The following is a 71525-nucleotide window of genomic DNA, read 5'->3' on the forward strand; positions in this document are numbered from 1 at the left end:
GACGAGGAGTAGAGCAAAGAAAACGAGAGAGAGGAGAGAGAGAGGGCAGGGAGGGAGCGTCAAGTATATCGGTTCATAATGTAGCGTGTTCTTAGCGACCCAGCGAGCCATTGCTACGACGACCCGCCAGCTGCTGCCCGGGGCGTGGAGGGCACAGGGGGGCGTGTCTGTGTGCGAGGGAAGGGAGAGGGACCGTGCTTGGGTGCGTGAGAGAGAGAGAGAGAGAGAGAGAGAGAGAGAGAGAGAGAGAGAGAGAGAGAGAGAGAGAGAGAGAGAGAGAGAGAGAGAGAGAGAGAGAGAGAGAAGAGAAGAGAAGAGAAGAGAAGAGAAGAGAAGAGAAAGAAAAAGCAAAGAAAAAATAGATGAAAAACGAAAAGAAAAGAAAGAAAGAAAGAAAGAAAGATGGATAAAGAGGCAGAAACAAAGAAAAAGAAAGAAAAAAGAAAAAGAAAAAAAAAAGTGAAAAAGAGATGAAGCGAAGAGAAACGAAAAGAAGAGAGGAGAGGAGAGGAGAGAGAACGAGAACGAGAACGAGAGCTAAGGAAAGAGTGCAAGCATGTGAGAGGGAGAACATGTGTGCGAATATAAGAGGGAAGGAAGGAGGGAAGGAGAGCGGTGAGAGAGAGAGAGGGAGAGGGAGAGGGAGAGCTGGATAACATAGTACAAGAAAAAACGAATCTTGAGTATGAGAACGCTGCAACTGACTAACTGGAGGGCGGTCGTAGTGTCATAAGAGCCCAATCCACTCACCCACCCAGTCAGTCAGCCAGTCACTCATTCACTCGGGTCTTCAATGAGATTAGAATCCTTTTGAGTACGTGGAATCGAGGCGAGTGGAGAGTCGAGGCGTGTGAGAGCTTGGACACATGCGATGCTGCTGGGAGTGGACAAGTGTCATGTATACCCGCCCGTTCTTGAGATAGACGGCTGGTGGTTGTGGGGTTCGATGTAGTGCAGTAATGGAGATGACATGAGGTGGGGATGGAGGGCTGTGAAGGAGGAGGAGAAGGAGGAGGAGGAGGAGGAGAAAGAGGAGGAGGAGGAGAAGGAGGAGGAGGAGGAGGAGGAGGAGGAATGGTTTGGTGAAGAAGTAGAACGCAAGAAGGAACCGGCTTGTCTATGTCACATGATTGAATAGTGTGTGTGTGCGGATAGGAGGGGGAAGGGGTGCTGTGTGTGTGTGTGTGTGTGTGTGTGTGTGTGTGTGTGTGTGTGTGTGTGTGTGTGTGTATAAATGATAAACGACATTGGACCTAACATACTGAACCTTGTGGAACTTTACCATAACATAACTATTTTTTATTGATTCTGATTGTTATTCTTCCTTGTTACTCTTAATTGTTACTCTTGATGGTTTCGTATTCTTATTTCTATCATTGTTTCTTATATTAATCTTCGCCCTAATTAAATTCAACACTTACCTATTTACATCCTTATTTTTATTCTGTTTTTTTTTTTGCATTAACTCACGTCTTTATCCATTTCAACACTTCCTAATCCACACCATCATCTCTTACCTTCCTCTTCATCATTCAATCCAACTCAGTTCATGCCCATTTTCATCATTATCTTTTACCCTCTACTTCAGCAGTCATTAAACTCAATACTTGCCCCTCTACGCCATCATCTTTTACCTTGCCATCTACACTATCGTCTTTTGCCCTCCTCTTCACCAGTTCACGGTCATTCACTTCGCCGAACGCCAATCATGACATAATATTGTGTAATAACTTGTCATCTTGTCCACCGCCGTGGCCACTCACCTGTAGGGAGATAAAGGGAGGAGGAGGAGGAGGAGGAGGAGGAGGAGGAGAAGGAGGCGGCAGAGTTAGTGTTGCGAGGCAGGCGACGTTCACACACACACACACACACACACACACACACACACACACACAGGGGCCCTTATCAAGACTTTAAAGATAGTGTTCGTCGGTGGCTTATCTCGCGGTATTTTTATAGACTGGCTCCAGCTGGGGCTTAGTAAACAACGCTACTCTAAGGGACGGCACAGCGTTTTCTTTTCCTTCATTTATAAGGTGTTAGATCATTCCGACGTCATTTCCTAATCCCAGTTATTCGTTGTAGTTAAGGTCATGTGTGTGTGTGTGTGTGTGTGTGTGTGTGTGTGTGTGTGTGTGTGTGTGTGTGTGTGTGTGTGTGTGTGTGTGTGTGTGTGTGTGTGTGTGTGTGTGTGTGTGTGTTTCGCCGCTGTTTCTAATCTTCGTTGTATTAAAGTTTTCGTTGTAGGTACAGTCATTTTTGTGTGTGCGTTTGTGTGTGTGTTTCCGCTAGTGTTTTTTTTATTTATTTTTGCTCTACCCTGACTATTCCATGTCGTTGTGTGTGTGCGTTTGTGTGTGTTTCCGCTGGTGTTTTAAATGTCACTGCACTCTAAGTCATTCGTTGTAGTTTAAAGTCGTGTGTGTGTTTGTGTGTTTGTGCCGCTGTTCATAATCTTAAACTCATGCTACACTACTATACTATACAATACTTGTACCATACTAGTTAATAATCTTATACTATTCTACACTAAGTTATCCGTTGTAGCTAAGTTCATCTGTGTTTGTATTTCCTCCTCTGTTCTCACTCCTCGCAAGACTATGTTATTCGCTGTATCTAAAGTCAAGTGTTTGTGTCCCACCTTCATCCTGTCTATTTGCGAAAGTTCATTTGTTTGTGCTCCACCTTAATCCCCACAGAGAGCTTTTTTCTTCGTCTTAATTGCACGTATATATCTAAGACTTTATTGACCGAGGTGGGCTGAAATGATGTTCAAATGATGCCTCGTGTCGGTAATGGTTTCATCCACTTAACTGGGTGGAGGGACGGGAGATAGAAGGATGCTGGAGGAGGAAGAGAGATAAGGGGAATGAATAGTTGAAGGATGCTGCGTGGTAGGAAAGAAGAGGAAGAGGTAGAGAAAGGACGAGAGTGATAGAAGGATGCTATTGGAAAGGACAAGAGAAGAAAGGAAGGAGGGAAATGAGGAAAGGAAAGGAGAGGTGAAGAATGAAAAAGTGGGACGAGGAAGGGGAGGAAAACGGGGAAATGAAAGGAGAGGTGGAGACTGAGAAGGGAAGAAGGAAGGGGAAAGAGAAAGAAAGGGAAGGGGACGTGATGAAAGGAGGGAAAGAAGGGGAAAAGAAGGAAGGGGAAGGAAAGAGAGAAAGGGAAGGGTACGTGATGAAAGGAGGGAAAGAAGGGGAAAAGAAGGAAGGCGAAAGAAAGAGAGAAAGGGAAGGGTACGTGATGAAAGGAGGGAAAGAAGGGGAAAAGAAGGAAGGGGAAGGAAAGAGAAAGAAAGGGAAGCGGACGTGATAGAAGAAGGGAAATAAGAAGTGGACAAAAGAGAGTGAGTGGTGGAAGAGATGGAGACAGAAGATAGAGACAGAAACGGAAAGAGGATTGCAGGATGAAAGGATAACGCGGCGTAGAAATGGAGATCACAGAAACAAGGATTAAGATATAGGAAGAGAAAGAGGATGGAAGAGAGAGGGAAAGAGAGCATGATGGATGGAATAAGAGTGAGGGAAGGGCAGAAGGGGAGGAGAGGAGGACAGGGCAGGAGGGTGAGGAGAGGGAGTGAGGAGAGGGAGAGTACTACAATCTTCATTAGCGAGTCTGGTTTTCTCGGCTGTGTGTTAGTCGTGATAGCGCTGAGTGAAGGGACGCTCAGATGCATTGGACTCATATATCAGAGGCTGTATACCTTCGCCTCTCTGTATCTCGCCTCTCTATCTGTGACTCTTATCCTCTAACCTACTTATTATTCTTATTTCTCATTATTATTATTCATATTTCCTTTCTTATTTCTTATTTTCATTTTCTTATTATTTCTTATTCTTTCTTATTTCTTGTTATTATTATTATTTCCTCTCTCTCCTGTTTATTATTTCTGCTCTCTCTTCCCTGTCTGTACCTTTCCTCTGTGCTCATGCCTCTAATCTCTAACTCACCTTATCATCCTTATTTCTTCTGTTTATCAAGGTTATTTATTCTTATCATCCATACTTATTCTTGTTTATTCGTTTTGTTTGTTTATTTTTTTGTTGTTGACGTTTTGCTTTGGTTAACTTCCCTTCTAAGGCGTTTATAGCAGTTTTTTATGATCTGATATTGGAACTTATAGATTTGTATTACTCTCTCTCTCTCTCTCTCTCTCTCTCTCTCTCTCTCTCTCTCTCTCTCTCTCTCTCTCTCTCTCTCTCTCTCTCTCTCTCTCTCTCTCTCTCTCTCTCTCTCTCTCTCTCTCTCTCTCTCTCTCTCTCTCCTCCGTACCCAAATATCTCAAGACGTGTTGTAAACCTAGATATCCCTCAGTAGCCGCCCCCTTCTCCTCCTCCTCCTTCTCCTCCTCTTCTTCTGTGACATCACCTCGCCAATCCTCGTCCACGTCTTCCCTCCCTTCTGACGTCCCTTCGCCAAATCCATTTATCAAGACGGACGGTTACTATGTCGCCCCAACCAAGAGGCGCCAGGCTGAGCGGCGCCCCACCGGAAGACATTTTATCTTTTATCTCTCACTATCTCTCTCTCCAGCTCGGTATGAAAGGCGGTAGGGGACGGGAAGGGGCGGGGAGAGACGGGGAGAGACGGCGGTGGTACAGAAAGACTAGGGAAGGAGGAGGACGAGATGAAGGAGAGGCACAGAATAGAAGTTAAAGTTTGATAAGGATTACCGTGTCAGAAAGTATCGGGTTATGGAGAGGGCGAAGGGAAAAAGGTTAAGCACAGGAAGGGGAGGGAACGTGGCTGGCTGCAGAGAGAGGAAGAGGAGGAGGAGGAGGAAAGGATGGGGTTTATACGTTAAGAAGTGTATTGAGGTCTTGTTGAGGGGTCCATCTTGAGAGCCAGCGACCGGTGAGGGAAGGCTTGGGAGAATGGAGGATGGATCGAGAGAGGAAGCGTAGCAGCGGATATGAAGTGGTCAGACGAGGAAGCAGTGACGGTGCAGCACGGACGAGGGACGAGGGGGCGCCGTGCATGATCCACGCACCGGCCCGGGACAGGAAGCACACCGCAGAACACACTCGGCCCTCCGGCGCTCGTCCCTTCCTGCTGGCGTTCCTTGCATGGTGTCCTGGGAGAGATAAGACTGCAGGAACGACTTGGAGATCAATAGCAACCTAACCCCCTTTTCTGAAGACTAAGAAAAAAGATACGACAACAGGAATGACAGAGATGAAAACACTGTAACCCCTTTCTTGAAGCCTAAAAAAAAAAGATTGCAGGATCAACATGAAGACGAATAGTGCAATCTAATTCCTTTTTCGAAACACTTAAATAATAAGATGATTGCAGAAACGACACGAAGATTAAAAAAAAACATTAACCCCTTTTTCTGAAGACTCAAAAAAGGGTACCTGACCACATTTTTACCTCGACAAAACAGAAGCAGTTGAATACCCACACACAGCAACCACAGGAAGTCACAAAGCCACTGGGAACAAGTTACGTGTTGGAAAGTTTTGCCAGATAAGCTGAGGAGAGACAGCATATTGGAGGCGAAGATTAAGAAAAGAATACTTGAACTCATTTTACCTGGACGAGACAGAGACAGCCACAAGGAAGTCACAAACCCACTGGAAACAATCTACGTATTGGAAAGTTTTGCCAGATAAGCTGTAGGGAGATAGTACAGGAGGAGGAGGAGGAGAGTAGGAGGAGGAGAGAGGAGGTGCAGGAGAAGGAGGGTGACAGAGGCGTTATCAGGGCGATTACTCTGGAGGAAGGCCATTCACACCCTCCAGAGCCAAGGTTGTCCACACACGCCTTCATCCCACGACAGTTTATGGGGCTGCTTGTGACCGCCAACCACCCCAGCCTCGCCTCAGCCTCTACAGCTTTCTCCTGCTCCTCGTCCTCCCTGTCCCTCTGTCCCTTGTCCTCCCTCTCCCCTAATTCACGTTACATGCCTCTGTCCGTGTGCGTGCGTGTGTGTGTGCTTGTTTGTGACCTAGTTTTGCTTTGACCCTCTCTTCCTCCTTCACTTCCTCACTCCTTTCCTTTTTTTCCTTCCTTCTTCTTTCTTCCCTTCTTTTCTTCTTTTCCTCTCTTCGTCCCTAACTGTTTTACTCACACTCACTCACTCATTCAATTCCTCTCTCTTTTTCCTTCCTTCCGTCCTTCTTTCCCTGTTCTTTACCACCTTTCTCTCTCTCTCTCTCTCTCTCTCTCTCTCTCTCTCTCTCTCTCTCTCTCTCTCTCTCTCTCTCTCTCTCTCTCTCTCTCTCTCTCTCTCTCTCTCTCTCTCTCTCTCTCTCTCTCTCTCTCTCTCTCTCTCTCTCTCTCTCTCTCTCTCTCTCTCTCTCTCTCTCTCTCCTCTCTCTGGTCATTCCGTCAGTTTGTTGGTCAGTGTCTTATCCAGTCAGTCAGTCAGTTAATCAGTCATAATATCAGTCAGTCAGTCAGTCAGTCAGCCACTCAGTAAGTCAGTCCGTCAATCAGTTAGTCAGTCAACCCCTTCCTACTTCTTTTTGTATAGATTTAAACCCCCTTTTCAAAACTCATTTCTTCCCCATCATCTTGCGGATTAACGTTTACTACATGGAAGGGTCTTGTCTGGCTCTCGTACTCTCACTCTCCCCTTCTTTCTTCAACCCGTATCTCTTCTTTGTACGTTTATCCTCGCCATCTCGACCAATTTCCCGATAAACGACACATTGATGGGGCAAAAAGGTAGCCAAAACCGGAGCTGCGAGGCGCGAGTGAATGGCCCTAAGATTTTTTTCTACGGCAAGCTCCCCCGTTAAGTGGAGTAACCACCTTCTCTTCGGCCTGCCTAATCCCCCATTGCATCACTCCTTCGTTTCTCTCTTCCTCTCTCTTTCTCCTTCTCTCTCCTTGATGCTGTACCGTCCCTCCCTCCTTTCCCCTCTCCTCGCCTTCTTATACTCTCTCCTCCTCCTCCTCCCCCTCCTTCTTTTCCTTCTCCTCCTCCTCCTCTTCGTTTTTTCTTCTTATCTTCATTTTCCATCTCTTCATTCATTCGTTGCAGCGTAGAAAGTGTTGCACTGATGCTAAGTAGGAGAGAGAGAGAGAGAGAGAGAGAGAGAGAGAGAGAGAGAGAGAGAGAGAGAGAGAGAGAGAGAGAGAGAGAGAGAGAGAGAGAGAGAGAGAGAGAGAGAGAGAGAGAGAGAGAGAGAGAGAGAGAGAGAGAGAGAGAGAGAGAGAGAGAGAGAGAGAGAGATCCACATAGATCAATCAATCATCCATCTCTCCATCCATCTATCCATCTGCTCTCTCCCCTCCTAAAACAGCTTAATATAATATAATCTAAATAGGTGTCATCCTTCCCATCAATACACTCGCTGATTGGTCTATGAATGTCCACGTAACTGCCGCTCATTTATACAGCATTCAGATACATGGCGACGACCGTTTCAGTTTTACGCCTTTCCTCTCTCTCTCTCTCTCATCATTTTTTTTTATGTAAACTAAGCCTTGAACTTTTTCCGAGGTTATTTCCCGGTTAAAAGGAGCACGGTGAGTACTTCCAAACTTAAATCCGACCCTCCGCTCAGCTACACTATTACTTATTAAACGGTTAACACGATATAAACTCACTACATTTGCTCCTATTTTTTCCTTTTACTCGTTTGGTCGCATTGGGAGCTCGCAAGAGGATGCAAGACTGGAAGGGAGAGGGTGAGGAGGAGATTGAAAAGTCGAGGTGTGTCTCATTTTTCCGTATTGAGGTTTACTGGTCCTTGAAGTAGCTGAAGAACCCCAAAGGAAGAACCCCGAAGGAAGAACCCAGTTGACGGAGGAGGTTTAAAAGTCGAGGTGTTTCTCATTTTTCCGCACTGAGGTTTATTGGTCCTTGTAGTAGTTGAAGGACCCCGAAGAAAAGACCCTGAAGTGAAGGACCCTGTTGACGCCTCCCTTCCGCCCGAACACCCGAACTCCGGCCGCGTGGCATTACCGGCGCTTTACTGCCAATAAATGTTATCTCGCCCGCCTTCCTCGTCCGCGCCAGACTTCAACAACATCCGGTCATGTCCTCGGTCCACTTACCTGGTGCCCTACCTCTGCCCCGTCTCGCCCGTCCCGTCCCACTTTTTTTCTGCATTCTACCTTGGACTTTTTTCGTCCTTCTCACCGTCTTCTGCAGCTGTCTCAACTGTTCCAGCTTCTCAGTCCCCCTATTTTTAGCTTTTTTTTGTCTTTTTTTCAGCTACTACTGCATCTTACCTTAGCCTTCTTGCGTCTGTCTCACCGTCTTCTGCAGCCGTCTCAACTGTTCCAGCGTCTCACTCCCTTATTTTAGCTTTTTTTTTTTGTCTGTTTCAGCTCCTTCTGCATCTACTTTGGCCCTTCTTTCCCTTGTCATATCATCTTCTGCATCTTGTTTTTGCTCTCGTATTCGTGTCATTCTCTTCTGCACCCTTTATCAGCTTTTTCTGATCTATTCCAAGTTATTTTGCATCCTACCTCAGCCCTATCATTTGTCCCAGCATCTCAATAACCCTACCTCTGCCCTCTCTCATCTGTCCCTCCGTCTTCTGCATCCTATCTCATCCCCAACGTCTCAATCACCCTACTTCGCCCTGTCATTTTTCCCACCGTCTTCTTCATTTCACTTCAACTCAGGATGTTCTCTGCCATGTTTTGAGTTACGCCTCCTGTATTATTTTCCCAGCAGGGGTGATTGAAGCCCTTTAGTGTGTTTGCATTGTTGGTAGTTTGAATGCGTTCGTGGCCTGGATGCTTTAGTTCAGAGTATTGTTAAGATTACAAGGGTGAAGTAGAAGTTTTTTTTTTAGCTTGCGGGGTGATTGGATCCTTTTATTGTCTGTATTTGCATTCTTGGTTGATAGAACATTTTGGCTACCCGGATGCTTTGGTTTAGGGTATTGATAAGACTACATTGGCATTGTGAAGGTCTTTTAATATATCTTGTGGTCTCTATCCTGCGGTCGGCGCGTGTCTGCAACGTGCTTTTTCCTGCCACTCAAGGATAAGAGATGAAGGCTGTCCCACTATAGTGGCCTTCTCTCGCCTCAACACCAGATCCTACACTGCCCATGCCCTGCCCCACCTGCCCGGGTCACACACCAAAGACTCGTGTTGATGAACATTCCCATGAGCATCAGTATATATCGACCCCACACGCACTGACAACCATAGACGAGGATCTGTGTGTGTGTGTAGGGCTTCAAGTGTTCGGCTATGGATGCTTCGTAATGTGTACACGGTAACTGTGCACGTATGACACAGCACGTCGCTCTCGCCCCGACTCACACCTGTCCGTGACGTCGGGTATTCTCAGCCACTCACCGCCGCGCCGCACAGGCTCCTTGGGGTGACGTCACGGCGTTCTTGGCCACTCACGGCGCCGCGTCTCGCCAGCTGGGGAAGTGATGTAATTAGAATCTTTAATCTCCACTATCGGCCCCATAAGGTTTGTATTCCCCGGGAACAAAGGCAGCTGCTGAGGAGGGCATCGTGCTGGCCGACGTCTTCAAGGCTTTTCAGCATCTGTTGGTGGGACGGAGAGGAGGGGGGTGACAAGGGTGACTGACCTAGACGCAATTAAACCTCCTTACGTATACAGCATCTTGATAATATTTGATTAGGCTTTCTCTTTTAGGTGTACCGACACCGTGTTGTCTTAGTACATTACCTTTTTACCGTACTCTTACCTCCAATGCGTGATGCGTGTTCTCTATATAGATAATCCAATATTCATGAGATTTAGGTTGATTGCAATAGTCACCGTTGTGGTCTGTGTTTCTTGAGCGCACCAACAATACAAAGGGCAGATGATACGATAACAGCTGGCTTTGAATGCACCGGGCAGCCAGAAATCAACACATGGTCAGCGGGGCAATGGAGCGTAAACAACGATACCTGACTGCGCCGCTAATTACCTTAATGAACAGCCTGTATCACCTATGTAGTGCCTGTTGGTCTACTCCGTGTACCTGTAGTTCACATGTTAACTGGAAGAACATGAGTATCTATTGACAGGGAGATGGTGACAAGAAGTGATGAGAAAATTAATTTGCGTGTGTCTTTGTGAAGGTCTATAAGGGAAGTGTGGTGTTAGCAAGGCAAGTGTATCTGCTAGGGTTGGATAGCGCGGGGTTGTGTTTGTAAAGGGACTAGACGATCGCGCAGACTGAGGAACATGACTACCCACTGACAGAAGGATGATGACAAGAAGGGATTAGAAAGTGAGTCCGCGTGTGTCTTTGTTGAGGTGTATAAGGGAATTGTGTGACAGCGAGGCGTGTGTGTCGCTGCCAAGGCTGAATGGTGAGGCGTAGTCGTTGTAAAGTTACTCGACGCACGTACAGACTGAAGAAAGGATGATGACAAAAAAGTGATTAGAAAGTAAGTCCGCGTGTGTCTTTCCTGAGGTTTAGAAGGGAATGGTTTGACACCGAGGCGTGTGTGTTGCTACCAAGGCTGAGTGGTGAGGCGTAGTGGTTGTAAAGGGACTCTACCCACGTGTTCTTAGAGTTTATTAGTGAATCGTTTGTGGTGATGAGGCGCTTCTCTCATGGTTAAGACTTCTGCTTGCCGTGCCCGGTGGAAACAAGGCTTGGTATATCCACGCTGCCCCAGAGCTGAACCTAGTCACGTTGTAAGCTTTCTGTTGCTCGGTATTCATTTGTTTTACTGTTTCTTCTTGTATATTGAAGATTGTCTGTTTATTGTCACTTATTTATGTTATGGTGGCAAGTTCAGGTAGTTGTTCATATAGGGATCTTGTGGTAATTTGTGTGTTAAGTGATTTGAATGAGAAAAAATAGAAAAGTCTGTCTACCTATGAATCTCCCTGTTTATCCATCATTATCTGTCTGTCTGTCTGTTTTTTCTCTCTCCCTGATTTATGTATGCATGTATGAAGTCATGTATCTCCGGCGTGGTTTGTTTCTCTCATAAATCACTCGTTGTGTCTTACAGCAGCAGATGTTGGACGGCATTGTTATGTGTCGGCAATATATTACTCCGGCAACAAGACAAACATTTATAGTATAACCCACGGATAACGATGCGTCTAAGTGGGCTAAGCTTGGTACTGAAACCTTTTTATTGTTGGTATTGGTATATTAGGTGATCGTTATATTTGGCACTATACTTATCATTGCGTATGACGTGCAATATCGAGGTTTTAATCACGAATATTTTTTGCTGTTGCTTTTTATCGACGGTCTGGGGGCTGTGTCCGCTGTTTCTTGGTAGTAAAATGATCGTTAACTTTCCTCGCGGTCTCAGCTGTCAGTGAATTCAAGAAACCCGAATGTTTTTTTTCTGGTGCATGTTTTTTTCGTTGCAGTTTTTGAGTGGTGTGTGAGCTGCAAGGTGGTCATTTTTCCCCTTTCCTCACGGTGTTAGTTGTCGGTGAGTTTTGGAAAGCCGGATTTGTTTGTGGAGTTTTCTTTCTTTGGAGTTTTTTTTGAGTGGTGTGTCAGCTGCAAGGTGGTCATTTTTTTTTTCCTTTTCCTCGCGGTGTTAGTTGTCGGTGAATTTTAAAAAACCGGATTTGTTTGTGGAGTTTTCTTTCTTTGGAGTTTTTTTTTGAGTGGTGTGTCAGCTGCAAGGTGGTCATTTTTTTCCTTTTCCTCGCGGTGTCTGTTGTCAGTGGCCGATACGCTTGTTGGTCTTGGGTGGCGGCCGGCCTTTACTTCCTGGGTGGTAACGACCTGTCGCCTTGGGCCGCACCTGTATCGGCCGACGACAGGTTCCCGAGGCTGCACTTCACGGTAATCTCCATCTGTGTTCACCTGCCCTTCGTGAAATCGTCTCGGCTTACCTGAAGAATTTGAGAGAGCAGCGCTTCACCACATCCTGTCGGCGGGGCAGCCCGGGGCGTGGTCGTGGGGCCTCCCAGGACGAGGAAACAAAAACTGAAGACCTATTCTCCTCAACATCATCATCGTGCTCTTCACTTTCTCTTCACACAGACGTTCGATGCATCTTCATTCACGATCAAGATGAAGTTAGTGGCGACATCCATTGAGTCTTTCATAACACTTGGGCGAGTTGTTAATATTATCGCGCATAATTTACCGTGTTTTGCATCATCCTTCCCACCATTAGTTTTCTGCCCGAGAGCACCACCGCCGCACCGCCCTGGCCCTTATCACCCTCATCAGCGTTATCATCACCATCACTATCAGCGGCAATAACCACTTTCTCACACCGAACACTTTCCCCAGGTTACCTTATCTCAGATTCCACCTGATAATGGTTATTCCCAAAAATGAAGGTTGGTACTGTGGCTGAAATTTCATCCTACTCGATTTCCACTCCACCGAGCCCGAGTCGCCCTGAATTTCCGTCCCGCGGTTGGTACTCTGTCCACCTGAGTTATCGTCACCTTGGTAGTACTGTCCCTGCGACGCTGCCTTCCCACGCTCCCCCGCCGCACGTCTTTCCTTTCAGCTTCGTGCTTGCGTTGCCTCATCACTGCTTGCAGATTGTATGTTATCTGCCTATCGGTATCTGCTAGTGATGCTTCGCTCTTGCTCGTTGATTGAAGGTTGTCTGTGGCATTTATTTCTTTTGTCTCAGCGTTGGATATTGTGTTGTTCATTTATTGGTATTTGTTATGGTGGCAAGTTTATGAGTGGTTTATCTTTGAATTCAGATCTTGTTATTTTTTTGTGCGTTGTGATTTGAATGAAAAATAGTAGGTCATGACAATTCATAATCCTGTTAGTTTGTGTTCATGTCGTTCCCTTTGTTTTCATATTAAATGGATCTTCAGACTCACCAGATCTGTTAAAGGCTTTTGGTCATTGATTCCTTAATTATGTATCCATTTTTTTCCGGGTTCACATTTTTCTTATACTTGGCCCATTCCTGTATTTCATCATTCATCAGAAGTTTTGTTTGTTGTGTAGTTTATTATCTTTAACTTTTTACAAAACCAAACAAAAAAAAGTTATTTTCATCTTATTTCCTTTTTATTCCGTGGTTGTTGTCAGTTACCAGTGTGTTGTGTTGCCTCGAAGACAGGGACGCATGCAAGGGGGGAGTTAGTTAAATACATGGGTTACCTTCTCTCTTTATTGATCAGAACACAGCTTAGACTATAAATAATTACATCCCAAAATACGAAGTAAATTTTTTCACGAAACACAAACATTAATCGAGTACAAATATCTTTTTTTCAATCACTTATCTCATAGCTTCGTCTACCAACCTTACGCGGTGAAGCAGCCTCCTGAGCCGCGACTAACAGAGCTGCTCCAGTGGTTGTACTAGTGGCACTGGACGCGCGGTGCCAGTGAGGTGCATTACTTTGTACAGTGTCTGAACCACTGAGCTTAGTATAGGAGAGGCGCCCTCATGCGGCGCGGCAGTGTATCCGTGTGCGTCAGGAACACTCACTGACCTTCCCCACGGTTGTACCTTAGCAGCCAATGGCGGCCCCGTGGCTGGGAGGCACGTCATGGCCTAAACATTGTCAACTTGCTGGAGAAAGACTACCTATGACGGCAATGAAAAGTACAAGGAATTATCAAAGTTTTACATAACCAAAACAAGGATCCTTACTATAAGGAACCCTTTATATAAAATTTGTGATAACATTTTAGTATAAAACTTTTACTCCTTTTTTCGACGTGAGTACAAAGTGAACCCGAGCCATCAAGACGATATCATTCGGCAACAAGAGAACGCGACTAGAGAACACCTGAGACACCAGGCTCAACACTACGCTAGAGCTACGGCCGCCAGCAGGCTCACGGGCCGGCCCACACATCCTGACACTCAACATAAATAGCATCAAAGACCTATTTTTGTCATGAAACCATTTTTACATCATAGAAACCATGTCTGCTTCGAGAACAGTTCATGAGTCAGAGTATCAAATATAATCCTCTTAACAAGTTACAGACGGAACATGTCTTAAGTACAAACGAACAAATAATATTTGTCACGAAACAATTTAAGGCACAATTTACCGTACAGAATACAGAAGGCAAGCTATAAGCCAGAAGGGTTCACATACTCAACAATTAAAGGCACTAATCTTCCCACAAGGCACTTCTTCAGGTAACTTCGAGTCGACGGGACTCGTCTGGAGACCAATGCGGTTTGAAGACACTCAATCTCAAGTCATGAAAGGCTACTCAAAGACTCCCTGTTCGAAGAGCAAAGATTCCTCTTCCTTCGAAGTGACTGCAACGCTTTAAAATATATTATAAAATAGCCTATGGTAGGAATATTAACAAATTAATTACACTATATACACGATACAGTTTATACAAGAGTACAAAATTTGTGCATTATTTCTTCACACAACCGACGAGATCATAAGAAATTTGTTCCTGCATTACCCTCGCCCGACGCACGGCCGCGGCGAGAGTACCTGGCGGAAGTAATGCCCGCACCGTGTTCTGGGACAGGTGAACTGGAGGCGTGAACAAACACTGAGAATCGAAATTTACAGCACCTTAGTTTTGACGTCTCATTAACATAGATTTGATTATTACTTAATAATACTGACACGTTTAATCCAACGCACTTTGGGGTCCCACGCAGGAACTGTTCTGAGCGGGTGTAGCGCCACAGGAAGCCAAGGTCAGAATGGGGCGGCTTCGGCCCCGACTTCATCACAGTATTTTGATTGACGTTGGAATCGCTGCTGCACTACACCGCCGTTCGCCTGGAGCGGGACGGAGGGTTGCTGTGCGTCACTGTAGCAACTCAAGTCATCCGAAATTTACAAGAATATATATATTTTTTTTTAATCATAAGCATATTGATGTTTTTTATCCGCTGAATCGACTTGAGTTGCCACTCAGCTGAGGGCGAATCACCGCCCCCACGCGTCCCCGCCCGTGACTTTGACTGGATACAAATATGACTGAGATCTACACCATTTGGTATGAGCCAGATCGCCCTGCCGGAGGACGCGTGCCGGCTCTCAGGCTTGCAGGAGACGACGCTGAACGTTCCCCGAGATTTTGGTGAAGTCTGGCAGTGAAAACCCAACCCCAAGCAGCCCTGAAGAACCACCACCAGCCCACCTTCATCATGTCTTTGGTTTGGCTTCAAGTCCATTCATTAAAATATGTGTGAATCCTTAGCAGGACTCTAGTTGTTTAGGTAGGACGTTCGGATCCTGAGAAACGTGTGTTTAACTTGTATGGACTTGCACTGAGGCCTCATCGACCCTCTTTGTACCTGAGCTGAAGGGGGAGGTAGCAAGGCCCGCGTCCCGGCAACACGTCTGTTACAGGTTTAAGTTTCAAGTAATCAAGGCGGTCTCGACGACTCACTTAGGCAGCAGCGTCATCCCGCTACTGTCGTCTGTCTCGACATCAGAAGTGTATGTCCGTCACCTCCGTGGGCGTTTTGTTCCCGTCAAAAAACTCCATGGGCTCCGGCGCCTGCTGCTTGTTGGTGGGGGTGAGAGGCTGCTGGGCCTGCTGGCTGGACACGGTGGTCTGCACAGACATGGCTTCTCTCTCCACCACCAGGTCTATTTGGTCGACCAAGGCGTGGAGAGCGTGGGCGTCGAGGTTAACAGCCGTTGCGAAGGTGGAGAGGGCGGCGGTCCACTCCGGTAAGGGAATGAGGCCACGCACGGCAGAGGTGATGGAAGCCACAGCGAGTGCAGAGGGTTCAACTTGCACAAAGTCAGGTTCTGTAAAGAAAGAGAGGAACATGGTCAGAAACAAGGCACATCAAACGTAATGAATATATATACGATTGTGGTATTAAGAGTAAAAGATTTATAATAACTAAGAGTCACTCAAGTGCACAAGTAAATATATTACGCAAAGCGACGTGAGAATAAGTTTGGTGTTATCTCAGGTGTATCTCAGCCTCCGCAGCAAAAGCCTTTGTTGTTAAGCTTAGCCACCCAAATTAACATGGAAAATCTGTACGAAGTGAGTAGTAATCCTGGAAGATACTCAGATAGCGAAGGCGTGCCGGCGGACGTACGGTCCCTTGGAATAAGGGACAAAATCGATCGCTCGTAGTAATCAGCCTACATCTTTGCCCTTGGGAGGTGAACTTTGCCGAGGGTTACGGGGGTCAAATCTGGTAAACATGAATGCTGACAGACAAAACTTGCCCTGCCCCTTAATACAGCACCGCAGGGGACGGAACCCAGAGATACCGACGAGGCCGCAGGGAAAGTGGGGCAAAAGCTGTGGAGGAACATGGACGTTGTAAATTCTCAGCGTGCCGACTAACAGGCCTGCCCCTGCCGCGTCGTCGGCCGGTGACATGCTGGGACATCACCTTTACAACGTTACTCACCGAGTCCACCCTTTCACACCCCGCCATTGGCTTCCCCTTGGATGAAACATCTCTTTCAAAGCGAGGCTCCCCAGCAAGCCACAGTTATCCCCTCAGGACTATAATAATTACCTCCAACGATATCCAAACTAACAGCTTCCCAGGACACCCACTGCCACGGATTGATGACTCAGAGCCACGGCTTATTCACGTCCTCGGCTCCCAGGCACCACCCTCAATATGTCCGGCCTCCTGGGCTTAACAACAGGCTCCGACAGACTACCCGCCTTGATGACAATCACACCAAACCTCAGAACAAGTTGCAACAATAATCCCTCCTCCGTTCGTAGCCCGAACCCCAGAAACTATTCTTGTTGTGCCCAGCGGGCGAACTCTAAGGCCCTCAGGAGTCTTCAGTAGCTCTTCGTCACCCCCGCTGCCCCGTGGCCCCGAAATCCCCGCGAGGGTGAGCCCCTCTCCAGGGCGACCTGCAAGGCCTATTGTGCCCCTCCGGCTGGCCAGCATTGTCCTCGCCCGCCCCATTGTTTTGCATTGTTGTTGTGTCGAACAGGGAGCTGAGGGGGATTTGGAGACACCAGACGAGGGGCCCGCTGGAGGCTGCCGCTGAACGCGCACGGCCGAAAGTCCCGCCTCAGCTGCTTCATTTACATCCAAATGGTCTCGGGAGCAGCCGTCCAAGGCGAAGCGATGTGAACTTTCAGAATACATTCTAGAACATTCTAGATTACTAATCATTCCGTTGAGTCACGTTGTATTAACAAACTCATGAAACATATTACTTGTTTGGTTATTTATCAGTAAAATGAGACGCTCTATTTATAGCACTCGTAATAATTTGCTGAAAAATTTGCCGGTGGTGGAAATACTATTTTTTTCTTATGTCAGAACTTTCAAAGTAAGAGTGCGTGAATGTGGCAGCAGCGCGCTTCAGGCGGGGACACTCCCCGGGGGCCCTCAATGCGTAGGGGACCTATTTTCCTCGCCCCGGCAGCTGCAGCACGCAGCCGCCCTTTAAAACAACGCCTTCACAGCGTGCCGCGCGTTGCCACTCAGGTTGAGTAGTGTTCAGCTTTCGAAATATAAATTTGCCGGTTAGTGTTGTATAACGTGCGTCAGTTCGCCAGCAGCCTCATTTGTATTACTTAAATAACAGCGACCGGAAGCTACAAAAAAAGTGAATAGAATAAAGGGCCACGTGAGGAAGAGGAAAAGGAAGAGGAAGTGCGAGAGGACGGAGGAGAAGGGTGCGGAGGAGGGGAAGGGAGTCGGAGGAAGATACAGCCTCAGCGGCTTGTTACGAAAATATCTTGGCTCGCTAACGCTACATTGAAAAGAGACAGATGTAGAAAAAGCGGCAGAAAAAGAATATTTGTGTCAATCCAGCAGAATGTCATAGAACACCACAGAGAAAGCCACCGCCAGCAGCATCCCCAGCATCCCTGACGCCAGACACGCTCGCTGATCACTACGAGCGTCGCGTTGAAATTCCCGAAAATTACATTCATCCCGGACACAGCCACTCCGAGCTTCCGGCGCGTGGCCACTCTTGCATTGGGCTTTAAAGGGTTGAACGTCCGGCCCGAGCATCACTGGCTCTAATTATCCCGGCGTGCCCATTGGCGCTCTCTCCTACTACCGCTGCTGCTTCCGGACCGTGCCTACCCGACCGTATTGTTTAAAGGGCTGCGTTGCCTCAGCTTCCTTACGCCCGGAGCGATACGCAAGATAAAACAGCTCCTGGTTTGTAGATGTGTGATGTACGCTCGACTAGAAGGGCGTTTTGTGAGGCTACTTTCACTCTTCACACTACAGTAAGCGAGGCTGAAGGGAAAACTCTTTATGCCTCCGCCTTGTGACGAGAAGCAGGAAGGGTGGAAAGGCCGGTGTAGGGTGGGAGATGCACCATGTGGCAGGCATCTTTGGTGTTTCTGGGCACAGGTAAGAGTCTCTGCCTGGTGGAGGAGGGAGCGGCCGTGCCAGGTGGTTGTGTGGCAGCGGGAGGGGAAGGCTCCCTCCTCAGCTGCCAGACGGTATTGTGGGCCCCGAGGCGAGACGGACCTCTTTTGTCCAGCGTCTACACCGCACCTCGTGGAGCTTTAAACGCCCTACTTACAGGCCGGCAGTTATTTTTTAGGTGATTTTTTTTAGGGAATTTCTTTTTATAGTTTTCCGTTAAGTGCTTAATTCAGCTGAACGATCCCGTCTGGCCTTCACACGCAGCGAGGGAACCGTCCTGAAGGAGCTGCGAGGAACGCCAAGCTCCCCCCCCCATCTTCTACAACCACGCGGTCTCCTCCCAACACCTGGACATTTAAAAATGGCGGACGTTAGACGCCAACTAGTGTTTTTTTATATATTTTTTATCGCAGCATCCTGCTTTACCGCAGAGCGTCGTTCTCTTCTACAAACACACACACACACACACACACACACACACACACACACACACACACACACACACACACACACACGCACACACACACAAAACGCTATCTATCTACCAATATTTATCTTTAAAGCTTTGCGGTTATGTCAAGTACAATGTTTATAACTTGTTTGTCTCTATATAAAACCACGTATCTCTGAGGCTGCCTGACCGCATTCAATCCCATTTCTACCTCTGTCCCGCCGCGCAGTTCATCAACCCCCACCCCCTCCCGGGCCCCGCCCCGCCCCGCCACACACTGCCTTTCTCCACGCCGTCTCAGGGCTTGGGTCTCGTCGCCGCCCACGTGGTCCCCCTCTCCTGGGCTCGTCCTGTTGCTACCATGCGGCCTGAGCCTCGCGGGGCAGTAACAGCACGTCGCGTTACGTCACCTCCACAGGAAGCCTGCCCCGAAAGCTACATCTATTAAGTCGTTAGTAATATTTTATAGAGAAACATTATATGAACGTTTGACATCATACCAGAAAACCTGAGCAGAACTGGTTTTGGCTTAGTGCCCCTCATCGCCGGTGATAAGCCATCAGAGGTTTTTCACCCTCGAGTGTCGCCCCTTGCCCTGCGCATTTTTTCATCCTGCCTTTGGAACTGCATTTGGTGGACGAATGCTGTAATCGGCTTAGAGGAACCCACAGAAGTACTCCTGCATTCACCCTTAGAATTTCCTAGGCCTACCTCTTAACATACCAATCATATGCAAATAAGGGCGAGCTGGCCAGGCCTTCCCCAGCACACCGGGCGCCGCACACACACACCATTACCATGCCTAGGCCCTGATGGAAGCCTATTACTTGTTCACCTTTCATGATCGGCTGTCATCAAAGATTCTGCTTCGCCCAGGAATAAAAAACGATCCTATTTCACTCGCCAATTATTCTGCAGCGACACCATGGGGCTCACCTGCAGGCTTGACCCTTTCAAGTGGCCGCTCCGCCCCTCCCGCCCCGGCCTCTCGACCCCCTGTCACCCCGTCAAGCAGAGGCAGGCTAATCGGAGGCGCCGTCCCCAGGTGGAGTAATAAGAATGCATCAGATTAGATCGTCTCTTCTGAAGGGTCGAGGGCACCAACCGTTCTTCTTAATTCATTGCGTGCCTACTTGCCTCTGCCTCTCATAACGTAAGTCCCAAATAAAGCCCTCAGGAGTAGAAAGCAAATTGTCTGCCATAAGGCTTACGATAAGATTATTTTTTTTCTTATCATCCTAACGGTCGTTCTTTTAGCCGTTATGTTCGTATGAAGTCAGGTGTTTTAAAATGTTTGGCTTAACGAAGAGTGAGCCGTTGGATTTAAAGTGTCGCGTGAATGTATTGCGAGCCTCGGCCGCCCTGAGAACAGGTCGCTTCCCCCTGCGAGAGGAGTCAGATCAGGTAACCAACGCCCAGACCAAGAGGCCTCAGGTGGGGCGGTGCACGTCTGCCAGATGGCGCCTCTCCTCTCCTCTCTCCCAGGCCGGAGGGGAAGACCAGTTCATTAGCCAGAGAAAATTTGTGACGTGAAACTCGATACAGGTCAGGCCCACGAATGAACGGATACACGATCACGAAACAGTCCAAGGGGTGAGTAAGGTGTCCTTGTATGGTAAAAGGAAGTTGAGTATTTGCGTCAAACCATGACACCGTTCTCTCCTTTCCCACTGATCCAAGGCCGTCATACCTTTTCTGGCGGCTGTTAATATGCAAAAGCGTTCGCAAAATACATAAGTTATTTGATTTGTCATTAATGTTACAAGTCCAAAACACGTGGCGTGAAAGTTAATCTGTTGGGAGAAATTTCACTCGTTATGGAGGCCACACATGCTGCCCAGACACCCAGAGACACAGCTGTGCCGGTGACGTTGCACAACACCGCCACGCGTGCTGCGCCGCTCCTGCTGTGGCCGCCTTGGCACACTTACTAATGAGTGGCGGCCAGCACGTGATGGCCTCTCCGAAACCAACAGTCTTAGTTAATATAATCAGTCGCATCCGTAATGATGGTGAGGCTGAACATTCACACCGATACAAGCAATCGCATCCGGAGCGTGTAATCGGCGCCGAGCTCCCACGCCGCTGTCGTAATTGTCTCGTCGGCTGCAAGTGTTCAGGGCGGCGCCGTTGGGGTTCTCACGGAGGGGTCGTCCAGGATCGAAAACTACTTTACCACAAACATATCAAATAAATATTTACATTACATACAGAGACTGTCGTGATGGTAATGATGGCCAGGGGTGAGTAATAGCGGCGAAGGGGAGGGAGAATTACTCACTAGTTCATTAATTTATATGAATTTACTGCCTGATATTAGAGTCCCCGGTTCACACACGCACCAGCCGTTGGGAGCACAGCGCTTCACTCGGCGCCGAGGGACCCGCCATGATTGTGGTCATGAGTGTTTGTGATGACAGACACCTAAGAAAAATTACGTCCCGAGTTTTCTATGAAGACGAGTTTTCGGGTTCTATTGCTCGCGACGCTGCAGCCCAGAATTAGCCATGGTTTGGGGCAGGGCGCAGGACGGGACAAACGGGACAAGACGTTCCCACAGCCTTCGTCAGCGTTAAATCTCACTCTTCCAGACGCCTGCCATGTAGTGCAGAGCTGAGCCAATCCACACCAAATCCAAGGACAAACTGCCTGTACTACGAGAGGCGTCTAAGACATCCTCCTCCATTGAATCTTCGCACGATTCTGAGCTGCACAAGTCGGGGACTAAATGTATACGAGGAAGACATTCAGCGGCAGTAATGAAGGCTAAGGTTCTCAGCTGTACGGGAGGGATGGCGCGGCACGGTCTTGCCCCCGGTCATTGGGGCGTCTCTCTGAATGCCTGCCAGGGAGCCGCTTGAAAGCGCTTGGATGGGAGGAGGAAGAGTCGCGTGAGGCCTCCTCAGCTGCACTGTGCTGTGTTTGCTTCTCTTATCAGCTCCCTAACTACCGCATGACAGTGTTTTATTCATTCCTTAACACCATAAGCAACCTGTTACCACGGTGGATGATCCTCGAGGCGAGTGAAAGGGCCGCGGCCGGTGAAAAATTCGGTCCATAAGTCAACACCGGGAACCCCGCGAGGATCAACTGCAGCTCAAATTGCATTCATTTGCAAACCCACCAGCAGGCGCCGGTGCCAAAGGCTGCAATCAGGGGCTCCTATTGCAAGTCAGATAAAAACTTGCGTCGACGGGGGTTGAAACCAGGGGGCGGAGAATGGGCGAGGGGCATGAACTCCTGTTGGAATGGACACCGTCCCACGCTGTCTATCCTACGGTGTGGGGGATCCTGAATGTTAGGAAAATAATTCTCCCTTCAAGTTACAGCCATTACGTTTGTCTCAGAAACCAAACTGCCCATATACTTAACCTTTTAAATGCCATAAATTTTGTGTTAAGTAGCGCATCCTGACTACCATGTAATAGAAAAAGTGTCTAGAACTTTAACACTAGAGTGACTCATAAAGGCACGGCAGTAAAGCAGAATTTATAGCTGAGCTTGACCATAATGAAGGATATAAACTGGACTCGCAGTACCCCGAGCAGCGCGTCTCCTTTGTGCCGTCACTGTCCTGCTTGAATGGCCGTGAAAACCGTCCGCAAGCAAGGGAAGGGATGACCACACTGATGCGAGAGGCCCCAAACCTCGCCCCAGGAGTGTCAACAAATCGTGAAAGCCTTGAGCATCGCTGCTATAAAGGCAACTTCACACCCTTCGTCGGAACTGAAAGCCGCAAAGGAAGGAGTGTGTCTCTTTGCTACAGAAAGCTATGTTATTCATGTCCATCGCCACGCAGATAACACTAAAGAAGAGTCGTTTTTGCGCGTCTTCTCCCTTCAAAGATTTCGGCGAGAACTGTAACTCGAGTGGCCATAGAGTTCATGTTTGCTATCCCAACACGATCGTTATGCCACCTGTAGAAATGAAAACAAATAAACGAGAAATTTAATAAGAAACTTGGCAGACATATTAGTGCGACCTTCCTTTCCTCGTTTGAACCTGACGGCGAATAACCTGCCAACCTACAGCCCATCAACGCCTAAGGAGGACGCGCGCCCCCTAAGGTGCCCCTACGCAGTTCTTCACCGATGTCAAGGTGGCCCGTGGTAGTCATCTGGCCGTCTGTTTCCCGTTGTGCAGGGCCGTACTCTCCTTCCCCCACCTCTCCCTTCCTTTGTTCAATGGCCACCTCGCACAACGACGCACTCCGAACACCGACCGGGCCGCGTCAGTGTTCACCTTCCTTCCCTTCCTCTGCTATCCTTCTATCCCCCACCCCCGAGTGGTACAGAGACAGAACTGAAATTACATCCCTCACTGAGTCTGGTTAGAGAGGGTCGCGGCTGAGGCCCAGTTGTTTGAGAGGGGGAGCTGGGCCTCGCCGCGTCTTCGCCCGCAGCACCGCCAGAAACATGACCCGGGCACGATTCTAGTCACTATATTTCGAGGAGAACCGCTCGCGGAGCCTCCCACTCCTACCACGGCAACACATTCTTGCCACAAAAGTCTCTACGAACGCGTTATCCCTGACGAGTCTCGGGCTGATCACCTTCCATAAGCCCCCGCTGGGCAAGGAGATGCTCAGCCTTGAAGAAAAGTGCAGAAGGATGTATGAGAACTGGTTTGAGGGGCAGTAGACGGCGCCTCAGACGACGCTATGAAGGGGACTGGAAGGTGCGGCGATGGGGATATAGAAAACGAAACCAGTCTAAAAGAAAACCAGGTCTGGGGGGTGGAGGGGAGTTAAAAGGCATGGGGTGAATAAAAGCAAGAGATAAGCGGGTTCGGGAGCAAGGGACGGGGAAAAGGAGCAGAGCGGAGAAGATGGACGTGGAGGGAAGGAAGACGGAGGGGGAGGGCACGTGTCCGTACCATTGCACCTGGAAGAGACTGGTTACACGTAACGGTCAAGCACACCAGAGAGTTTCGTTCGCCTCCCCGTGACTGAGGATACAAAGACGCGCGTTACTTTATGGCATTGAAAGCGAAATCTGAAAAAAAAGCTTCCTTATGAGAACGCTTGGATCGAGGAATGAAAAATCACACTTTTGGCAGCGGGAAAAAGGAGCGGAACTCAGAATGTAAGGAATGTTGGACCTCGAATGGAAGCAAACAGAAAAAGTAAAGAAATGGGCTCAGTGTTGAAGTCAATCGCGTCTGGGGCTCATTCACGACCTTCTTACTCCGTTACATCATTCACTTCCTCCCGTCTGCGTCAGAGACTCGTTACACAGTGAACGTATCCTTTATCACGGTGTCTGCTGACCATTTGCTGTGGTGGTGCGTCATGTTGCTACGCTGGGTGGCTGCATTTCAAAACGCAGGTATTTCAGTGAGGCACAAAAGTTTTTGGTGCAAGCCTGGCGTATCTTTTCATCGGTGGAGTTTATGGGAGGCGATGCGTCTCTGCGGGGAGGGTGGCATCGGGGCGTGAGGAGCGACGGGAGGACGCCGAGGAGCAGATGTCTCCGCGCGCCGCTGGCCCGAACACCTTGTGAGGGGAACGCCGATCGATCGAGGCTCACCCAGGGGCATCGAAGGGCAGCGTTGAGAAAGCACTCCGCAGATGGTCAGTTACTTCGTTACACATAATGGCAACCTCTATGCCCCAAGCAAAACTTATATGCCGCAAGTTCTCCAGCAAAGAAGTTTACGAGGTTAAGTGAATTCCAAACCGGGCAATGTAAGGTAAAAAGACATACTCCTGTCAGAATCCATTTGAGCCCCCGCTCCAGGGGCCAGCGAGGTGCTTCTTAGGCCTGCGCCCCGCCACCGGGCCTCCAGGTGCTGCTCCCTGCCAGCGGGGCATGACAGCGTCCTTACGAATCAATTACCGACTCCTTGATCCCCTCGGAGGCACCAGATGCTCCCTCACTCAAGGGCAGCCACCCATTAAAAAAGTTAGACAACATTTAATTACCCTTGAGAAGCCTCGTGGACAAAGGGCTCGGCGAGGCATTGCTGATGATGACCCGCGCGCACGCACGCCCATGACTCACCCGTAACTAGTGGAAGGAACTCCCCTCCCAAGCTCGTCACTAATAATAATATAATTGCTTGTGTGGTTGGGGCACTCAGCCTAACTAGAAGTAGTTTATATTCTGTCTGGAGTCCTATTGAGGGCAAGGACGTTCCTGCCTCCTCATAGCATGCGGCTAAAGTGGGCTACAACCAGGCCAGATTCCTCCAGATAAGCCACGCCGGGCGACAGAGGACCCTATGAGCCTATAATTTCGATTGCTATCTACACTGGCATTGAAATCCCTCGGGGGCCCAAGCGATGCTACGGCAGGATAGAAACCCAACTCCCTGACCCTCGAGACGCTGCGGCCGCATTCTTGGCTCGGTCCCGGCCCTCCCCCACCCATTAGGACTATTATATCAGCTTTCTTTAGGCGTACAATTCTTCCTTTTCAACCATTCACCCATAGATGAGGCCTTAATCACAGGCTGGAGTGTTTTTCAACCAGTGTGCAGTTCGCCCACGTGTTCACCGATGAATGGCCCCCGACCCCGCCCCTCCGGTGTGAGGCACAGACCGGGGCTCGTGCCACAGCAACGCGTCCTGCCTACTTCCTGACACACTGACATCCCAACACAAACACGTCCGCGACAACAACACGCCATTGTACACACGCACCGCGCCCCACAACACCGGAACTCTTATATCGTTCACTCTTCAGGTTTTCAAATACTTAAAGAAAATCATAATCAGGCTCAAGCAAGCAGTTATTGAGATTAACATACCAACATCAATATAGGAACGTGAGAGCCGCTGAAGCCCCTACCAAGCGTACCTCTTCTCCTTTCATCTCTCACACTGCCACTTCATCCCCCTCCCTTTTCTTCTCCTCCTTCTCCTCCGCCTCCTTCTGCCCCAAAATGCCTCCTTAACACGGTGTTTACAAAATTCTTGGCGGCATTACCAGAAGCACCGGCTGACCACGCGGGCACACACCTCGATACAAAATAAGGATCAGAGACAATGGCGTTGAGGGTCGAGGAGGGGATTAGGTCGAAGGTTCCCCGAGGCATCTACTCCTGGACACCAAATTCTCAGCCTTCCACTGCGCCCTTACCGAGTCCTTATAGTGGCTGATGCTGGAAGGATACCCGCGTGGTAGACCTCCTGAAGAAGTGACTAGTTATTGAATGATTAACCCTCGTGACGGCGGCGTGAGGCATCATATTCTAGCAGCAGCAAAGCATGAAAGAGTGGAACAATAGGCGGCAGCAGGAGGCAGACACCCACGCGGCGTCAATATAATTTGATATAATTACGAGAGGCGTTGGCTGGCTAACTTTTAAAGGGACTCCACCCACGGCACATGCTCCAGCTTCCTGCTCCCTCCCACACCCCTTCCTTCACTGCCTTCCTACGCCTGTCACTCCGCTGGACTTACGGCTTAAGGCTCATATGTAATTGTCGGTTTTATGGATTAATATTTATTGTCTAAATGTGTGCGTGTGCATGTGTGTGTGTGTGTGTGTGTGTGTGTGTGTGTGTGTGTGTGTGTGTGTGTGTGTGTGTGTGTGTGTGTGTGTGTGTGTGTGTGTGTGTGTGTGTGTGTAGCCATATCACCCATATATCAATCCCAGGTTACCTCGCCCTCCCAGCCTCCCGTTCTCACTCTCTCTCTCCCTCCCCGGCGTGCAAGGGTGGGGCTCTATTCCTGTAGACTCGTGGCTCTCGTAATAACATGACGTCACGTCCGGTCAAACGCACGCGCCTTCCTGATTGGTCGAAGCGTCCCGCACACCTTACACGTGTCCCCACTCACCCTCCCACACCCACACACCCACACACACAGCCACAATGTTTCACGCTACACTCACGACACCCGCCCCAACCCGCTTCACGCAACACCTGCCGAGCTAATAGTGGCCAGACACCCTCTCTGCGCCTCCCCTCCCGTCCTAGCGGCGCCGCCCTCTACAACCTCTGTCACTCACTTCTCCTGGGCTGAAGGGGCTATTTGAATATTTGTTTCCCTTTTTTTCATATTTCTTTCATGTCAGCTTGTATTTAGATGGCGTGGAGTCTGTCAGATGAATATTAATATGTGTCGGGGAATTCATAAGGTACTTGCTCCCCTCGACGGCCGGATGCCATATATCAGTGTTTCCCCTCAACGCCGCGACAAGTAACCGGGGCAAATAGATAGACGGGGGTGAAGGAGAAATACAGGGAGACTACAGCATTTTCTTTCCTTTTATACTGATTTACAGGAGTAATTTCCTCCTCGTTTTAACTTTTGCAATATTCAAGACATTTAAGCTCGGTTAAGTGAAGTAGTTTTTTCACAGGTAATAATCCGTTCAGGTGCCTTAACTAACCCCATTCTGAGAGACCGGAAAAAGGGCTTAACTTGGCGTGCCTGCGTCGGCCCCGTCACACGCACCGGAACCCAGTGTGGTCAGCCTCTGGGCGGCCTCGGACAGGGCTGTTTGGTGTTGGTGTGGGCGGTGGTCAGCATGTTTGGTCTTGTCAAGGGAGGAAGGGAGAGGTGGGTGGGTCGGTGTGCGGCTGCGACAGGAAACAACGTGACTGACCACACGAGGACGACCGGTTCGAGATTTTCCCTAAATGGTCAAGCAGGACCTAATTCTGCGCATATTTTCTTTGACTACTAACATAAATGCGTACTTTCTTTCATTATGCTTCATACAGTATTGCTGGAGGTTATAAGGAGAAACTTTGTGAGATCAACTGGTGGGTCGGGACGCAACAATAGGCGAGTCAGCCCTGAAATAAGGGCGGCGACGACAATGAAGAAGGTGACAATGGACGAATGGCGAGGGGCGAGGGAGGCGAAGGGACTCGAGGGAGGAACACAGCCGACACAGCCTGCGACGAGGGGCAAGGCGAGTCAAGAGGAAGAGGAAGAAGAGGAGGAGAATGAGAAGGAAGAGGCAGTGTGCGGTTTGGTCCATGATGGCGGTTGGGCGATGCGGTCTGCGTGGCACGGCCGTCCACCCCACGCCCACGACCCCTGCGGAATAAGTCCTCCTCCCTAACCGCTAGCTAACGACGAATCCCTTGTAGACCTAACACCTCTCTGCCCTCCTCCAACCGCCCCTCGCCCGAGCCCCGTAGAACAATAGCTAGCTCTCGGATGCCAATATGCCGTATCATATTCACCGTCGTGGCGGCTCTTCAAGTGTTTAATCGGGTTGGGTGAAAGGTAGACGATGAGCTTATCTCCATGTTGATCACGTAATCGTATGCGCTCGAATAACCCTGTCTTTGAATATGAGTGAAGACGAACCAAGCATCCGGCAGACAGGCAGCGTGTGAAGGAAGACCTCCGCCAGGGGAAGGCCTCACACCTGACGGCTCCTCACCCAGGCCATCCCAGACGTGGCCGCCGGAACCCTCAAACCGCACCCCGACGCCCTGTGCACCTCAAATGTGTGGCCGACGGGCTTATGCGACCTGTAGACCCGTATGACTGGTCTCAGGCGGGAGGCAGGTGATGGGCTGTTGGCACAATAACCGCTTAGGCTCGGCACACCACAATAAGAGTGACGAGTGTTGCAGGTGAAGACTGAGCAACGAAACTAAGGAAAGCAGTGAGGTTTTATTTGTGAGGGAATGGCTCAGGGAATGTATTGGCTTCCCATGACGCCCATGATTAGGTCGAGAAGCAGCATCTCTCCGCCTCGCCCCTCGAAGCAGGGGTACGGGTGGCGCTGTCCCTTGCGCCCACCGTCCCAACTAGGGTGTAATAAAGGTATAAAAGGGGGATATTTCTGTTAAATTACCGTTGTTAAGGGCAGTTTGTCGCAGTATCGCTCGGTAAGGGTCACTAAAACACTGTGTTTAAGAATTGAGTAGAAGAGAACGCAGAGGCACATACCCTCCTTTCTCTATTTCTTATTTAATAGTAACCCATCCCGGCCGCCCCGAATGATGGCCGCGGGCCAAGACGCTGCTGCCCGGCATTGGTTGGGAATAAAGAACTATCTGATGTGTGACACGCCTCTCCTTACCAGCCATTCAGAGCAGCCCTAAAGCACAATGGACAGCTAACTGAATAACTCCCAAACGCTAAAAGGATGAAATCTGTAAACATACACAAAGTTATAATTGGAGATTGAAACGGCAGTTTGGTTTACGTGGGTGAAAATGTTTATAACTCTCTCCACCAGGACTGAAAGACTTTATAGCTCCCCCGCACAATGAGCCGCTAATTCCAAAATTTCGTCTATTTTCGAAAACTTCCTGGAACACGACCACGCTCCATCAGCACCGACAAAAGCGAAAGGCGGAGGCTGCAATTGTCCCCTTTACGCCCCGGGGCAGAGAGGCGAGTGTGCCACCTCACCAGGACTCCGGATTATTGTGTAGGCGTGTGTATCTCCCCGTACAAAGGGGTCGCGTGGCTCCACTATTTCTATATTACAAAACCCTGACGGTGACATGTAGGGCCCGCTGTTTAAACTGTTTATCGGAACATCAGACCGAGCGGGAGTTGGACAAAGCTGCGGGGAGCCCTCCGTCCCCCACATACTGGAAGATGGAGGCTGTATCGGGCCTGATCACGATAGTCTCCTGGAGGGTGACATGGCGCGGGACGAGCCGCCACCAACGCTCCTCCTGCCCCTGGTCCACCATAAATTGGCTTAGGATCTGCCACTGCGGGAAGGGGCGGGGCGGGCGGCACCAGCTGCCCTCCCCTCCATCAGTCATGCACGTCACACTCACAACTTCCTGTGCCTGGCTGTCATCTATAAATGTTATTACCCTAAGTAACATATTACACGTCCACCTTCGTATATTTCACCCCTTGAGGGTACAAATACCTTCTCGGCGCAGAGAGCGAACACTGGTTCCCCGCGCTGGTCGACGATCAAAACGCGCTCCACCATTGTGGGAGGACACGCAAGACTTAATCAATATATAGCCCTAAATCGTGACAGCCCGCATGTCCCTAACCACCATTCTTTTCGCTCTATCGGCATCTTAGGAAGGCCTTGGAGAACCTTGGAGGAGCAGTAGGGGGGAGGAGGGAGGGCCACTACCGCGCCTCCCCATAAAGGCCGCAGTGTGGACGGGCCTACTGAAAGAGCGGTCTGATAACAGACTGATGATTGAGCGCTCTGGCCTGACACACAGAAGTCTGATTCTAGTGTGCTCCGGGTTGCTGATTCCGTCTAAGACTTATTAATCTTCCACAAGTTCCAGACATTTCATAAGAAGGCAACTGTGTAAGCTTTCCTTCGCCTCGAGACGCGGACAGTGCATTCAAGGCCGCACAAAGGTGAGCTGATTACGCCACGTAGATCGGGGCGGTGCGGGCGGCGTCACCTGGCCCGCGTGCCGCCCTCCTCCCGCCCGGGGCCAGCACGACTTTAGCCGCCGCCTGGGCCGCCCACCACCCGGGGTCAGCACGCCCTGCACCAGCCTTGTAATAATCTTATCATGGGCGACGGCAAGGTATTTAGGTTATGGAGGCACGTGCGAGACACCCACTGCTAACAGGGTTGCAGGAGCGGGAGCCTAGAGAGATTGGTCCTTACGAGCCTGTTGAAATCTCCAGGAGGCCAACGAGGCGGCCCTGTGACAACCCCTGACCCTCCGTGCAGCAGCTGCCCGACCCTCCCTCGTCCCCTCATCCCTCGCCCGGTCATCAATCACGCCGCCGATGCTGCCTGCTACAGCCAACCTCAGGCTCCGTCAAAGCCTCAAAACGCCTAAGTCTCTGGTTGGGCCTCCCCGGTCACAATGGTGTCAGGTTCCCTTCACAAGGCCTCCACAAGACAATGGCAGGAAGTGGGCAGGGTGACGCTGACGCCTAAGACTACATAACCAAACGACTAAATTTCGAGCGACGTAACGGATTCGCGCGTAACATTAGACTATGGTATTTTGGGGATGAGATATGTGTACGTGTGACGGTCTTATGGGTCCTTCATCACACATCGGACGAGGCAGCCATCCCCGCCGCCGCCTCCACCAGTGACTCCACTATTATCACCTCCGCCGCCGCCCGTCCACCACCTGGCCCGACCCACAGACGCGAGGGACCGTCTAAGGGCCTGGGCAGACGTTTGGGCCCCGAGGCGGACCTTTCCACTCGCACAAATCACTAGTCATACTTTTCCCTCGTCTCTGGAAGGACCGAGTCAATTCACCGCAGCATCACGACGAAGGATCCATCAAATTCCTCTTTTGTTAGTCGACCTTCCTCAAGTATAGCCTTACGAAGATCATTAATCTGATTCACGAGGCGTTTTCGCTGAACAAAGATGAAGGAAATTCAATAAGTATATAAATAAAAGCTTCCATACATTATATACCTCGTAATTTTTAAACATCAGGAATAAATCTCGGCAGGGTCCTCTATTCTTTGCTCTACACAAAGGATATTAATTTCCATTCTGCTTAGAAATTGGTTTCAAAAAATCTTGGGAGGGAAAAAAATGGGGTATAGAAGAAAGGGTGTTCTTGTGGCCCGGTGATATACCTCGCACAGCCTCTTTATCATAAGCCAGCAGGACGCCAGCACCGCACGTTGGCAAGTGGCTACCGTATTATTTGCTGGCCGAAGGAACGAAATAACTGATTTATTCCCTACTGCCCTAATTTTGCAATTGAATGGCCTTGGAGGAGACTGTAAGGCATAAATGCGTTCATTCATTTGCAAAATCGAGCAAAAAAGGCTTTATGATTCAGTGCGCCGCGAAGGAACTTTTTTTACCTGACAAGTGGAGTGGTTTTTGCCGCCCCTGTGCTGTGCCCGCGGAGGGGTGGGGAGGAGAGGAAAAAACGGGGGAAGAAGATGGGAGGGAGGCAAAGAAGGGGAGCGAAGGTCGGTTAGGTCCAACTGTTAGAAGGTGTTGTGGGAAGACTCGGCAAGGCTGGGCAGGGGAAGGGAGAGCGGGAAGGAGGGTGTTATGTTTCCTAGGAACTCCGAGGCTAACATTTCCTTGGACGAGCGAGCGTTAGCGTGGAGAAAGGCAACGTAATATTAAGAAACCTAACAGTGAGCGAAGATGAAAGAGTGGCTTATTGGAGGGGGTGGGAGAGTGAGGGAGGGGCAAGACAAAGGGAGAGGGACGAAGTGACAGAAGATGGAGTATCCGAAAAGACGGGGAACACATATGAATGAAAAAAGTGGAGCGTGAAAAAGTCTCCTGGGAGTGTAAGGGTCGGGGGCCACGCAACATCCCTGGCCGGAGCTCAAGTGTCCCCGGCCTCAGTGTGTGTGTGGGGGTCGCCTCGCCGCTTTGTGTCTACTAGTTAAGGCGCCTTCACGACCGTGGCACGAAGGATGTTTGCAGGCAGCACAGAATGGTCACGTCCAGGTGGGAGAGGGGAGGCCGGGGCTAAGAGAAGCTGGGTTCCGTTACATCATTAGCACTCTGTGTGAGGCGACCACCCATCTGCCCTCAGGGAAAAAAATGCGAGGCTTCCATTCTCGGCCTCCTCTGGTCACCTTTTCATTGCACTTTATTGCTGAGACTCAACACAGCCTACCGAGAGACTGCCTCCAAAACCTTCTTAGGCCTATACAATTCGGGTGATGGATGCCGCTTTAAAAGTCGATATAAATTAGTAGGCATAAAACCGCGGGTGACACGGCCATTAGGTGGTGGGAAGCAAACCCCGGGAAGACAGAACGGCGGACGACACCAACACCACCACCAACACGGCCGCCGCGACACACCCGACGCAGGCTCTATGCTAATCCCGTTTGGGGCGTCGCTCTCAATTTGTTTAGGACACGCAGCGGCCCCGGTGATGGTTATGGCAGCTGGACGTGTTAACTGACCATGCTAATCTTAACTATAGTACGTCGCAAGCCTAAAAAAATAAATAAGGAAAAGATCTGTACCATATGTGGCCGGGCGTATTGAAGGTGACAAAAAAATAGGAGTAGTAGGAATGAGGCGCAGTGTTGCCAGAGCCGCACGATTTCTAAAGACTGATAAAGGATAAGGACAGCAAAAAATAAGGGCATCAGACAGTAAGGCGAAGCTCACAAATGATATCAGAAGTATATCAGTAATGTACTTCGTTCGTCCCGTATTCGTCCTCTTCGTCCTCATCGACCTTATCCTCATCTTTTTCTTCTCCCTCAACCCCCTCACCTCTTCTTCTCTCCCCCTCCCCCCGCCTCCTCCTCCTTCCCTCCTCCCGGTTTACTCAGCAATAACTGTTCGGAGGATTTTCCAGCGGCGGCGGTGAAGTGAGAGAGGAAGCCTAGATAATGGTACAGGCTGGCCCACCGCACATTATATCGGCCTACACTTGGCCTGCTCAAGTATGGGCCGACAGAATGCTAAAAACGAACCCTAGATGCCTGATATATTCACATGCTAATTGCCGAATGGTGCAGTCCAAACCCCGGGGGCTAAATAAACGATGACCCTTTGGAGAGATGCAAGGGAAAAAAAGAAGGCGAAGGAGGAGCAAGGCTAAACGGAGGAGAAAGGGGAGAGGTGATAAAAAGTTGGACAAAGAAAAGGCCGGATTGCAAGAATTTCTATAGGCCACGTTTCGGGTGCTGAGGGGGTGAATTATCCTGCGGAACAAGGAGAAAAAGGTAGTTTACTTTTGGATGAGAATACAAATACGCTCTTAAGGCCCGGCCCACAACCCAGCTGATCCCGCCCAGCCCTCCCCGGGAAATAAAAAAAATACGGCCAAAAAAGAAATAAGATCATCCCGCTGTAAAAGGACTGAGGGACTCCAACCAATGAGAAAATCCACCCAGATCGCCTGTTTATCGCCTCGTCCGGGAGGGATTTTCCCCAAAACTGTGCAGACAAGGGAGCGCTGGCTGGCTGCCGGGCCCTCGGGGAAAAAGGAAAGAATCTCTAGTGCTTTCAGAGTTTTTATGTAGCTAGTTTTAAATCCCTGTCCGTGATACCTGCATCCCCTCGCCACTCCCTGGAAACGTGCGCATAATCCCCGGCCCTCTGTCTCGCCAGCACAGCTCTGGCAGCATAACAGATTGAAGGGATACATTGTACTGCCAGGCGAGCACCAACGTAGCTCTCCTTTGTCAGGCGTTAACAATAAAAGATCAAATGTGTTACGACATGAAGTGATACATTTTCTTCCTTCCGGGTTACTACTTCGCTGATCAAGAATGGCACCGGGGCCTCCCGCGAGGACGTCAGCGGCAGCAGCAGCGCCGTCTCTTAAGGTCAGCACCACAACCCAACATTACAGTGTGCATTGTCGTCCGGGACGCCTCATTCTTCTCGTCCCCTTCCCGGCGGCCCCGCTGTCAAGCCGAACAAATTGTCTTCTAATGTAGTTTTTTGCCTTTTAACCTGCATTTATTTACACAAAGCGGGTATTTTTTCTTCTCTTCCCTAATGGTAAGGGGCCGAGGCCAGAGGCTTCTCAGAGCCTCATACAAGAAGATGTAATTGCATTCGTCAAGGGCCGAGAGCCGCGGTGAAGAGAGCATATTTGTCACGTATGTCAGATCACTTGTCATTCTCCTTCCCTGGCCGGCGGGGCGTTCTGGCCTGTTGTGGGTCGTGGAATTGAACGTTTGTGTCTGTGTTTGGGTGTGACAGCGTGGAGAGGCCTGTGTAGGTCTACCTCGGACTCTCATAGTGCTGAATAACGTTAGGGTCCACGGCATTGCACCCTCATCGCCCCGGCTGTCCAGCCTCCTGCATATGGTCAGCTTATGAAACCTTGATATCTCTATTACAACATTTTTTGTCTCCGCTCTGAGCTCGGATGCGTGTGGGCGCCTATGTAAGTGTGTCAGAGCGAGGCTACTTTACTATGCTAACACGAGTTAATGGAGGAGGCCGGGCGAGCGTAACCTGACACCCATCCTACGGCAGGAGGCTGTCAGGGGGAGCTGCACGCTTCTGAAGTTCAGGTGTCCCGACTAGCAGTCTCCGTCACCCACCAATACCTCTGAATACACAGGGAATTGGCCTACACTTGAGGGTACACAGCCCGCATCTGCCGCGGGTCATCCCTCACAGTGAGGCGGCTCCCAGGCACGTCTAGGCCGGTCTCGTCCCCGGGGCAGCGAGCGTGAACATGTTCGCTCCAGCCAGACGTGCTCGGCGATAATGGTTATTATCGTGCAATCAACTACAAGCTGGAAGTGCATTTGTCCCATATAAAATACACCAGCCGCCAGTAAAACTTGTATGGGGCTCCAGCCAGTTTTGATAGGTTGTATTCAAGCCCATCTGTTGGGCTCCTCGCGCGCTGGTTGGCTGGCGGCGGGTGCCAGCTGGAGCGTCCCGCGCGCTCATTGGTCGGTGGAACGCGCCAGGAGGCGGGTGCCTACATGTAGTATACTTTAACATCGGAGCGAAATATATATTTGTTTAGGACGCCCCTGCCTCCCTCTATACAATCAGGGATTACGCCGCTGTGCTGTATGTTGTATTTAATGTAGATGACGTTGTAGTCCTGGACTGTACTCGTAAACGGGGGACCCTCAGCGGCACACACACATGTCGCAGGCGCGTCGCCCATTGGTCGATCGATCGGAAGGGTCTGACAATTCGTTCGGGCCGGTGGCGCCGCGCAGTAGCATTAAAACTTTATGCAACTGTAACCTCGCTAATGATATAAGTAATGAGCTAACTCGCCGGAACTGAGGACGTAATATAGGTAAACACACAGGCGGCGAAGATTAACAAGACAGACAGCGGCGGGGAGAGCCACAGCCACAGCCACAGACCTGGACAATACCCTCACCCCCCCGCCCCTCACAACCCCTCAGTGGTCACCCCGCACCCGTCCTCGGATGAAAGGACCCACGTGCGCGAGAGGGGATTTTTTGGTCATAATGAGCATTGCCTAATAATATATGTGGACAATAAAATGGACCCGTGACAAAACAGGCAGATAAGCTCACGGCGGCAGCTGCGGCTCGCTTTGTTTATCAGCGGTGTCGCCGAGTGTTGACAGCGAACAGTGGCGCACCGGCCAGAATAACACGATAACTGTCGCTATCCATCCACTCCTCTGATACTGAGCGCCGACACACTCACCCACATTGATTTACTATAGCCACGTAGATAAACCTCCGCTACAGGGACATATATTAACCTACGCACTTATCAGCTCTTTCATGTGACACCTATTTATCCTCTCACTCACCTTTTCCTGAGTGAATAATGTGATGAGTAGATTAACACACCCACATTGATTTACCACCACAAGTAGATAAACCTCCACTACAACGACGTACATTTGCTTGTGCACTTATCAGCTCATTCACACGTCACTTGCATTCGTCCTCTCATCTCTCGCTCCGTGACTGAAGTGAAGCGTGTACTCACCGGTGACGGCCACGGCGAGGAAGGTGGTGGCGTGTTTCCTGGCGATGGCGGGGTCACAACCGATGAAAGGAACTCTGCACAGGAGGTGATCAACGAAATCGAAGGCAGTGATGGGCGCCAAGTCCCAGCCCAGCTTCGAGACGAGCAAAAGCTCCCAACTCTGTGGAGGAAGAAGAAAAAACGCATGAGGGAGAGAGGAAAAAAAACATGACGTAAAAAATAATTATAGTGTATTTCGATGCTTCCGATAAAGTAATGGGGGCTGGATGCGGAAGTTCTCGTCAGCTCTTAGCGGGGAACACGGCGGCCACAATGCAGCCGCCACGCCCATCTCAAATTATCCGTCAAAGGGCCTTCCATGTGGCCCAAACACAGCGACAGTGACACAGTGGCACCGGCGGCTTCACCTCCATTCACCTCTGCTTGCTTCCGCCCCGGCGAGGGAGATAAAAAATGAATGTGGGTCAGTAGTGTCCTGGAGACCCTATAGTGTGAGGGGAGCGCGTTAGGCCTAAGAGCAGGAGCCTCGGAGTAGGACAACTGAGGCGACGACGGAGGAGGAGGAGGACTAGGAGGAGGAGGAGAGGGCGGGCCGGGGAAACCCTCTTCCTTTTCTTGCCCCGAGGGGACCACCTGCGCCGCACGCCCTCTACTACAATCAACCTATGACGGGTTATGATTATGTGCCGCACAGGTAGCAATTTTGCCGTTTAGGAAAATAAAAGCGACCGAAGGGGAAGCCGGGAAGGTAGAGAGGTGAAAGGCTTAGAAGAGCAAAGATGAAGCGGAGATAGAAAAAAAAAGTGAATCGGACTCTTTGTTAAAAAGGAAATAAGAGGCAGAAGGGCCGCGTGGAGTACTCGAGGGTAACACACACTCGGCCCTTCACAAGAGGAGCCAGAGTACCAGTTGCCCCGCGCATCATGAGAAAAAAAAGCCCATAGTCCTCCCTTGTATCGCCGGCCATCGGAGCGTCGGCAGATAAGAAGGTAGTTAAGTTTATCATTACTGCTTTTTCACGAGCCGGGAAGTGCCGACGTCCACAACACCGTTCGCTAATAACTCGTTTTGGCGAGTCCAGACAGATGCCGCCAGGACCCGTGCGGGGACGAGGCGGTCAGGGGGCCTGGCGATAATTATACCTTCGGCACCGCGGACACAGGTCAGGGACACAACCCACTCATTCATTTATACTCATTAAATTCCATTCTCCTTAAAGATCATTGCCGCCGCCACAACAACACCTCCTTAACACCGATGAGCCGACACTAAGAATAACTACACCTTTTCTAAGCCTTGGGAGTCTTTGCTGTCTTAGCCCAACAACCCTCGGCCGCTGAAAGACGCGCATGGTAATTGTAAACAAATATTGCCACGGTATAGACTCTGAGGGGGTCGAGTTATACAGACAGCTGCCACCACCACTCCTCGGGTCACTCGCTCCACGGGGCAAGTCAGGTCACGAGGAGGTTGTCGGCTGGTGTTTTTCGGATTTGTCTAATTAAAGCGAGCGTAAATAAATTATGTTCGCTGGCCGGAAACTCGTTAATATTGTTTGTTTCGGCGTCTTATTAGTGCCCCACAAAAAGGTGTCCCACAGTGAAGATGAATCGCCTTTAGACGGGAAACGTATTAGCATTATTTATCTTGTTATTCCATCGGTGAGAAGAAAGTAAAATAGTACAGTTATACCTTTAGCCTTTCAGAAACTTCAAAACATCATGCGAGAACAGAAATAGTGACCCCGTGACCTTTCCCTTCATGCACACACAGTCACACGCCTTGACCTCCACCACCCACCCAGCCCAGCGTGTTACTAATGACCTCGATATTAAGCGGCGCGTTTCGGGTTCACGGAGATTAGGTCATGTTACCCACAATAGAAGACGTATCAGGTCAAGATCCCGGCAGATAGGTCAGACCAGCGGGGGAGAGGAGGGGGTGAGAGGAGAGCCACGGGGCCGCCTCACGTTACCACCAGCAGGGTAGGAAACACGCGAAGGCTTGTCGGAAAAACGAGGTCAAGTTCCGAATGAAATCTCAGCTTAAGAAGATCGTCCAGTGTTCTGAATAATGTCGAACGGGACACCATTCTCGTGTTTCGGGAGCGAGCTGGGCATCTGGCGTCCCGGGTTGACATGAGATGCTGGGAACGGCTGATACAAGGACAGGGGGCGGTAGGGAGTCACAGGAGGGCTGGCAGGATGGTGAAGGGGGCGGTTTGGGTTGACAGAGAAAGGGCGGGATAGGACAAGGAAGGGGCCTGGATCGCACCATCAATATATCGTTATCATAATTATGTATCAGTTGGTATAGTCATCAGGAACGTTTACCAGACTTCGACATTTAATCAACGTAATGAGAGAACCCTTCATGAGGATTAATGGTCGTGATGAGGCCAGGCCGTAGAGGCAGGACTGTCAGCCTGTCACCCGATTCCTCCCGTGTTTTAGAGGACTGGAAGGCGAGCAAACGGAAAACATTTGCGTAACGAAGCGGATAAACACACACACAGCTCTCGGTCGTCCTCAGGAAGGGTTAAATTAGCAGAAGAGAGAAGAAGAGGAAGGAAGAGGAGGCTTGTTTGGATGAGGGTGTGGGAGCAGATGTGTCGAGGCTGCGCTAAGTGGTCGCAGCGAGGGGCGGGAAGGGTCTGTCCAGCCTCTTGTAACCTCTCCTGCAGTGCCCACGAGCCTGCAGTGACCGCCGCGCCTCTTTCTTAAGTGGCCCTCCTCACAACAGGCCTCCCCGGCTACTCAGGATCCCCATTCACCACAACAGCTGAAGGGGATGCGCAGGTGACCTTCACGCCCCAGCTGAGCCAGAAACGAGGAAGAGGAGGCGCCGACGCAGGCTCCCCTTACTCTCCAAACACAATTCTAAGCCTCGCCGCTCCTAAACACCGGGCAACCCTTACTAACTTATAGAAGGTAAACATGGAGGAGCTACCGATTGGACATGAGTAAACTGGCACAGAAAGAGCCACTCATTCCTTCCCCTCTACCTCGCTCCGGGCGGCGGCGGCGGGGTCGAGGAACTGGCCTGAAGGGGAAACAGAGGACAGGAAGGAAGGAAGGAAGGGTAACTACACGTGTACAAAATGTGATTTGAAGTGTAACCAGGAGGCGGGGGGGGGAGGAGGAGGGGGTGCAAAGAGACGAGCGGAAGACCTGGTTACCCCGATTGTATGATTGGCCGGAGACAATGGAGGAAAGCCACAGCCTGTTCTCCGAGGTAAAGGTCTTGGGCCGGAAGGGTGAATGTCAGGAGGCGGCGGTGGGGGCCTGCGCAGGGGACAGGGCCACACCACACCCCAGCCACTACCACGACAGGCCATTCTCAGGGCGATAAGGGCATCTGCGGCCGTACGCGAGCAACATGGCAAGATAAAGCGTACAGGGGCAGTGGTGCGCTGGACAAAAAATGACGGTGGTAATGAGGAAAGATGACTTGGGCATCTTGGTTACTTAGCACCGCCTCGGAGGTTGCCAGGCCTGAGAGGGGAGCCAAAACACCGCTTGTGGAACGACACCGACTAGGTTACCTCAAAATGAAGGAGTTAAGTGAAGAAAAATAGTGGATAAAGAGCTTTTACAGACGCTCATAAGTAAAAGATGTAAGACAAGGGGTATATGTAAGAGCTGAGTTTCCTGGTAGAGCATTATTTAGACTTTTCTGTCAGCTCGGCGCCTCCCGCTCTACTGCCATAAAGAGGTAATGTCAACCAGGATGTGGGCCACCCTCTCCCCCCTCTCCCACTCTCCCTCCCCTCCTCTCTCCCTCTAGTGTCGTCCCCTCCTTTACCCTCTCCCTACTCTTCCTTCTTCCATGCCTCCCTCCCCTTTACCCTCCTATTCTCTCTTCCCGCTCCTCTTCCTCCTCCTCCTCCTCTCCCTCTTTCCTTTTTTCTTCTCCTTCACGTTGCGTCATTTTGGGTTCGTCGCTGACTCAACTCTTGAGGGGCAAGCACAGGTGTGTGTGTGTGTGTGTGTGTGTGTGTGTGTGTGTGTGTGTCAAACGTACCCATATGAAAAATGATAGCGGACCACACACACACACACACACACACACACACACACACACACACACACACACACAAAGGGCCGCCTCCCGTTAACGAGTTACCCACACAGGTGAAAGTGTACGGCCACAGGTGTCAATCGTATTTGGAAGTGTCACCAAACAGGGCTAAAAAGGAGCCTCATGTGAAATGCAAACACGGGGGGAGGGAGGGGGAGCTGAGGTGAGGAGAGTTACATTCCCCTTTACCTCCAACCACCTCTCTGGGCTCTTATGTAGGTTGTGGTGGTGGTAATAGTGGTGGTGGTTAGATTTATAGCCACATCTTATACCGCCTAGTGTTTTATGTGTTCAAACGTCGCTTCGAGGTAACTAGCACTTGATAATTGCAAACCACCTTCCGTTCTAGAGGCAGTTTAGCAATGACAAACTGGCGCGGCGAGGCAGGCGTGGTGCAGCGCGTCTGAAAGAGAGAAATGAAGCGTCGGGGCAATGTGATCGATGCCGTATTGTTTGGGTTCCCGACGGGCCTTTGATGCGCCGACCCTAGCGTCTTAGGGTGATTGCCTCGCTCCGGGAGTCGCGCTGATGGCAAACATTACTCAGGCCTCCGACCCGAGAGACTGATATGATAAACGCTCGGGAGGAAAGGAAGAAAAGTGGCGCCCATGATGCCCATACCAAATGCCTCCTCGATGCTCCTCGCCCCGAAGATGAACGGAGGGAATCAGGCAATCATTTACATTACTCCGTCAGGCTCGATCAGACAAGGAACCTGACGGACGGGTCTGGAGAGCCGACGCTGCATGTTGAATGAGACAAGACGGTGAGTCACAGATGGAGCGGGAGAGCGTGAGTGGCGTGTCACAGAAAGGTTGAGAGGACGGCACAGATGAGGCGTTTACTGGTCCATTTGACGCTCGGCCGAACTTCCCGAAACAGCGACTCCTGACCCATGACCCGCAGTCTCACGCCGGGAACGGGTTGTGGATTCCGTGTGAGTACGGAAAGTGGGTCAGGGTGGAGGAGCGAGGTGGAGGGATGAGAAGTGATGGAAGAGGAACAGTGATGCCACGCCAACAACCCAAGAACAAATAATAGTGAGATTAATCAATACTGTAAGATGAGACGAGATTCATTTGTCATTGCCTTAGTGTGTGACGCATCACAGCGGCGGCTTTGAGCGCCAGCAGATGGGGCGCCGACGGGCCTGGTGGTGGTGGTGGCGCCGGGCCGTGAGTACACTTATTAGTGCACCGTCATTCAGGCCACCACTTGGATTTTCCAGGTGAGCTGCTCCAAAGCCCTGAGCGGGAAAAAGCATCTGCAATCTCACACATGGGCAAACACAAGTCCCATTAGTTAACATTACGTGAATTGCAGAGCCAAGCCGCGGCCGCTGCCATACACACACAAGGGAAGGGAGGAAGGAGGGGCCGTGAGGGATTTGGTTCTTGTCTATCTAACCGCTGGGAGGACAAATTTGCCGTCTCTGCGGTCACCCGGACTCAAAATTATGCCACAATAAGCTTTTCTTTGGAATCGACTCGCAAGAAGTGAATTTTCAATCAATCGGCCACTTCCTGGTGCGGTTCACTGCTATTGAGTTTACAGATGACTGCGTGTCCTTCCCTGCGGCTGCTCCTCGTACGGCCAGGCGGGGAAACCACATTGTACACGACGCGGCGACACTCCACAAATGGATGAGTTTCCCTTAAGAAAATTTAGGGGCCTCGGGAGGAGCGGATCAATCATGTTTACGTGTCGTGAGTGGGTCGAGGCGAGGACTGCTTTTGGGTGCTTACGTGACAAGGAACCAAGCATATATAGAGCGTTTTAAGGGGAAGAACTCCATAAGAAAACATTGGACTGGGGAAACTTTTTAAACACATACACACGCACACTCACACACACACACACACACACACACACACACACACACACACACACACGTAGGCGGGGAGACAGGGAGTGGTGGCCCAGCCGTCCCTCATATGATGGATAGGGTGAGTTGCTGCCATTGTCACCCAGCCTCCCCATCACCCTATAATCCCGCGCTGCCCCGTCCATTACCCATCGGGGGAGGCATACACTGAGGCCCCGCGTACACACACACACACACACACACACACACACACACACACACACACACACACACACACACACACACACACACACAACGCCCTGCCGCCTTTGCTACTGCCGACGAGGGTTTGTAAGGAAGGAAGAGCAAGAGAAACCGCCAAAATCCATGAGGGTTTCTACAACGACTGCGAGGAGACGATTCATTTTATAAGTATCGATTTTGTAAGTGTATTAATGTCGCCTCGTTCTCAGTCCCCGAGGATAGTTTATATGGCGGGTTCGCAGATGGGCGAGACGTAATAGTGTGTGTAATGACGGCGCCGGCGAGCGTTAGGGCAGTTCAGGGTCACACATGTGGGATGACGTCTGGCGGAACACTTGTCGGGCGAATAAATGAGTCTGATGCTTGCGAATATCACGTGGACAGGTGTGGCGGGTAATGCAGATGTGGGGCAAACGTGTGGCGCCGAACAGGTGTGACTATACACTCTTATTCACCCAGACACGTGCTGGCGGTGTAGGGCGGCCAGGTAGATCAATACAGGTGATTGGGGCGATGGTTGCACCGTCATCGGGAGCCTTGAGACCACAATCAATTATCAGAAGGTAGAATACAATAAATTACTACCTTCCGGCGCCGAATCCAGAGCCCAAGGTGATATAATTGCCAGGTATACGCCCACCACTGCCGCCCTGACCGAAAGAGCCCCTCTACAGTCGCCCTTTCCACACCCTTCGCCTCCCCTACCTCTAACCCCCCCCACTCCCCCCGCCCCCCTCACCTGTCTCCCGCTCGTCTCGACAATCTCCGCTCGAAAGGGAACATGATGGAGCGGAAATAATTGTAAGAGGAAAAGTTGGAGTCGATTGATGATATGTAAACGTAAATATGTCGATAATTTTAAGATTTTACTATTAATCACATGAAGTTCATTTTTTTCTGCTGGGAACGAGGGGAAATAAGAGGAGGGGCAAATGAGGGCGGCGGCGCTTCTGTCACACCCTTCGACCCACCCATAGGCCAACCTCCCACCCACCCCGAGGCCCACCCGAGCCCCCGCCCCGTCCCCTCGCTGCCGGAAATCACAAGTGTCAGTTACAGTAGTAGTTTAGGCATACCGGGGCTGACCCGACCCAGGGCGGCGTTAGTCTCCCTCAAGGGTCACTGGTCACGGCGGTGGGACGTGTTTTAGGCGTTATGGCAGCACATCCGGCCCCGCCCCGCCCCGCCCCGCCAGCACGGCCTTCCCTTCCTAGCCCGGGCATTCCACAAACTAAATTATCTGGGATTCCTCGCAGACGTTAAGTAAGCTGACCCAACCTGCAGACATTGTTCCTCATAATCCCGCTGCTCTCCTTTCCTGTCCCTCTGTGGTCCCCTTCCCGTCTTTCCTTTCCTCGCTCCCTCCTTTCTCCCCACTTCCCTTTCCTTTTCTTTCCCCACCTCCTCTGCCTGGCCACTGAGGAGCCGAAGGAAAGATGGAGAGGAAGGAAGGAGGGTAGGAAGGAGGGATGGAGGCTCAGGGGAAACAATGTGCTGTGTCTCGTATGGCGTTATCATATCAGGTGTCAGGCGGGAAGGAGCCTCTGACCTGGGAACGACCTGATGGAGACCTGGTGACCCTCGGCTCCTAAAACCAGAGAAGGGAAGTGCCAGCCGCCAGAAGGAAGGAGACGCGGTGATCTACGCCCGTGATGGAGTCTTGTTATTATGTGGGGGATGCAGGAGGGGAAGGTAGGGAGGATGGAGGGTAGGAAGAGGAGAGAACAGGAAAGGAGAGGAAGAAAAAAAGGAAAAGGGAAAAAGAGGGATGCGGAATGGAGATAAGGGGAAGGAGAGGGAAGAGTGGAGGGTAGGGAAAGGAAAGAAGAGGAAGAATCAAGGAAAAGGGAAGGAGAGGAAGGATGTGGAGTGGAGGTAAAGGGAAGGAGAGGAAGGAAAAGACAAAGGGATGAAAGGAAGATTAGTTGTGCTACTCCTACTACTACTACTACTACTACCACTACTACTACTACTACCACTACTACTATTACTATCATTACGCGTGTCTGTATTATCTGTAAAGTTTTAAGCGCTAAATTACCGTGAAAGCGCCGCGGTAAACTTTCGTCTGTGCCTTCGAAATTACCCTCTACGCCCCCCTTAGTCTGGCCTCTCCCCTTTCTCCCGACTCCCCGACACCCTCCCCCTGACCCCCGATCCCCTCTTTGGCAGTAGAGTTTTCCCGCGCGATCTGAGAATTGGCTCCAAATCTTTCTTCGGATGATCTAAACACACACACACACACACACACACACACACACACACACACACACACACACACACACACACAGAGTAAAGGCATGATAAGGCGGAAGAAGGGAAATGTCTACACACGCACACACACACAAAAAAAACACTCGCTGCGTCGACGTATCCGTAATCAATATTGTTCCCGTGTAGTGTTATTTGGCGCGCGGCAGCCACTGGAGGCATTGTTGTACAGCCACCAGCACGGTCGATACACACGTGCCGACATTGCCCCGGTGAAAATTACGATATGTCGCAACTTTTGTTTTGGAGGGAAGCGGAAAGCCTCAACTAACCCTTTCAGGCATAAGGTTAGGCGCTGGAAATGTGACAGGCGGGAGAGGAAGGAGACGAAAGGGCAGTGTAAGAATCATATTGTTGCGGGATCCGTGGGTGTAAGGGTAGAGGGGTGGTAAGGGAGGGTGATGAGGCTGAAACAATTACTCCGCCGCCACGTGCCGATGTAACAGATCCGTGACTTATGGAGCTCCACCACACGCCACGCCGCTGCCCCCTCCCCTGCCTGCTCATGCCTGCACAGCCTCTCCCTCTCTCTCTTTGACCGGTACTCTTAAACCCTACCGTCTCTCAAATCAGCTATTTCTACATGCCAAAAAAGATGTAAAATGCGTTCTCATGAGTGCCTTTAAGTTCACAGTACAGAAGCCTTGTCAAACTCCCACCAGGATAAAAAAAAACCACCCCTGCAAAGTCTCACATCAATCATTTCTTGCCAAAATAGAGTCAAAATGCGTTCTCATGAATGTGTTTTTAGTGTTCACGGTATAGAGGCGTTGTCAAACTCCCACCAGGGTCAAAAACTACCCCTGCAAAGCCTCACAACTCCTACGAAAGCCGAACTGTTTAATATGTGGGCCTTTATCTCCCTCTAAACGCCTACAGAAAGCTGACGAAGGCCTGACCGCGTGGTGGGAGGCGAGGCAGAGGAAGGCTAAACAGACGGTGCGAGGTTGGAGGGAAGGAAGGAAGACGTATGTGCCCAGACTCTGCCCCAAAAGGTGTATCCCGTCCCGTCTGGCCCGAACACCTTGGCGGCGGTAATAATAGGGTTGTTAATTAACTACGCGGCCGTACGTAAATTAATGGATGTCACGTGGCACGGCGGAGTGTAGGTGTAATGGCGGGGAGGCTCATTAGGACTGGCCCATCACTTCCCCCTTCACCTGGCCAACCACCTGTAGTGTATGGAGAAAGAGAGAGGCTAAGGTAGACGCCCCATCATTTCCCATCACCTCCACCTAGACCACTGGAACCACTCTACTCCAACCTACTCCACCTGCTGCCATCCACCTGCAGAAGAGCATATGAAGGCACCAAGTCATATTTATAAACATTTCCTCGCACAAGCACACACACATTGGGGCTTTCCTAGGAGATATAGATAGGCCTCTCTAAGGGTAGTTTCATGACCCTGGTGGGAGTTTGACAAGGCATCTACACCATGAACTATTAAAAACACTCATGATAACTGATTTTATCTCCTATTTGGCCCTTTGAAATAATTGATATCAGAGTCGGTAGCGTCTGAGAGAACCGAGCTAAGATAGAGGAGGTGAAGGGAGGTTGCCAACAGGTCCCGTTCCTTCCACCTGCGCCTCCAGACTCCCTCCCATTCCCTCCCTTCTCAAGCATCCCACCACCACCATCCACCTCGCTATGGCCCCAAGTGCAGCCACAAAATATACCATGAAATCCCAAGGTGGGCCATATATCCCCTTCCAGCGATGGCGTGTGAGCGGGAAACCAACCCTCGGCCGCCTTCCAGCCCTCCAGCTCCTCTGCCTGTGTTGTTTCCGCCGTCATGCTTAAGCCGCCATAAAGTTGCTGATTTTACTGCCCGATAGCACCGCCTTGCCCTCCGCGGCCGTGAAAGCGCAGGAAAAAAAAATCACTTGGGGTCGGTATAGGCCTAGACACTCACCCCTGTTTTTTTGCACCATAAGAAAGGGATTTTTTTTGTTTTGAGGCAGTGTGAGCGTCGGAAAGAAACCCTCGCACGGCCTTGTGATAGCGGGGTGAAGGGGAGGAAAGGGGAAGGAAGGAAAAGGGTAGGGGGCGTGGTAGGGAATGGAAGATGTATGTATGTATGTGTGTGTGTGTGTGTGTATGTGTATTGATTTATGAGCGTATAGACAATGAGCAAGGACATGAATGGCTGTGTATGTGTGTGTGTGTGTGTGTGTGTGAGTCCTAAATTACCGTCGCTATACATAAGCATCTAAATATCCCTTCGTCTGTTTGTCCCTCCTCTCTCTCTCCCTCCCTCGTGTTTGTGTGTTTGTCTCTCTCTCTCTCTCCTCGTGCTTCTGTGAGACCGCCAGGCCCTCCCAGACCCCTCCCAGTGTGTCTTCGTATCGGGTAAATAACAAAACTAATCCCTCTTCCTTTCTCTTCCCTTCCCTTCCTCCCTCACTTTATCCCCTCTTCTCCCCTCCCCATCACCCTCTCAGCATCAGGTCATCCATACCCCTCCTCTTCCCTCCTCTCTGTCAGTATTGGGTCAACTATTTAAGCCGTTTAGTCATGGTGTTCCGCATTTCCTCTCCCTCCCACCCATGCACCAGGCGGATCCATCATGCCCGGGAAAAATACTCTTCACCACCACCACCACCAGTCCTTCCTTCTTGGGTGCCACGATGACAGCCTTTACAACCCCAAGGAGACCTATCGCCCCCCTCCTCCCCCTCCCTGGAAGTAGGAAAAAAAGTATACGACCCCTTCCTTCCCTTTCTCTTACTTACCCACACACCTCTCCCTCCCTCCCTTGTCCCCCTTTCCTCCTCCTACTTCTCAAGGCTCTCACGGCCCCTTGTGCACCTTCCTCTGTCTCTCGCGGGAGGAGTCATCGCCGCCGGGGCTGTGACGATCGTGTTACGCCTTGGGACTCACCAGTTGACGGCGGTGCAGGCGGTAACCCAATACAGAGAGCCCCGTGGAGTCAGTGTTAGAGAGGAAAGAGTAGAGGTAGCGTGTGACAATTAGCTTGGTATTCTTAAACTCTTCCGCCCCTCATGTCATCAACTATTTCCAGAGGCCAAAAAGGAGATTAATCGTGTTCTAATGAGTTGTTTATTTTAGGTTCATGTGCGGAAGGGTTAAACTACCATCAGGGTCGTTAAACTACCCCTGGAATGCCCCAAAACTCCTGTATAAGAAAGCCTTGTTAGATATGTGTACTTGGACCCCGGAATGCTTAAGAATGTGACCTTTTTTTAGTTTTTCATTGGCATTCGTAAGGCGTGATGAGTTGTGTGTTTTTGTGTGTGTTTGTTATTCTGCTATAATTGCACTGAGTCATCCTCCTCCTCCTCCTTCTCCTCCCACGATGCTTTTTTTCCTTCTATTCTCTTTCCTTACTTTCTCCCTCTCTCCCTACCTCCCTCACGTCAAAGAGAATGGAAGTATTGTCAAAAGAATCACTAATCGAGCCCATCCCTTTATTCTTCTTAGTAGGCCTTTGACTGGATATGACAAAAAAGTATGACATTCCCGACTCAAACAAAACAAACAGAAAAAAATCCAAAGTCAAACCGAACCGAAGGGGAAAAAATGGGCTGTGTGGTTAAGCTCCTTTCTAAAATCTCAAAAGTTCCCATGGACGGCCGGGGTATAGGCCTCCTCACCTCCCCTTCTCCCTCCCTCTCACCTTCCCTTTCTCCTATCTCTTTATCTCCCCCCAGCAGACAGTGAAAACATACATTTCATTAGAGGCAACTCCTGTATCGGGGCCCGGAGAAGCACCAACAAGTTCAAGAGGCAGAGAGCCCCAGGGGAAGAGACCTTATCCTGGGCTGTGGACTGAGGGCATCCGGGGCAGGGTGGGCTGGGGCTTTGTTAGGCCTACGCTACAGCCTCAGCCCAATTCTAGGCCGAGGCGAGGACGATAAGGATTGTTAGTGAGAGCGATGACGCGCGGCCCTCTGTTCTGTGTTCCCCGCCCACCCACCTACTTGCCACAGGACTCGTAACATTTATGGCCCCGAGATTAAGAGAGCCACACAAACAGATAGCGTCTTGCACTACAGCCTGAGGTGAGGAGGTACTCTGAAGGTCACAGTAAGATGAAGGTGATGATGAGGTGATGAGGGTGTGGTTACTGCAAGACGCGACTGTTTGTGTGTCTACAGTGAACGTGTCTGCCGTACTCACCCTGATCTCCTGTTGAGTGACGGAGTAGTCTGTGTAGTAGGCGAGGAGCTCCACGGAGAGGGGACGACACTGCCGCAGTTTGGACGCCAGCAGGAGACACACTGCGCCGAGTAGCTGCAGCTGCGTCCTCTGCACCACACAGGCGCACAGGAACCTGTCGAAGAGGTTGGCTGCCACGGCAAAGACCTGCTCCTCACACGCCTGCTCCTCGCACACCTGTGGATGCCGCGAGAAGACAAGTCAGTCAGGGGGCGTGGCGGCGGTCTGCCTCCTAATGTGCCTACCTATAATGCCATCTTCCTTTCATTCTCATCGGCTAGTATTCTATTACAAGCTTTTTTAATTACTGGACATTAATGAAGACGGTGTAATTGTGCACGACGGAAGATTTTCAGACTTAATGCTTTCGGTTTCCGCCTCGTCAGTAAGATCACGAGATGGTGCTTCTGAAAGCTTTAATTTGAAACCAAATACATCTGATAATAACTTTCCCAGGGCCGACCCGCCGCAGCCTCCGGGGCCACCACTCGGATTCCACGTAGAGTCATGCTGAAAGCCCTCCGGTGTTTCTTGCCTACCGGTGACTGCCTTGCCTTCCCTCAGATGTTGGAAATGAACAAAGCAGTAGAGGCAGTGTCATAATCTTCCTTAGAGACAGTTCAGAGACAAATAGACATACGCGGAGGAAGGAAGAGCCAGGGATTCCCATGCTTACAGGACCCTCCACGCAGTGTGTTGGGTTTCACGTGTCCCATCGCCTCTCAGCGTGATGGGGTCCTCAAGGAGCGCTGCTGCTCCCCCGTTCAGGGCCCTCAAGACGTCTCAAGCACCTCACGTCGATGAGCTGAGTCTGAGGGCTGACGGGGAGACACCACGCGAGGAGCCCTGGCCGACTCCCTGACTCGGCCTCTCCCTGGGTAGGCCTCAGCCACACATGCACGTCTCCTCGCCCTTCAGCCTCCTCCACAGCCCTTATGGCCGCTTTACCCAAGTGTTATGACCGCAGGCCTCTCACTATTCGGGCTTACGACTCTTTCTTCCGCCTCCAAGTTGGTAGTGGCCGCCGTATAAGACGGGAATGACCTAAATTTCTAAGACATTTAAAAAGTGGAAGTTCAGGGCGTGTTTTTACTGTGAAGGTTCCCGATGTGTGTCGTAAGGATGAGGGAAGGTGCGAGGTGAGGTGAGGTAGCCCGGCGTGCCCTCTCTCCTGCCCCCGCCGACCACACACTCACGCACGCCGAGGCACGTAAACAAACGCGATGTAAACAATATAGTCGAAGAAACCGTTAGGGCGAGTGGGGAGGGGCTGCCTCGTGATTATTTTTTCTGGAGTTTAGTTAGGAGTGGCGGCCTAGAGGAGGAGGAGGAGGAGGAGGCTGGGGAGGGAGGGAGAAATGGGAGGGAGGGAAGAGGACAGAGGAAGTGCGTCGGGAAGGGGTCGTCTGAGTCCCTAGAGTATTACGTGATATAAAACAGATGAACGTTCACGCTCAACCTCTTACGCAGCCACACGAACGTTGGCCCCGAGATTCAAAATTCGGTGGGTGAGGAAAAAGTTATAGGCTGAGACTGGGCTAACATATTTTGGGAGATTTTGGGAGATTTCAGTTGAGTAATTAGTTCCAGTTGCCTTCTTGGGCCGAGTCGCCTTTGTGCCTCCAACAGTCTCCCACATAAGGCCAAATACACCGGCCGGGCCCTTTCACAAAACCGGTCAAAATGAATCCATAAAATTTTAACTGATTCCGTTTCTCATAAGCGGAGTGTGCGGCCAGAAAGGGGAGGAAGCCGTGCATTGTTACACAGAGAAGGAAGTTGTGCATTGTATAGGCCTACGTAATTCTAGGCCTAGGCGCCGGCCGGGACTTTGACAAATACTGGGACTGTCACATGTATTGAGGAACAGAGGGGCGCCGTGTAGGTGTGGACGAGGCGCCGGGGAGGGGGAGGGAAGGGAACGGGGCTGGGCTGGGCAGGGAAGGAACGAAGGAAGGAAGGTAGGGAGAGGGAGGGGAGGGACGGAGGAGAAAGGGCTGTATTAGAAATGAATGATTCTCCGGCCAGGCCTTTGCTTGTCGAATCAGAAGAAAAAAGAATTTTACTATTTTCGCGTCATTACGTGCTGATAAAAGGAATCTGGGAGGCCTCGTGTTTTGTGCTGCCCTCGTCCATGGAGACCCCGAGACTCTCCCTGCCCTGACATCTCTTACCCATCGTATTTTTAACAAGCGTCGCACGTGTTACGAGTCGTCCCTGAGGAGCTGTTGGAGGGATTTGCAGGATGTGGTTTGGGGAGAGTGAGGACAATTAATGTGTGGTCAACCCCTGGCGAGGTGGGTCAGTCCTCACTCCTGACCACCTCGAGGGGCGGGGTGCCGGGTGTCAGGGCGGAGAGGGATGGGCGGCAGGACCAGACGGGCACTTTCTCCGCCTCGCTCTGTCTTGCAGGAGTACTCTAATGACAACCAATATCCGCTGGTATTATCGGCTGGATGAGGCAGGGGATAAAAAATGGGTGGAAGACGGGACCAGTTCTAGAGGCAGGGAGGGAGAGAGGGCGAGGGAGGAGGGTCTGGGGACAATGTGAGGGCGCCCCGCTGACCCACTGAACATGTGGTGCTTGGGGAACTTAACCCAGTTTTGGAGGGACATGTCGAAGAGGGTCATCTGGAAGTGTGTGTGTGTGTGTGTGTGTGTGTGTGTGTGTGTGTGTGTGTGTGTGTGTGTGTGTGTGTGTGACATAACATTCAGAGTCGTGTCATACTCTGAAATCGTTTCCAGCAAAAGTTTCAGCCTCGAAACTTGTCATGCCGTAATTCGTATATCATAAAACGTAAGAATACAGAATGCGTGACGCCCGGTGTCTCTGTGTTTGTTGAACGTCTGAGGAGCTACAAAACGTGCGTTCGGTGTTTACGTAAGGTGATGCGACGCGAAGTTTTCCTGTTAGCATTCCTTCCTATTTACTCGCTTCTTGTAGCACGATGAGCAAAATTAGATATGCCTTATTAATACAGTACATTTCAAATTAGTTTTAGCAAGATTCTACACGAGATTATTGTTATAAGTTAATCAACCTCAAAAAATAATCCTACATATTGTCATTAGTTATTCCAGAACGTATGTTACATTACTGCCGATTAATACTCACATCAAACATCCACTTCGTGACGACCTTCCGCATGTAGGGCTGGATGTCGTTCTGTATGTGCTTGAAGTAGTTTTGTGGCGGGATGGTGAAGGGCTGCAGCTGCAACAGGTTGTTTAGAATCCTGGAGTCCTCGAGCAGCGTGTTGTCCTGCAGCGCGATGGGTCCCTCTGAGCACGCCGGCGCCTCGGAGCAGTACAAGTCCTCCATCTTCAGGACGGTGCGGGACTAGCGGCGGGTTAGGCTTAGCCTCGAGTTCAAGGCTTCTGCAGGAGCCGAATTCCTCTAGAACATGTGTTGTCCTTTTCAGTGTGTGCTCGCAGCCAACACACAAGGCGACACTTGCGGCAGACTGTCACAGCACATCTGAGCTCCGGGCACTTGTATCACTTGTCACGGTGGTAAAAATTCTTAATATCTTAGTAGAACACAATAAATTCACAATGTCACTTAAATAGCAATAAACTGCCAACAGTCGAGTGTCTGTAGTACACAGAAGTAATGGGTAGCACTTGGGTTGGTGGTTAGTAGAGTCCAAGAAGTGTCCAGTGCACACGTGAGAACAGGCAAGTTATGTCGTGCAGAGAGCGAGGAACACACACCCAACTTCCTCGTCTCCACAACACGCACTGACCACCTTGGGAAGAGGGCAGGGAAGGTCTGGCCGCCCGGCAGCTGCCTCCGTCATACTCGGGCCGACACGATGCCAGATGTCGTGGGAACACATCCCACGAGGAGCAGAGGCGTCCGCTGCCGAAATTAATTACCAATGTTTTGATGTAACATTACGGACACCTTGTATTTAATATCATTTGTGAGGTTGTTATTTTTGTAGCTGTTATTAGGTTACGATTGAGGACAAAACACAGATTGGTGGAGGCTGCTGACCCCCCAGGCTCCGACACCACCACCACCACCTCCCCGGGCGCTGAATGAATCACATTTCTGCCGCGGACTCCTCGCAAAGTCGGTATTTGTTATATTTCAACTTCATATGCAACTTCAAACCAGAAAACTATCAAAGGACGAGAATATAGAACAAAGCGCCATGAAAACGTTAAATATTATGAAGAAAAACTAAAAAAAAAAAAGACCCCCAAAGACAAGTGTGTGTGTGTGTGTGTGTGTGTGTGTGTGTGTGTGTGTGTGTGTGTGTGTGTGTGTGTGTGTGTGTGTGTGTGTGTGCGTGTACGTGCGTGCGTACGTGCGTGCGTGCGTGCGTGCGTAAGAGAGAGAGAGAGAGAGAGAATTATGTATGAGTGTGTCTTTTTTATATCATTTCCTGCGGTGCCCGTCTGGCTGCTGATATCACGACCCCCTCGAAGACGACCCCAACGCGGCACCACCACCACTGCAGCGGCCTAGACGGAACGTATCAGTGACAATTCCTAGAACATGAGCATTCGCAGTGGTGGATGCTGCCGCGGCGCCTTGTGGAGGGGGGCAGCAAGGGCCAGAGTGCTCGCCGCCCCAACCACCAGCTGCCGGCGGCGTGTAGTCCCTCCCCGGCAGGCAATAAGGATCCCTCGGCGCCGGGGCTGAGGGAGGAAAGTGCCGCGTCGCCGTGCTCAGGGGACTCGAGGGAAACCACCGGATGTCAATAAGGTAAATTTCCTCAACACGCTGACGAAGAATTAGTTGCGTTTTCCTGCCGCCGCCGCACGTCGATATTCCACTTCCAGGCGGGATTCAATTGCCGCTGCTGCTGGCCCGATGGTCGTAATGGTCGTGGTCGTTATCATCATCATCATTGTGGTTTTCATTAGTTTTGCAGCCTCCCCTTCCTCTGTCACACACAATATATTCCATTTTATTGATTAGTGTATATTTTTTTCCTCTGCGTTAGGGTCGTATGTGCGTAAGAGAGGCAGACAGACAGGCAGACAGACAGAAATATAGAGAGCACGTATATTATTCACAAACGTATATATACAATTCAGGATATATTAATTGTTTTATGATGAATGGCGTTACAAGGAATCAGAGGGGCGCATCTCAAGATAGTAATCCCCAGAACATGCAAGGAAACTGTGAATTGGCGCTAGGAGTAGAAGAAAGCGAATTACATATTACATATCATTATCATTATTAAATTATATCGCTCCATTTTATTTTCTCAACGATGTATCGCAAATTATGAATGAAAAGATGGCTCATATTAGCGATTCATTTCTTCGGGTCTTCACTACAAGAATAATCCAAGACCACAACAGGGTTATCATTCTTTCAAGTTTGCATGGAGTGACTTTCGCCTTCATAGCGTAGAAGAAAGCCTTGTAACATGTCGATAAACTCTCGTAAGCTCCCTTTGAAAATACCCATAACTTGTATCCATTTGTTCTCCTAAGTAGGTACACTGAGGGATTTAAGTACTTGTGAATAAGTAAGTATATGTTTGGGTATAAGTAAGAACATAAGTAACAGTAACAATAAGGGTTCAATGAATTTTCTGGCATACGCAAATTTCCGAGCGTTTGGTGTTAAAGTCTTCGGTATTCGCCCGCCGAGTTTAATGTTATGCGCACAAAAGGAGAGAGAGAGAGAGAGAGAGAGAGAGAGAGAGAGAGAGAGAGAGAGAGAGAGAGAGAGAGAGAGAGAGAGAGAGAGAGAGAGAGAGAGAGAGAGAGAGAGAGAGAGAGAGAGAGAGAGAGAGAGAGAGAGAGAGAGAGAGAGAGAGAGAGAGAAAATCCAGGTGTCCTTTTATAGGTGAACACTAATTACAAGGTGAGACATTAATTAAACCTCGTTGGCGCAGGAATCGTCAGGCATCTTGGGACTTTTAAGAGCGCATAAAAGGGCGATAAGAGGCTGGAATGCGTCTCGGCGTCGGAGATGAGATGCGAAACGGCTTCCAACTCCACCTAGCCCTGTGCCGCGTGTCTTAATCCCTTGGTAACGTTGCTTTGGTCGCTTAATAGCTTATATATCTTAAGACAAAAGGATAAAATTAGTCTGAGTGTTTACATATGGGATGCGAAAGAGCCAGCACCTTCTCATTGTCTCCTGTCTCTTGTCATAATTCCTTGGGTAACGTTGCTGTATTTCCTTAAGAATTTATTATATATCTTTAGATTGAAGGTCGAGATGAGTCTGGGCTTTAGATATGAAGTTCAGAGGGGTCACCAACACCTCCCCTTCTCCTCATTCCTTCAGTTACGTTGCTTCAGTCATCTCAGAATTCATGTAGTATATTATGGGAGCTTCATTAAGTTCTTGGGGAAGTCTTTCGTTGTGTATTAACTCACGCGCAGTAGAGATAGGTTAAGTAACCAACAACAGGCTTCATTATCATGGACATTTTCTACGGTTGAGGAAACGATTGAGCCTAACATGAAAATAGAGTGAAAGTGGCTGGTCCTATAGAATTAAACGAGGTTGCAGATGTGTGATTTGTAAGCATGTAATCAGGATGCGAGCGTCGTTGATTAGGGACCTGACATGGGAAGGAGATACAGTAATGACGGTTAAGGACAAGGAATGGACTATGGGAGGTCATATAACGCGTAGAACAGATAATAATTGGACAAGCAGAGTAACAGAGTGGCAACCTAGAAACTGAAGACGTCAAGGAAGAAAGAAAATCAGGTGGAGAAATGAAATTAGAATGGAGAACACAAACATCATACAGAGAGAGAGAAATTTGAGAACGAAATTACCTTGAGAGAGAGGGAAGGATGATGAGGAATAGGTACTCCCAATGAAGAGGCAATGGAGGGGCTGCTAATGATGACGATGACGATAAGGAATATAATGAGATAATGAACAATGAAAGGACGATGGAATGAAGAAAGCTGGAACAAAAAAATCGAATTTGTCGTGATAGGCCTTTATCCCTCAATCAACTAGCAATGAATGAAAACTATTATAACAAACCTTAGTGGCACGTGACTCGCTCTAGACCCCCATTATCTTCCTTACCCATCAATTAGGTGTCGAAAAATAAAACATATCGCTTTGTCTTTTATAAGTAGGACGAGAAACGCACCGTGGAGCGATAAGGGCGATAAGGACCTGATGCCCTATATGTCCCTGGGGGGGGGGGGAGAGAGAGAGAGAGAGAGAGAGAGAGAGAGAGAGAGAGAGAGAGAGAGAGAGAGAGAGAGAGAGAGAGAAAGAAAGAGAGAAAGAAATGAATGAATGAATGAATAAAGGAAAGAAGAAAGAGAAAGAAAGATAGATAGAAAAAAAGGAAGAGAGAAATAAAGGGAGAGCAAAAGAAAGACAAAGAAAGATAGAAAGGAGGAAGAGGAGGACGACAACGAGGAGGAGAACAGACAGACAGCCACTCAGTATGAAAGAGACAGCCAGACACTCAAAACTGCTTCAATCCCTCTCTTCTTAACACCCCGAGGGAGTTGGAGGAACGCATAGACAGTGATTAGCGTATGGGTGTGGCGCTGACCATTTCCCTACCCCGACCACCCCAACGCGATCGACTCTATGCGCTGACCCAACCTGACCCGACCCAACCCGACCTCGACCCATTCCTTGTCTCCGGGTGTACAGAGTGGGTGGGTGGTCAAGGGGTATGTAGGGGGGGGGTTAAGGGAGGGGATAATTGTCCTTAATCCCCTCCATGGTCCGAGAAGCGAATTAAGAAGAGGATCAGGTGTTGCAGGTGGCCAGTTAGTGTGGATCAGTGGATCATCTCGAGCAGGGGCGGTGGATGGGGATGAGCGAAGTGGACTCTCTCTTTCTCTCTCTTTCCTCTCTCCACCATCATCATCACAACACATCACCTCAGCTTCTCTTTCTTTCCTCCTTTCCTTTCCTTCGTTCCTTCTTCTATCTTTCCTTCCCTTCCATCCCTCCCCTCCTTCCTTCCTTCCTTTCCATCATGCCACACCGTTATCTTTAAACCATCAAAACCACATCACTTCTTTACTCCACTTCTGTTCACAGTTACCACCACCACTATCACCATCATCACCACCGCTATCATCACCAAACCATCTAGCGCATCCCATCCCATCACCTCCCCATCTCTGTCCACCACCAAGAACTCCACCACTGTCTCCATTAATTAAACCTCCTTGATCACCACCACCACCACCACCACCACCACCACCACCTCGCCATCTTGCTACAACCTGCCGCGCACCAGTCAGCTTCCTCCTGGTGTTCTATTTCACCCAAGGATCCTTTTTATCCACTTTCCTTTTTTTGCCAGTCTCCTCTCTCTCCTCTCCCTTCTCTCGCTTCTCTTCGCTCTCTGCCTCGTTCATCATCCTCCCCGTCCTCTGTTTCCTTCCCTCGCTTTTACTTGCTTTCATCTCTCCTTTCTTTCTCTTTCTCATTTTCTTTTAGTTCCTCCTTTATTTATCTTTCTTATGTCTTCTGAATCGCCTTCTGTACCTCCTCTTCTTCTGTTTCCTTCTCTTATCTAGTTCCTCCTTGCTCTTATTTCTCCTTTCTTTCCTCTGTTCTTTGTTCCCTTCCACTTCCCTACATTACTGCTACTACTACTACTACTACTACTACTGCTACTACGTGTGTGTGTGTGTGTGTGTGTGTGTGTGTGTGTGTGTGTGTGTGTGTGTGTGTGTGTGTGTTACTGTGTGTTCGCGTCGTTCCGGGTTGTTTCGTGGCTTGTGTTCGCTATCCCCGGGTCGAATGGCTTCTCCCTCACATCGTAATTGCCTCCATCTTGTCGCCTTTGTGTTGGCCTCCGCCTCAGGAAGTCTTAGGCGGCCTCATTCAGCATCTTGGGGTAATCCCGTTTGTTCCGCGCCTTCCCAGCATCCCTCGGTCCCTCCCTTCCTTCCCTTCTCTTCCCTCCTTTCCTTCCTTCCTCCCCTCACTTCGTTCCTTCTTACCTTCCTCCTTTTCTTTTCTTTCCTTCCTTCCTTCCCTTATCTTCTCTCCTTTACTTCCTTATTTCCCTTCCCTACTCTTCTCTCCTTTCCTTCCTTCCTCCTTACTTTCCTCCCTTCTTTTCTCTCCTTCCTTCCTTCCTTCCTTTCCTCCATGCCTCCTTTACTTCCTTTCCTTCTTTTCTCTCCCTTCCTTCCTTCCTTCCTTTCTCTTCCCTTCCAATTCAACCCAAAGCATTTTACTCCTTCCATTTTGCTTTTCTTTATTTTTGTATCATTTTCCATCTTACTTTTGTTTTCTTATAAATATTTGCTGATTTGGTGTGTGTGTGTGTGTGTGTGTGTGTGTGTGTGTGTGTGTGTGTGTGTGTGTGTGTGTGTACCTAATCCCTTCCTGCCACATTACGTCGGGTTTTCCTCTCTTTAAAAATCCTCTTGTTCCATTTCAAATCACGCCTTGGCCCCTCCTTCCTTCCTACATTCCTTCCTTTCAAGTCACCCTTTCTCCTCCTTATCTCCATCATCCATCACTCACGTTGATCCTACCACTCCACGCCCCTCCTGTCCCTCGATCCCTCCCCCTCCTTCACCCCCGATCCCTTCTTCTGCAGGCCTCAACATCCGCCCGTCGGCCTTCCTTCCTTCCTGCCTCTCGGGGACATGGTATGGGCGGGGAGAGCTGCCCGATGACCGCTCTTTAATCCACCAATTACGTGGCATAACGGGATCACCTCGCAGGCCTGGACCCTTTCTATGCTATCCCTTCTACCTTTCTAACCTTTTCCTTTTCAGTCTCAATCCTGTGTCACTTCTTTCCTTCTTTCCCTTCTATGTCACTTGATTCATTCATTTCTTCCTTCCTTCCTCCTCTTCCCTTCTCTTCGTCTATGTCATTCCCTTCCTTCCTTCCTCCACTTCCCTTCTCCTCGTCTATGTCATTCCCTTCCTTCCTTCCTTCCTCCTTTTCCCTTCCCTTCGTCTATCAATCCCTTCCTCCCTTCCTTCCTTCCTCCTCTTCATCTACGTCACTCTGCCACGACCCACATATATATACATTTTTTCCTCGCTCATTCATTCTTCATTCCTCGCTTTATTCAGTTTTCTTTCCTGGCAATGATTCTTCAACCTTTAGACACACTCGTCACACGCTTTACGTAAGTTCTCCCACATTTTACATAAGCTTTACATAACCTCTCATTTCCTGTTCCTCTATTTACCACTCATTGACTTGCTAATGATGATGTTTTGTTTCCATCTCAGCACTTCCCGGGTCATTATTTCCTATTTTTCCTTGTTTATGAATGCATGCGATTTTCAGCTTACCCGCAACCTGAGTCTTATTACTTCCGGGTCCAGAAAGCAATGAAACAAACTGGATTTTCACACTCAATTGCCACTTTTGTCCTTATTGAGTCGTTAGTGTGAGGCGTCAGCTGTCGTGGGGCTGTGGGGCGGTCAGGGAGGGAGAGGAGGAGCAAGGAGTAGGGGGGAACAAAGATGATGGTGTAGGGGAGGAGGAGGGGATGGAGGAGAGGGAGAAGGGGGTATGAGCAAAGAGGGGATGGGTAGGACCATAGGAGGAGGGGCAGAGAGGGAGGGGAAGAGCTGAGAGTATGGGGGACAAGGAAGAGAAGGAGGAGAAGCCGAGAGGAAAGGGGTGGTTGAGACTGAAGAGGGGGAGGGGAGGAGAAGGGAGCATAGGGATGAAGGGGAGGAGCAATGGCCAAGGGGAGTGGACGGGTTAGCCTCAAGAGTCTGACCTGAGGGATTGGTAGGTGATCAGAAAGGTGGGCTGGGCGGGGCACGAAGTGAAGTGAGGTGGAGGAAAGCTGTTTTCTGGGAGTCATTCGAAGCGGGGGAGGAGAGGGAAAGGGGAGAGCGTCTTATCACCTCTTAATGTCTTTAGCTACTCGTTTTGTGCTTCTCGGAAAACCATATCTACAAGGAGACAGACAGACAAAAACAGAGGATTATAACTTGTATTTCAACACCTGGGGCTCGCAACACCTGTCCTCATTAACCTAGCCTTCAATGTGTTTCTTGGAATATCAAAATTACCATCTCGTGGGCTTCTGGTAATACTGCATAGCCCATAGATATATAAAGAGAGGGAAATTTGACTATTCGTCCTCGTAGAACTTGTATTCCTCACTAGGGGCTCTGAAACTTTTCTTTATTTCGCTCCTTGAAATATAAAAGTTACCCTGAGTCCTGCTCCTTGAAATACAGCATAACCTTCGGGATGAGATCGTTTCTTCTTCCCCTTCCTTCCGTCCTCCTTTCCTTCATTTACTTTATTACCTGATCTCTTCTTTGCTTACCTCTTGAAAACAATATAACTTACTGGATAGACAGACAGAGGGGATGGGAGCTGTAGTGTAGGTTTTTCCTCTTCACAGTAACATGTCTTCCTCGTATGAGAGAGAAAACGAAAGAAACAGAGATAGAGAGGGGGCGGGGGTAATGTATGTGTCTTCCTCGTATGAGAGAAAGACAGAGACAGACAGGGGGGCGGAGGAAGGGGCAGTGTAGGTGTCTTCCTCGAGTGAAAGAGAGAAAAATAAAGAAACACAGAGAGAGACATAGAGAGGGAGTGGGTAGTGAAGGTGTTTTCCTGTTCCCATGTCTTCCTCGAATGACTCACGGCTCAGATAGCAAGGCAAACTCAGCCGGTGCGCATCGGCCTAATGAGCCTCCACTTCACACCCAGCCGTCACCCGCCCGCCTGACCTGAGGGAAGGAGCGCCGAGGTCAAAACACTGCCTGAGGTCGAGAGGGTCACCTCCTTGGGGGATTGCATGACCTCTCGGGTGGTCCGCCTAATCAGCTCTCGGGGATGGCGGTGGGGGGGTAGCCGTTGTTATTACTATTGTTGTTACTGTTCTTTTTCTTGATCTTGTTGTTACTCTTGTTCTTGTTATCAGTTTAGGTCCTGTGAGTGTGTTAGTGCTCGTAAACGCATTCAAGTATCAACCAAAAACATGAAAAATAAAAGTAATGGTAACAATGCTACTACTACAACTACTACTACTACTACTACTACTACTACTACTACTACTAATAATAATAATAATAATAATAATAATAATAATAATAATAATAATAATAATAATAATAACAATAATAACACCATCAACAATAACACTGCCGCCTTATCATATTCTCAGGTAATAACAAAGCAATCGCCACAGTTATCGTGTCTCGAGTGGTGGCGCGAACGTGAAAAATACATAAACGATAATGTCTGAGAGATAAAACCCTCCCCTCACCCCTTCCCCCATCCCTCCACCACCCCATCCCAAGTGCCTGCCCCTGACCCATCCACGGACGACGGCGCGGCGCAGGTGTTTTCGCGGGCTAGTCACTCCGAAAGCTAAGCACACACACCCGGCGGCCCTCAGAGACCCGCCGATCCTCGAGGCTGAAGCGATTGTCGACACAGTGGCAGAGATCGGATCGCTCATCGCCGGGCCTGGTCACTCAAGAGGCGGGGACTTAACAAAACTACGAGAACGCGGCTGGGAGGACACACACGGCAATTTAGGGGCGTGCAGGGACTCAAAGGGACACCTGAAGACCTCCTCGCCTCTTCGTCTTGGCCGGTCACTGTAAAATTTGTGGATTATCGGAAGGGTGGTGAATGGTGCTGGGGGGATGGGGGTGCAGGTAGGGGAGGAGGGCTGTTGTTTCCTCGACCAGGTGTCAGTCAGCGCCGCCACACCTTGATTTGCTCTAGGCGTCAAAAATGAAGGTGTTGATTTGCCGTTTTTAGCAGAAATGTGACGAGAATGGCGAAATATGAATGCGAAGGTGTTGAAGTAATTTAGACCATTAATTTTGGGGCAACTTGTCAATTTTTTTTATCAGTGAGGCACACGCGCACACACACACACACACACACACACACACACACACACACACACACACACACACACACACACACACACACACACACACACACACACACACACACACACACACACACACACACACACACACACACACACACACACACACACACACACACACACACACACACACACACACACACACACACACACACACACACACACACACATACACACTCAGGGCCTGGGAGTGAGGGGTGAGGGAATACACAGCTCTTGTTTCCTTCTAATGTTGAGTTATGAGGTCACATGTAGCCTTCTTCTTGACCTTTTTCCTCCTCCTCCTCCTCTTCTTGTTCATTTTATTTTTTATTTCTATTCTCCAAAAATATTTTCACTCCATTGTTATATTTTTAATTATTCTTTTATTTCTAGTTTTCATTCAACATTTCTCCTCCTTTGTATATTCTACTATTTTATATCCTTCATTTACTCCTATTTTTCTTCTCTTACTTTCCTATCGCGTCCTTAGCCCTCACTCTCTATATGGTTTGTGAGATGGCATGTTTCTAGCCCTTATTTACTGATAGGATACACTAACTGTACTCCAACCTTTTATGTGCTACTTTGGCTTGATATCTACGTGTCATGAATCTACTTTGGTATGCGACCTACGTGTCATAAATCTATTTTAGTATGCGATCTACACTTTATATTGCGATCTACGTGTCATGAATCTACTTTGGTATACGGTCTACACTTTATATTGCGATCTACGTGTCAGTAACTTAGATAGATGAATGTGTCTACCTATATATAGTTGGTCTTATGTAATTCCCATATTCTTAAACATTTCCGGGCTTATATACCCACATTTGATAAGGCTTTCGTAAAGGTTGTTGTAGGTATGTCAAAGGGTAGATTTATATGCCTAGTAATAGTGTAACAAGGCTTCTACACCATGAACGCAAAGAACACTCAGGAGAACTCAATCTATCTCCTTCGTGGCCTAAGAAAATACCCTTGGATACAGGTCAAGGAGATATTTGGCTAGGAGTGCGTCATCGATACGAGCAATTATTAAAAGGAATGCCAAGGAGGTGCCGAGGTCAGGAGGGAGGGAGGGTCAGGTCAGGTCAGGGTAGGTTGGGTCAGAGATGTTGTTTTTGTTCTTGGTAAATGGGTCGTGGGATGGTGGTTGTGGGAAGGGTGGTGGTGATGGTGGTGGTATTTTTGTTGTTGGGGGCTGTGGTGGTGGTGGTGGTTGTGGTGGTGATGGGTGTTGTAGGTGTGATGATAGCGTTGTTCTTGTTGTTCTTGTGGTGATGATGGTGGTGGCATGGAGGGTGGTGGTGATGATGATCGTGGTGGTAGTTGTTGTGAGGGGATGGCGGTGGTGGTGGAAACTGAGATAGTAGTGGTGGTGGTGGTGGTAGTGAGTGGTGGTAGTGGGGGTGATGGTATAAGTAGTAGTGGTGGTGGTGGTGATGGTGAATGGTCATGCTAAGTCATATGATAAACCCCGTTCTTATACCTGCCATATCCCGTCCCATACCTGTGTCTTTGGGGCCATATAGTTTTCCGTATTCTTGGCCTTTGTCTTTAGAGGTCATTGTTTTGTTAGTTGCTTATGTTGTTTACCTTCCTTTGTTATTTACCCTCAGTATCGTATCATCAACATCATCTGTCTTTGTTATAAGTCCACTGTAGAACGAAGGCCTTTCCCAACGTGTTCTTACTATAATATGCATAAAGGAAGGATTATATTTGACAGACTTTTCTTGCTACTGTTTACATCTCTGCCACATCACTGTCAATGGATTTGGTTCATGGGAGTGACGAGGATGAGAGATGGTGTAGGAAGAGGAGGAGATGAAGGACGACGAGGAGGAGGAGGAGGAAAAAAGAGGAGGAGAAGGAGAAGAAAAGGAGGAAAAGAGAAGGACCAGGTAGGTGGAAGAGGAAGAGGAGAAGGAGGAAGACGAAGAAGAAAAGGAAGAATAAGAACACGAAGCCCTAACGAGGAAGGGAGAAGGAAAAGAAAAGAAGGGAGGAAGGAAGGGAGGGAGGGATGATTGAGGGAGGTTTTGGGAGAGGGAGGAGAAAGGGCGAGGGCGTGGGGGAGGCGTGTGAGGCTGAGGGGAAGGTGACAGAGGGAAGTGTCTCCGTGGGCGTGGGTAAACACCTTGCAGAACCCCGGGGGCTTGTGTTTCATCAATACTGTCTCAGGTTCGAGCCCCGGCACCCTCTACCTGGCCCCCTCCTCCACTTTGCCCGTGTGTCCGGTTACGACGATTCTCTGGCAATAATGGACAGTTCCCCCTTCCCCCCTCCCCATACACCCCTCCCCATGCCCCCCTCCCTTCTGCCTTTCCATCCCCTGCCTCCTCCTTCTCCTTCCTGCCATCATCAACGTCCCTTCTCCTTCCTGCCATCATCAACGTCCCTTCTCCTTCCTTCCTTTGCTTTCTTGTCTATATTTTCCATTCCTCCATTTGCCAGTCCAACCAGTCAGTCAGTCATCCAGTCAGTCATTCAGTCAGTCAGTCATCCATCCATCCATCCAGTCATGCAGCCATTCCGTCCTCCCTCTCTTCATCCATCCGTCAGTCCGCCAATCTCTTCATCCAGTCCTGTCATACACATACAAACACACAACAACATTGACCTTGAAGACTGTGTGGCCTGGGGGCGGGTTGGATCTTCTCATGTATCCATCAAGACCTTTCTTTTAAGACGTCTGGGCTACTCATGTTCGGACACAGCAGCCGCAGCAAGTCTTTCGTATGACTGAATGACTGACAGAATCTAAGCCATCCTGTAAATTCTTGTAGTTCTTAGTATGACGATCTATATAACTGGCGTGGTAAAGTAAGTCATCCAGTAAGTCCTTAATATGACTATACGTGTGACTGAAAGAACTCATCTCTTCAAACTCCGCCAAGAACCTCCTTCCCAGCGAACGTCAAATTACTGCCAGGCGTGGGCGATGTGCGTCTGGCGGGAGTAATTTAGTGTGCCGTCTCAGCTTGCCGATTTGCCCCCTTGTTAGCGACGGAGGATCCCGGGGAGAGAATCGAAACCAGAAAATAAATATCAAATGTCTGGGAAACCTTTCTTCTCTACCACCACCACCACCATCACCGCCGCCTCCGCCCACCACCCACCACCACCGCCGCGACCTATCTCACCATCACTACCATCAACACCATTACCGCCTGTAGCTTTCCTTCACCACCATCACTATCACCATTCAATCACACCTTTATCATCACCACCACCACCACCATTATTATCATCACCATATGCAGCCCTCTTTCATCTATCCAACACCACCATAACCATCTTCATCACCATCTCTACCACCATCACCAACTCATGCATACATACAGCCTCCCTAGCCAATGCACCATACACCCACCACCACCCTCACCACCACCACCACCATCACCCTCACCGCCTCGCATGTGGGTAACCCAAGACCACGTGACGTCACAGGTGTTATGCCGCTGGAGCCCTAAATCCCCGCCTGCATTCCTCCGTGCGGGCGCAAGGGGGAGGGGTGGGAAAGGGCGGAGGCGAAGGCGGGAGCAGGGAGGGAGGAGGAGGTAGAAGGGACTGGAGGAGGCAGGAGGAAGCAGAGGGGAGGGGAATGGGTTGGGGGAATACGAGAGAAGGGAGTGAAGGAGGGCATGGTTAGGTAGGGTATTGAGGGGAAAATGGCAGGTGGAGGCAAGGGGAGGCTGCAAGGGGAGGAGTAGGGGGAGCATGTGAATCTGGAACAGGTTTTGGCGAGGATTCGAGGGAGGAAAAGTGAGGGGAAGAGGTTACTGAGAGAGGGGAAGGAAATGATATAAGGGAACAAACTCATGGGGAGGGAAAAGGGGGAAGATTAAGAGGGAAATAATTCACTGAGGAAGGGGAAGGGAAGGGGTTGTTAAGAGAAAGAGGTTAGTATTGAAGGGGAAGGGGAAGGGAACAAGTCACTGGGGAAAGAAAGGAAAAGGCAGGGCACGGGGAGCAGGTCATTGGGAGAGAAAAAGTGAAGGGGTAGGAAGGGAAGGGTTAAGGGAAAGAGGTCAGTAGGAAGGAAGGGAATTTGGGGGAGAAGGAAACAGGTCACTGAGAGAGGGGAAAGGAGGGAGGGAACTAAGGGCGAGAGGAGCAGAGGGGAAGTGAAGGGTGAAGGAGGGGAAACGATGACAGGTTATGACCCAGCGCGCGGGCCACTCCCAGGACCGCGGCAGCTACTTAGAAAATTGTTTCCTCCTTTCGTCTTTTTCCGAGGGCGAGGGCGAGGTGAGGGGAGGCTGGGAAGAACCTGGAGGCTTGGCATACCTTGAGGATGGGCCCATTTATCTTGCTGTTGTCGGGGCTGTCGGGGCGGCGGTGATCGACTAACTTGTTGATTTCTGTCGGGCTCTTCTCGTCGCGGTGTTTTTTCTTCGTCTTTCTCGGGGCGTGATTTACGGGGGCTCTTTAGTCTCTACGGTCTTGTGTATGCCTTCATGTTATTTTTTAGGGGGTGGGATCTCTGCGTGTCACATTATGAATAAGTGTGTATATATATCTTCCAGTCAGTTCTTCCTTCTTCAGTTGGTTAATTATACGGACACACTTCTTAAATTAAAACCAAATCAGTTCAAACCAGTACCAGAAAGGGTTGGTCCTCACGAATGCGTATCCTGGAATTATTATCCTTTTCTCACGTTTTCCTTAACATTCAGAAGTCTTACTTTTTACATTGACCTCCTGTTCTTCCATACTAACAGTTTCCCCAACACTTGAGATCATATTATTTCACACTAACAATATCCGCAACATTTGAGAGCCTGTCCTTACACACAAACAATTTTCCCACCATTTGATATCCTATTATTCCACATTAACAGTTTTCCCTACTTTTGAGATCCTATCCTTCCACACTAATGATTTCCCCAACACTTGAGATCCTAGCCTTCCACACTTTCCCACCATCCGATTTCCTATTTTTCCACATTAGCAGTTTTCCCTACATTTGAGATCCCATTCCTTCACGTTTACAATTTCCCCAACATTACCTTTCCCCTCAAGCCTATTCCCTCATCCCACTCTGCCCCTTTCCTTACCTCCACCTGCCCTGTTCATCTGCATACCCTCCCTTCCCCTCTCATCATTTCCCCCCTCAAGCCTATTCCCTCATCCCACTCTGCCCCTTTCCTTACCTCCACCTGCCCTGTTCATCTGCATACCCTCCCTTCCCCTCTCATCATTTCCCCCCTCAAGCCTATTCCCTCATCCCACTCTCCCCTTCCCTTACCTCCACCTGCCCTGTTCCCCTCCATACGTTACCTTACCCTACCCTTACTCTCCCTCTCGTTCCTGTTCCCCCTCACCCCATCTTGTCTCCTCAGCCTCCCTCCCCCTTCCCAGCCTATACTAGTCTCCTCCCCTCCTTTTCCCCCGCCTCCTCCAGCCTTGCCCCTTGCCTCCTTCCCCTCCTCCTCCTCCTCTTCTCAAAGCCTGAAACAATAGTGCCAAACCTCCTCAACATCAGCCCCAGAGTCACGCCACCCCGAGAGCCTTTCCCCATCATTACTTTTCCCCTCAACCACAGTCTCCTTACACCCCTAAATTGTTCTCCCGAAGCCCCAATAGTTCCTCCTTCCCTCCCTCGTTTCCCACGCCTCGCAGAAAGTCACCACGCCCTCCCCCCCGCCCCCCTGGTAATGGCACTCCCGACGCCCCTAAGATGACCCTCCGAGGCACCTGGCACTCACCGGATGACGTGGTGGTGGTGGTGGTGGTGGTAGGACTTATGCACAGCCTGGCTTCACGTCACCCTTCGCTGGCCTCTCCTGCTCTCTCTCTCTCTCTCTCTCTCTCTCTCTCTCTCTCTCTCTCTCTCTCTCTCTCTCTCTCTCTCTCTCTCTCTCTCTCTCTCTCTCTCTCTCTCTCTCTCTCTCTCTCTCTCTCTCTCTCTCTCTCTCTCTCTCTCTCTCTCTCTCTCTCTCTCTCTCTCTCTCTCTCCCTCTCGTGTTCTCCTTCCCTCCTTCCCTCTCTCTCCCTACCTTCGTTCCTTCCTTCCTTCCTTTTTTTCTCTCTTTTTCCTCCTGGTTTCTGTTTCTTCTCTTTCTTCTTATTTCTTATCCTACTTTTTTTGTTTTCATCTCCTTTATCTCTTTATCTTTGTCCTGGTTTTCCTATTTTCTTCTTTTCTTCTTCTTTTCCTCTTTTTCTTATTCCATGCATCATCATTATTATTTTATTAGTATCATTATTATTATCATCATCATCTTCGTTCTGCTTTTCATTTTTCTTTTCTCTCTTTTATTTCCTTTCTTTTACGTCCTACTTCTCCTCCTCCTCCTCCTCCTCCTCCTCCTCCTCCTTCTGACCCTCTTCCCCTTCAACCCTTCCCGTCTGGACACCTCACTTCCTCTTCCTTAAAACCTGACATCTGCACTTCTCTCTTCACACTCCATATCCCTCCACACTCCCTTTCTCTTCCCTCCTTTCTTCCCCCTTTTCCCTCCTTTCTTCCCCCTTTTCTCTCCTTTATTACTTCCTTTTGTACGCCCTCGATTGTGCCCTCCTTTCTTCCACCTCCTTCACAAATCACTACGTAGGTATATAAATTTTTTCCTCCCTTCTTTTCTTTACATTTTTACTCCCTTTCGCGATGCTGTTGTTGTGTTGTGACTTTTGCGTCGGGACTTTAAGCTGTATTTTACGACGTACCGAGTTGATATTTTGAAGGTCTTGGTATTGAAGATCTTGAAAGAGAGAGAGAGAGGGGGGGGGGAGGGGGGGAGGGAGGGAGGACTGTGTGTGTATGTGTGTTTGTGTGTTTGTTTACTCGTGTTTTCCGCTATGTTAACTTCATACAATCACCCTCATCTTGCAATTCCTCTATACGGTTACTCTCCCTCCTCCCTCCTCTTTCTCCTCCTCTTCAGTAACTCTTAACATCTTCTTTCTTTACCTTCAACACCTCCTCTTCCTTAGTCTTTCCTTCCTCTATTTCCTTATTCACTACCACCGCCTCCCCTTCCTCCTCCTCCTCCTCAGTAGCTCTCAGCCTCTCCTTCCTTCCTTCCTCCCTTCTTCGCCACCTGCTCAGAACCCTCAACAAATTTCCCTCGTAAGGTGAACGCACGTGCTATCCCAACACAACCCTGCCACCAACCCTTCTTCCCTTCCTCGACTCCCCTCGCTTCCTACGCCCTTCCCCTCGTACTCCTCCCCTTCCTATGTCCCCTCCTCTTTCCCTCACGTCCCCTCAACCCTTGGAACACGCGGGCAGCAGGTGGGACTCGTGGGAATGTGGGAATAGGGGAATATTTCTTGGGCTAGGAATTCGGTGAAGGTCATTTTTGGGCTTTGCAGGTGATTCTGGTTAAGGGGAGTGACTTGGGTGACCAAAATGACCTCAGACTGCCTCTCTCTCCCTTCCCCTCTCTCTCTCCCCTCTTTCTAGTGTCACAGCGAGGGAGGACCAGGTGAAAGGAAGGAGGGGGGAGGAGGAGGAGGAGGGGAGACAGATGGTAGCCGTGGGAATGGGAAGAAACGGGAATTTGAGTTAGTAAAGGGAGGCCTAGTGTCACGTCCTCCTCCTCCCCCTCCTCCTCCCCCTCCTCTTCCCCCTCCTCCTCCTCCTCCTCTTCCTTTTAATTTTCCTGTCACGGCCTTTTCTCCTCCTGTCCTCCCTCATCTTCCCTCCCACAATAATGAAGATGACTCAAGAAGAGGATAGGTAGGGAAGAGAGAGAGAGAGAGAGAGAGAGAGAGAGAGAGAGAGAGAGAGAGAGAGATGAACAACTGTGTAACGGAGGAAATTATTAAGTATCCCCCCCTCCCCCCCTTTTGCCCACTCTCTTCCTCTCCCCCCCCACCCCTCCCCTCCCTTCCCCCCTCAAACGGAATGATTATCCAGGAATGAGGAATATGTGTGTGTGCGTGTGTATGTATGTGCGTGTAAGGCTTGTTATTAGCTGCTTGCGGTTTTCTGACTTTTTTTTTGTGGGTCGTTCATTTCGTTTGTTATTTTTTTGTTTTGTTTTTGTTTTGCGGTAATTCGCTTTTCCGTCTTTAATTTGTGGTTTTATCGTCCACTTTTTGCAGTATGTCTCCCTTAAAGACGTTAAATAAATGAATAAATTAGTAAATAAATATAACCCCTCAAATAAAAAATAATATGACTTCCTTGGTTTTCCTCCACTTTTTGCCCATTAACATCCTTCTTTCCTTTTCCTCTATTCTTCCCCCTCTTCCACAACCCCTCACCCCCTCCCTCCCCTCTTCACCACCTTACCCACTCTCCCCGTAGCCATCCTTACTCCTTCTTCTATCCCTTCATCCACTCTCCCTCGCCTCCCCCTGAAGTATCTTGAATCTCACCCCCCCCCCCACCCCCCAGAAGTACGCCCTGTAATTTCTCCGCCTCGGTGTCCATCTGTTGGCACGAGGCATCAACAATTACGCGTCAGATGTAGACAGACAGACGAACGGACAAACACATGTGGGTTCGCTGTCTTGTGTATCCTTCTGTCTGTCTGTCTGTATGTTTATTTGTTGGAATGTTTGTTTTTTGCGCTGTATGTTGTCTGTCTGTCTGTTTGTCTATTATTTTTTGTTTGTGTTTGTTTCCTTGTTTGTTTATTTGTTTGTGTGTGTCTGTTTTTACTTTCCTTTTTCTCCCTTTTTTTCTTCTGTCATTTTTTTTACCTAACTTCCGTCTTTCTTTACGCCTCTTTTTCATTCTTTATTTCTCTGTACATCCGATTTTCTCTTCTCTCTTTTTCCTTCTCTTCTTTTCTCTTTTCCTGCTCTTCTTTCTTCCAGGCAAACCCGATAATATGTGTTCTTGTCTCTCTCTCTCTCTCTCTCTCTCTCTCTCTCTCTCTCTCTCTCTCTCTCTCTCTCTCTCTCTCTCTCTCTCTCTCTCTCTCTCTCTCTCTCTCTCTCTCTCTCTCTCTCTCTCTCTCTCTCTCTCTCTCTCTCTCTCTCTCTGTCCTTCCTTCTCTTCTTTTTTCTCTTTTTCCTGCTCTTCTTTCTTCCAGACAAACCCGATATGTGTTCTTGTATCTCTCTCTCCCTCTCTTTCTCTCTCCTATTCCTTTCTCTCTTATTTTTCCACTTCCTTTTTTACAGGACCTTTTGTTATCGTCTCTTTCCCTCCCCCGCTCTCCCCCTTCCGTGTCTCTCTCTCCGCCCCCCCCCCCCTCTCTCTCCCTCCCTCTATTTTTCCCTCCCCTTCTTCTGTACTTCCACAAAGGGTCGTTTTGTTGTGCTCAGGTTCCTCCTTACTTCGATTTCTTCCGCCTCACTTTTGTTCAAGTATCGCGTTTCATTGAACACTTAACCTTGTGAGATTTTCATTTATTTATTTTTTTAATCTTTTCTTCGTGTTGGTTCATTTCCTTTACGTTCCTTTTTCTTTACCTTCTCTTCGTGTTGGTCTGTTCCCTTTACGTTCCTTTTAAAATCATGACGTTCGCTTCCTCTTATGTTGCTGCGCTATTTCTTTTTTTCTCGTTCATCATCTTTTTTTTCAGGTCTCATATCGTTTCTCTTTAAATATCATCACATTTACTCTTCTTTTTCCATCTTCTTCACGTATGTTAATAGAAGCTTTTGAGCAGAAGGGAGGAGATGGAGAGAGGGATATGGAAAAGGAAGGAAATAGAGGGAATGAAGGATGAAACGAAGATGGGAAGGGAGATAGGAAGATGGAAGGAACAGGAGGGATGGAGAGAGAAAGAAAGAAGGGGAGGATTGGGAAGAAAGGAGAAGAGAGAGAATGGAAGGAAAGGAGGGATAATTGAAGGAAGAAAAGGAAGGATAAATTAAGGAAGGGCGAAATAAAGAAGGAAGGAAGAGGAGGATTGGAGAGAGAAAGAAAGAGGGGGAGAATAAGAAAGAAAGGAGAAGAGTGAGAAGAGAAGGAAAGGAGGGATAAGGGAGGGAAGAAAAAGGAGAGACCATTGAAGGAAGAAAGGAAGAAGGGAAGGGAGAAAGGAGGAAGGAAAGAAGAGGAGGAATGGAGAGAGAAAGGAAGAAGGGGAGGATGAGGAAAAAAGGAGAAGAGGAAGAAGGGAAGGAAAGAAGGGAGAAAAGGAAGGACAGTTTAAGGAAGAAAGAAAGGAAGGAAGGAAGAAAAAGTAAGAGGAAAAGTTGAACCTAGATGTAAAACGTAAATAAAGACAAAAGCTAAAAATCAATAACAATAAACAGGAAAATA

The 71525-nt window shown here is 49.6% G+C and overlaps 1 protein-coding gene across 1 annotated transcript; it reads right to left on the reverse strand.

The window, feature by feature from the left end:
- Positions 1 to 13009: 13009 nt before the first annotated feature.
- LOC127008860 (G1/S-specific cyclin-D2-like) lies at positions 13010 to 52308 on the reverse strand. The gene is made up of 4 exons (XM_050881243.1): positions 51646 to 52308; positions 48492 to 48707; positions 35927 to 36086; positions 13010 to 15610 (listed from the first exon to the last, which is right to left on the reverse strand). The coding sequence occupies exons 1-4, from the start codon at positions 51850 to 51852 to the stop codon at positions 15285 to 15287; spliced, it is 909 nt and encodes a 302-aa protein (XP_050737200.1). The 5' UTR covers positions 51853 to 52308; the 3' UTR covers positions 13010 to 15284.
- Positions 52309 to 71525: the final 19217 nt, after the last annotated feature.

This window comes from Eriocheir sinensis, chromosome 39, assembly GCF_024679095.1.
Source record: "Eriocheir sinensis breed Jianghai 21 chromosome 39, ASM2467909v1, whole genome shotgun sequence".
Taxonomy (NCBI): domain Eukaryota; kingdom Metazoa; phylum Arthropoda; class Malacostraca; order Decapoda; family Varunidae; genus Eriocheir; species Eriocheir sinensis.

What these genes read in the sequence shown, in the direction of transcription:
- LOC127008860 (XM_050881243.1), bottom strand. Translation starts at nt 51,852, where the DNA reads ATGGAGGACTTGTACTGCTCCGAGGCGCCGGCGTGCTCAGAGGGACCC. An exon ending in TCACTCAACAGGAGATCAGG is followed by an intron (nt 36,087 to 48,491) that starts GTGAGTACGGCA and finishes CTTCCTCCACAG; the next exon opens with AGTTGGGAGCTTTTGCTCGT. An exon ending in CCTCGCCGTGGCCGTCACCG is followed by an intron (nt 15,611 to 35,926) that starts GTGAGTACACGC and finishes CTTTCTTTACAG; the next exon opens with AACCTGACTTTGTGCAAGTT.